Source organism: Mesitornis unicolor, unplaced genomic scaffold (genome assembly GCF_000695765.1).
Source record: "Mesitornis unicolor isolate BGI_N332 unplaced genomic scaffold, ASM69576v1 scaffold17245, whole genome shotgun sequence".
Taxonomy (NCBI): Eukaryota; Metazoa; Chordata; class Aves; order Mesitornithiformes; family Mesitornithidae; genus Mesitornis; species Mesitornis unicolor.
Window position 1 is genome coordinate 1 of NW_010187675.1, and position 57947 is coordinate 57947.

The following is a 57947-nucleotide window of genomic DNA, read 5'->3' on the forward strand; positions in this document are numbered from 1 at the left end:
CAACCGAGTGATTCTGTGATTCTGTGATCAGAGGTCATGGCCCACATATGACATTACAAATCACCTTCATCTCAGTGAAATTACTAACGTTACAGCAAAATTTATAGTAAGATTGCAAGGAAAACAGAAGACCTAATTTAGTCTAATATTTATCCTGGCATTAACATTTAAGCAGAGGTGAGGACAATGAGAAATTCTGCTTAGAAGTCAGTTCTACCATGTAGCTTACCTTATTTAACATGTTTACACCAATTCTGCTTGGAAAGTAAAACTTTAATTAGAAGCATTTACCTGTCAGCGATTAATTCTTGTCCTGTAAAATGGTTCATTGCAGATGGGCCATAATTCCAGATGATCTCTTCGGCAGCAATGAAGTACTCTCTTATCTTTGTACTCTCACTGTGATCTGGTGTGGATTTACTACAATCTTGCACTTTAAAAAGGGCTTGCATACCACCTGGAAAAAAATGAGGAGGTGGAGAAAACTAGGGGGAAGGCTCAAGTTGGGGCTTGCAGAAGTGCAGCTGTGACAACTACTAACAATTTCCATTACAGACAAGAATGTCCTTGATTTCTATGGCTACAAGCTCAAGGCCATCCAATACACACCTAGCCATTTCAGTTACTATCAAAGTTATGTTACCTAGAGGAGAATGTTGTCTGGCATACAAGCAGGCCAGGAGTACAGCCGAAGCCAGCTCAAGATAAAACAAATTCTGATGACTGGAACTTATTCTGTACCTTCGATATGGTCGTTCACTTGGCAGCTGAGCAGCCATTCCCCGGGACTCCTTGGGACCATGACAGCATCAATAAACGTTGCTGGGAAGAGGTTGATGGTGTCAACTCGATGATGCCTTTCTATTAAGGTCTGTCCATGGAAGTAGGCTGAATGGATATCAGCTTCATTACCCATGCCAAAAAGATGCCATTTCACCTTATCTTCCACACACATTGTGAGGTCTGGAAGGTATCCATACATGTACCCATTGATTGCTAAAAGAAAATTATTTATTACAGTTACCTGCACAGATCTTAGGATCTTTTCTTCAAAAGCAGGTATCATACAACCATTCATCTATTCTTCAAAACAGAAAAAGGCTCAAAACAAAACTGCACATTTGAAAGTGAGCCAATATCAGACACACACGTCATCTGCACAACCATCTCATGGCCAGCAGTTCCTGCCATGCTTCTGGGATCCATGTCTGAGCCAAAGGTGTCATCTTCGTTGACACTAACAGTAAAAACTGTTTTTCTAAACTATAAGTGCAGAGTTCAGGACAAAGAAACAGAACAAGGTATCACAGCTCTGTTTAGAGCACCTGGGAAGATATAGTGGTAAAGAGGTTCTTGGCCCCCAAGAATTTTATATCGCAACTTCAAACATTTGATTGTACAATACTTGCCATCACTTTTTAATTTTTTTTAAAAGGATCTTTCTTAATCCTCCAATAAAAAGCTCCGCTTAAAAAAAAATCTGCACTTCATCTTTAAAAGAGACAACACAAAAATACTACTTCACACATTGATGACAAACAATGTTAATATAGTGCTCTCTCACAGTGCATTTTATTGCTTTCCTGGAAGTCCTCATTGTCTTTGTCAACTTCGGAAGGCTCAGAACAGTATGTCCGGATATTATCGTCTAGATACCAACTGAGATTTTCATCCATCACAGAAAACATAAGGATAAATTCAGCATCAAAGTGTTTATCACTGCTCTTATTCATTGTACCTGAAAAAGAAAGCAGTATATTCAAAGTCTTTGGCAACTGGCATCATCTTTTCATCAGTTTTGAGTGTATCAGCAGGGCTGGTCACTGTTGAATTCAAATTTTGCCACTTTTCTTAAGTGTGAGTGTACACATAAACTTACAGATACGCTCAGAAAACAAAAATTGTTTTTAACAGATACTATAAAATAATTTAACTAAGAATAAATACTGCATGTGATAAGGTTACAGTAAACCTGTATCTCATATTAGTATATACACATCCTTCTGGATTACTAGCATGAACAGATCCCACTCATGGTGGACAAAGTATTCTGCAAATTATATTTGCTGTCACACACAAAATCAATCTACTTTCTACACTACTGAAAGGCAGGTGAGAAGGCAAAAAGCTGCTATTTCAAAATTAACTGTAATCTTCTCCTCTTCCAGGAAATTATTTCACTGAGATTTATCAATAGCGGTTATCAATCACCTTGCATATTCATTTATTTAGTTGTTTATCTACTGCTTACCTTTCCTGCAAATTATTAAAGGCCCAACGAGTCCTGAGGCAACATCTCTTGGAGCATCTACATGGGAGTGGTAGACCCTGGTTATGCAGTCAGCATCTCCTGCAGCGGGACCGTGGTCTTCTGTCACGTTCCATTTGTACGTGTACTGGGCTCCAGGCTCCACTGCATCGTCTTTCTTTTGCACATCTTTGGTGTTGTCGGGATAAAAAGCACCTGAAGAACAGCAGGTGGCCACCATTAACACAGCACAGCCACAGCGTGGGTCAGGACAGCACCTGCTGTGCTTTGAAGCTGGCTACATGCTGCAGCAACATGGACTGAACATCTGAGTACAGGCAAAATAACATCTTTAAAATTAGGTGAGTAGATATTTTCCTTCTCTTTAAGAGTCTCTTGATTAGTCTTGGAAGTCCATGGGAGTGCTTCAATTAATGACACATTAAATTTAGTCCTTAATTTATTAGGAGGACACTGTACTTCTGCTGAAAAGATAACAATTCAAATATTTGTAAAACATTTGTTAAATATTAATCTTGGAAACTGTTCTAACATGTTGCATATGTCCTCAAGGAATATAGGTGTTGCTGAGATGAGAGCAACAGGAAAAAAATTAAACACTGTTCCAAAAAGTGCGTGTACTGCTACATAACACACTGTTCTGTGCCACAGAATGTGTCTGAATCAAGCCACATGTTAGTTGTGATGAAAGACTTCAAAACTTCTAGAAGTTAAGCTGATGTTTCATAAATTCTTCTAATGAAATCATTTTCAAGGCTGCTTTTGAGACAACATCTTATTCTCAACAATTCACACGCTGTTTTTAAGGCCCACTAATAAAACTGTCAACAACTGCACTCTGGTGCCGTCTGGTGCAGAAAGTCCCTCATCGCCTGAGCAAGGGCAAATCATCAGTAATCCCAGTAGCACCGCTACAATACCCCTTAACGTGTCTCAGACTTTTATCTCATTAATTTGTTACTAAGCAGTAGCTGTTTCTCCATTTCAAGAAATTCTTGTGTATCTTGTATACAGTATATACAAATACAGCATTAAGAGTTTGGAACTGAAAGTTAGCGCTGTTAACAATATATGCTTCACAACAGCATCATTTTTTCCTTCACATATCCTCAATATCTGCATCTCTTATACACTTTTATACCCTCATTTCAGGTGAAATGTTAATCTAAAATCACCTTCTTTATGAATTCCACTTTTGGCTTTGTATTTCGCTCTTGAAAATTATCAAACTTCTTAGCTCCTATTTTAAACTGATTGTGTCCCATTTTAAATCGGTTGTGTCCTTTTCAAATCTTCATTTCTTTGACCAGTCTTCCCTTTGATGACAGAATACCACTTACATTCAGAGGAATGATGAGCTTTGGATAAATTCTGGTGCAGGACGGACTCAAGCTTACCTTCATTTTCTTTTGTGTATGTTACGCCATGCGGATGCAGCGTGTAGCTTCTGGAAGCAAAGTTTTTCAAGTGAATAATAATGGAATCTCCAACTTCTCCCTTAATGATAGGGCCTAAAAGGCCCAGCCAAGAAGGTTTGTCAACTCTCACATTGTATAAATGGTTGGTGTACTGGGTGTAGACAGCCTTCTTGTAAGTGCTTCCTATCCTCTGTGGTCCACTGTTGAGAAAGACTCCAGCCTGCCTGCAAAGAACATACACAAACACACCTGTAGCATCAGATACTCCTTCTATATTTGAATGGTGTTAATTAGCAGGGTCTCAAATGAAGATCAGGTCTCCACAGCACTGTGCACAACCGTATCTGTGTTTAGGAGCAAATATATCTCTCATTGTATAGAGTTAGGCACCCATACAAAGATTAAGTAGTATGCACCAACTTGAATTTTTAATACCTATTTTGTAGACAGAAGATAAGGGTATTTGATACAATTTCAGGTAAATTTGAGACTATATGGCCAAAGCAAATAATAATTTTTATTGCTTGAAACTTTTGTACTTTCATGCTTAAATTGCTGCATAATTTTCCATGGCCTGTTAAAAATAAGAATTTCCATTGTCACGCTATTATGTTGACTGCATAGTCCTTGCTCCATTACAATGAGAAGCAGACTTTCCAGCTGTAAAATACATGTAAGATGTCTGGACATCACAAAACTACAGGGTGCTGCTAACGCCCAGTGTGTGCATGGGGGACCGGTGCAGAGTGTGAGAGCCTGCTCACCAATCACAGATGAAGGAGCTTGATATGGATTGACCCTAATAAAGTCTCATTTTTACAGATTCAGCACAAGAATATACAAACAGGTTACATGAGAGCAAGGAATTAGCAGTGACCTCCTCAGTCACTAAGTTAAGAACTCCTGGACCATTGCTCCTCTCAGTTAATGAAACTCACATATATAAAATGAGAACTTGGTTAGTGAGGAAACAGCCTAACTCACAGCTAAACAGAGACAGATGGAGATGGCGTGTGCCACTGGTGATACCAACACCCTTGAACCGTGCAGCCACTGTGGATGTGCTGCCCAAGTACCGCCAGCTGCCGGCGAGGGGTCACCACGTGCCTCTGGCAGTTCCCGTGTCAGGAGCACTGGCTGTGGAGGCAAACCTCTACAGGAGGAGACAACCCCAGCAGACAGGGCAACACGGCCTCCTGGTTCCCCGTCATACACAGCGAGGAACCAAGCCAGGCTGGTTTCACAGGCCCAGCAGGCCATATTGTGACGCAAGTTAAAAACGGCCCAGAAATGCCAAGTACTTCCCACAAGGATGAGAATTGTTCAAGCATGGGGGGAAGGAATTGCTTGTACCTTGGCAGGCACAGATCTGAAATGTAATTAAAATGCCAGCACAGAGCTCCATGAAACTTGGAAAGCATAAACTTAGTTGCAAAGGTTCAGTTTTGGGAAGTCTGAGTGCATGAAGCTTTTTAGCCACAAATTAAATCAAACAAATATGTTATGGCTCTTCTTGGACTGTTTAAGCAGCTACCATTTAATGGTAGAGTATTCCTTCTAGCAGGCACACTGCACTCTTCCCTGCTTCTATGAATACAAATCTCTGTACAAGCACAGCCTCATCACTGAAGGGTTCAGGAGGAGAAGAATTGGAGAAGCTGAAAATGAAAACTATGATAAAAGAAACCAGCTCGACTGCAGGCATACAACCACTGAAAAACTGGAATTAATTCAGCATGCTGTGGGCTGTCACGCAGCAGAGAAAAGCAGTGAAAGTGCAGTGAGCAGTGGTGATTTGTTGTATTACAAGGCTCTGCAGTTTTCAGACAGATGTAACTTACATGTCCCAATGCTTTCAATTAGCAGAGCACTGGAATGCAATTCTCAAGCAAACTAGGAAAAGTCAAGATTCCCGTACAGGTCTGACAGAAAATCCACTGACACCAACACAATTCATTTCACTGTGTTCGTCAGGTTTCCAGCCTGGTCCCAGTGTCTAAAGCAAACAGTGCTGTAAAATCCAGTTCAACCAGTGTAAACTGTTCTACTTACTCTTCTTCTGCAAAGAGCTGTCCAGAGATGATGTCGGTGCTGCCCGGCGCGTAGTTCCACGCTGCCTCTGTAATGCCGATGTAGTACTCCCTGCTCACTGCCCCGACTCGGCTACAGCAACAAACCAGCGCACAGGTTAGGAAGATCAGCTTCATTCTGCACTCACAGACCTTGTGGAAAATGTGAAACAGAAACACAGGATGGGCACACGCGGTTCCCCTTTATCCCTTCTTGTGTCTCTCACCCCTCGGCCACCTCACCTCCCCCTCCCGCTCTTGTTTGCTTTGGTGAACACAAGAAATCGTTGCACAATGTCTCTGTGCCAAGAGTAAACAAAGGATTCTGGTAACCTCGTCAGTTCAGATAATCTTCAAAGAAATTCTTTCAGTTTCTGCCAACCAACCATGCAAATTACCATGTAGACTGTTATCGGATTGTAAATCTTGTAGCGGAATTGAAAGTAGGTAGATTTAAATGGATTTACGGGCTTAAGCTTAATTACATTCTTCACTGTCATTATCACTCTCTCTAGAGCTTATATACAACTGAGAAAATACAAGAATATAACTTCCCAAGTGCTCAGTAAAAGCTGGAAATAGCACCATTTTTCCCTGGTGTCTCTGCTCCTTCATGGACACAACCCAGTGCAAGGCAGCCCTGCGGTGCAGGTCTCTGTGGTGCAGGTCCCTGCCCTGTGGTGTGGGTCCCTGCAGTGCGGGTCCCTGTGGTGCAGGTCCCTGTGGAGTGGGCTTTCTGCTGCCCATGGACCCTGCCTGTTCCCAGTCAAGGGATTGTTGCTGCTTCCCCCCGCATGGCCATGGCCAGGCTGGTGCAAGGCGGTTAAGGGGGGCTGGGGTCGCTGATGTCGGAGCTCACACACTGATCACACCTGGGTCAGTGTCACTAACCCACCACAGCTCCCTGGGAAGTGTAATTTTAGCACAAAGTGTGCCATATACAGCTGGAGACAAAAAGGACCAGCTGTCCATGGGTGGAGGGGCAGATGTCCACATCTCATTGCCAGGCAGTTTCAATATTGCCCAAATGTAAATGAGGCCCAGAAATGCCCCCAAACGAACCCCTGTGTTCTTCTCCTACCACTAAACAGGATAGGCCACATTCCTCAATAGTTAAAAGCCCAGTAGATGCATGGAGCTCCAGGTAATCTTAACTGTCACCATTATCTAATCTACCCACTGCAGAAGGATGTATTTCTGCTTTGTGCAAGTTCTGTAAGCTTCTTGTGTCTGTTAGTCTCATTGGGAAATAAGAGCAAAAGTGGACCTTAAACATAGGCTGTTCAACAAACACCTCACTAAAGTCTGCAATTGCATTTTTTTTCAAGCAGAAGCCCATTACAACATGGTTGTGTCTGAAGCTTTAGACATACAAAGCCACCAGTAAACTTGCAAATTGTAAAGACTTCTATTGAAAAAATATGTATCTTCTGTTAACTAAAAAATCTCTTCTGCACTCTGAGAACTGACACTGTCATTCTAAATGACATTTTTCATTGTATGGCAACTTAAAAAACATCTGTAATAACCACAATCTTCTTTGAAGCTATTTTCTTCAGGGTCAGAAAAAATATTATTAATTTAGATAGAAGACTAAGATTCAGAACATAACTAAATTATGACAGGTTTCCTTTAACAACACACAGATCTAGACCTTATTTTTACCAGGATTGTGGTATACAGACAAATTACCAATTTTAATCACTAGTCATATGAAAAATTCCAGGCATTGTCAGGATATTAAAGTTCATAATCTCACCTTTTGGAACCTTCTACACATCTGCATCAAATGGAGGATCTTGCTTCTGTCTAAATGACTGTGACCAAAGCCAAGTTTTCGAAATCTGACAAAACCTATGATGAAATTCTGGACTTTCCCAGGTTGGCATCACATGCTCAAAATTATTTCTGCAGGGATTATTTTTGTTTCCTTTGCCATGGATGAAGGTCAGTGGTTCAGTGGAAAGATCAGCTTGTACAGGTTGCATATGCTCTACTCTGTAAATTAACCGAGACAAAAAATGAGAAAACTATTACCTCCTCTTATACTACTTAAATTCAAAGCTATTTCTTAATACTCAGCTAACAGAGTTGTTCATGTATGTATATGTTTATTTTTGTTCAAATTTTAATTGGACTGAGGAAGGGCAAAAAAACCAAGCAATATCCTTGAAATCCCTACATTTATCTGAGGGTAAAAACATGAGCATTTCTTTGCTTTGGTCCCTTGACTCCTCTAAATTATGCTTCCTTGATTTGCAGAAGAACTGCATGTTGTTTTTATTTAAAGATAAAAGAAAAACCCCTGACAGGCAAGATCTTTCCATTATTACTTTTAATTGCATCTCACCCAAACTTTGAGATATTCATGTGCCTGAGCACACTCCTGCTATCTCCCTTTTAACTCAAAAAACTGACAGGTGACTGAGCTTCTCAAGCCTGTGGTAGTGTTGGTGGTGATGTTAGTGGTGTTGGTGTTGTTATCTTCAGAGGGTGTCTGAAGAGCAGGAACCTCTCTCCTTTGTTAGACAGAGCCTAAAAAAGACTGAGCACCTAATTTCACTGGATAAAGTATGAGTCTGCAGTTTGGTGTCATGAATATCCGCTTACTGTTTTAAACCACAGTATCTCATTTCTCATACTGAGGATGCTGAAATGCTCTGACTGTTCCGAAAGCCTCAAAATTGAAAACATAAAGCTGATCTTCTACTTTAAAAAAAATCCTTGATGAGAAAAAAAAACAACACAAAACTTGAATATTTGACAAAAAAGTTTCAACAGAGGTTTTCAGGGAGTTTGAACCAAAACCCCACAATTTCACAATTCCCAAACCCGAATTACATGTTTACAGTCTGCTGCCCATGCTGCTACACCGACCTTCTGCAGACCTGTGCAGTAAATACCCTTTAAAGGGTCCTCTGCCACCTTATTCCTTTTCAACATGGAAAAACCCCCAAAACCATCCAACACGTGAAGAATTAGCAATCAGGAAATCATACTTCAGCGAGACTCACTTTTACATACACAAGCAATATAATGCGCCCCAAAATGCAAGCATGAATGGGGCTCCACAGTATTTTACTACAAATCTCTGCCCACAGTTATTTGTGCTCAAAACAGAGTCTCTACAGCTGTTTCCAGTTTAGTGTTTTAAAGGAAGGACATTCCTGTCCCAGACACAGCATCACAGCACCAGCAAAACGCACTGGCCATGAAGAACAGATACTGCAGGAACTTCTACTACCAGATTTCAGCATTAGCTCCTCTCTTACAGAAATTTATGAACTCAGACCTGCAGCTTTCCTCCAGGCGTACCCAGGGTATTTTACATGCGGGTTTCACAGCAGCACGCGGTTCAGGAGCACTCCTTCACGAAGGGCTCTGGTTCACCAGCACGGGGCGAGCTCTGTCCTGGCTCTGTGGCTCTCTCCTCTCTGCCGCTGTGGGGCAAGGCCTGCGCCCTGCACTGGTGGACAGCCAGGCCTCAGACACCCCCGCCAGCCACCGGCTGCGCCCACAGCACAAGTCAGTTCATGTTCCTGACAGGAGCCTTGGCTTTGCTGTCAGGCATCGGTCACGGCACCTCTTGTTAGAGACAACATATTTAGGATTGAACCAGGGCTTAAATTGATTAGATAAAGTTCAACTTTGCCTTACAGTCAAAAGCCCTGTGTGAAACAAGTTGTTAAATTTGTAAACAGAAATCACTGTTAGCCTTTGGTATTCTTACTACCAATTTCAAATTAATAAACTGCCAATTTAAAAGCTGAGCCATTAAGTCACAGTTGAGTCTGGCTATGGTAATGGAGATGCCAATATCTGGATTATGGATAAAGACAGCTGCAGAACCAATACATCCAACAAGAACTAAATTACACATCTCTCTCTTTGACTTAAACCACTAAAATAGGACACACCAGCCTGTGGTAGAGTGGAAATGTAAATTCACAAGACACAATCTCAAAAAAAAGGGATTAATTAAGGACAGCCAAGCCTTGCCAGTGGTTGGGTGCAGCCACTAATAAAATTGCTACAGAAAAAGCTGTCAGACTGGGTACTGCCCTTTGTGTCTCCTGTTTGCCAAGCGTGAGACTTTCCATGATCAGGGACAGACGTTATTGAAAAGTGGAAAGGACACACAGAGGAGCAAGTAAAGGGTTAAGAGTTCCCATGTGTAACTTTAAGGTATCCATTGCTCTTATCCAGCACAGCAAAACCCATCTCAGCAGACTCTGCTTGCCTAAAGAGTAGCCTGGATCTTCCCCATGGCTGAGCTGGAGCCTGACACAGTACCCTGCTGGTTTGCTTTCCTCAGTGAAACGGCTCCATTCACTTCAGGAATACGTCACTGTCCTGGTTTGAGCTAAATAGAACTAATTTTCTATGTAGTGATTTTACTTTTCAGCTCAGTCTCTTCTAAGTGGCTGAACTTGCTGAAACTAAAGGCATTGTTTTCCCAGACACGGTGTACTGCTAGAAGTGATAATGTTCAAGGCCACTGTCTCACCATGGGTGCCATATCTGAGCCTATGGGTGGGGAGCAGATCCAAAACTGACCAATGAGGTATTCCATCCCACATACGTCATACTCAGTGTAAAGCCGCGGGATCACAAGAGTCTCGACCCTTCCATCTTGGAGCCTTCCCTTCCTTCTTGATCCTGCCTTCTGCTCTGCTCCAGCAATGGCTTAAGTCCAAGCAGAACCCTGCTGGTTCTTCTGCCTCCAATCCTGATCCCCGTGTCCCTGCATCAGCTCTCACTGCTGCTGAGTTTGGTCTGGGACTTTTCCAGTGCCCGGCTCTGCAGAGCCCCTGGTGATGTATACATCATTGGGGGGGGGGGGGGGGGGGGGAGGGGAGCATTTTATATTGGTTTTGTATACATATTTGTACATATTTGTATATATTTCATTATTTTCCTATTTCCAATATTATCCTGTAGTATTAGTTTTATTTTCCAATCCATAAAGTCTCTCTCCCTTATTCTCTTTTCTCTTCCCTTCTGGGGAGGGGAGAGGGATTAATAGAGAGTGTCTGTCCAGGATTTAGTGGCCGGCCCAGCCCTAAACCACGACAGTGACACACACCACTTTTCATCCAAATAACCTAAACCTTTTTTCAAAAGTTTCTAACATTTTCTAACTGAACAGCTCCATGGTTTGCAGGCATGAAATCAGCAAGATTCTCCAAGAATTTTGGTAGAAGTATGGGCTGACTGTTAAGTTTTCTTTCTTTTTCTTCTGCCCATAAACAATATCCACAAATATGTAAGAATGTGGGATTATAATTTAAGAGATATGGTATGATGTATATTTAAGTGTAGGGTAAAACAAGCGTGCAGTTGCAAACAGTCCCCATTTGTAATCACGCCTTTTTTTCATGCATCTCTGAACATCCATGCCACCTTGAACCATCTCCCAAAAGACCAGCCCCATTCTTAAGCATCATTAACATCTTTATTAGTTCTTGCAACTCAGTAGAAACTAAACAATTAAAACTTAAGACACATTCTTCACATCCTACAGGAAGAAATCAGCTTTCCAAAACAGTCTGATAGGGGAGTATCAAGGGAAAATCTCAATATTGTCTTGAAACAGAATTAAATGACTGATGTACTCTAGCTTTTTTCTAAATATCTTACCCACAGCTGCCACTTACTGCATGGTTTGCAGTTCTAACAGTGTTCAATACGAGATGTTGATACAGCTGAATCCCACTAGTTCTGAGGTAACAGGAATACGTGCATTACTGCAGGTCTGACGAACGCATTTCACTTTCTTCTGGGTGTTCATCCTCTCAAAACCAGAGTGCTGAGTACAGCCAAGTGTTGCCTGTGCAGGTGACCGTGGCATTGTGAATCCCCAAGTTTCCACCGGGAATGAAGCAGTAATTATTTGAGAAATCAAAAAGACCTTTTGGCTACCAATTTAAAACAGACTTTTTTTTTTGTCTGATTACTACTGTCAAGAACATTGGCTTCCACTGCAGAAAGGCCAGGGACTTTAGAAAAGCATTAATAAACTAGCACTGGCTGCTCACAGGGTTCCCTCACAGACTCCCTCGAGTCACGTAATACTTGATCAAAAAAAAAAAAAAAGCTTGCCTCAGAGCATAAAATAAAAAGAAGCCCAGCGCAGCTATTAACACATACTAATTAGCATGGCTGACTTCAGAGCTGTGTATCTAACCTTTCAGTCAGGCCTGGATGCCTTTCCAAATGCCTTACCACAGGAAGACTTGCTTGCCTTTTTTCAGTAATTGCTTTGTGCAGTTAAGAACTTGCAAGACTGGATGAGCAGGATAAGCTGCTGCCTTTTGCGATCATCATGGTGCATCTGTAATTAAAACTAATTCACATAGAAACCACGGCTTCATCCAGTGCACTGATTCTCAAGGGAACCATCCCTCCTGGCATACTGGGCCTTGAATCGGAACAACAAATATTCCTACATCCTAAACAAAGAGAGGGGAGTATAAAAGCAGTTCTATAGCAGTTTTACAGCAGTTTATCAAAAAAAAGGTGATTTCAATACAAAAGCAGTTCCCTGGTATTCAAACCTCCCTATTGTCAGAACAAGCTGGAGGGTACAAAAATGAAGAGCCATTGCCAGGAACAACCGGACACGTCAGAAAACTAGAGAAATGTAAAAGTCAAACGGTTCAAATAACTTCATCCAAAATAGAGAGGCTTGAGAGACAAAGATTTAAGACAAGGGTTTCATTTGTCTTTGCAGAACCCAAATCTACCATCGTAAATGCTGAAGAAGTCATTTATCTTTTTTGAGTGGTGTGGGAGAAACAGTGAAGATTTCCTTGAGGTTTTCATAGAATCCCAGCCTGCAAATAAAAAAGGAAGGAAATAATTGCCCTCTTTTTTTTTCACCTCAAGTTAACATGGAAGTCGTTCAACATCCACATCCAGACTAAACCTGACCCATGCTCAGGGCTCCAGCGGTGACCCCACTCTGTGCCTGGGGATGAGCCGACAGTGTTGATTTGGCCTCCCTGAAAGCTGGGTGCCTCAAGAGATATCACAGAATATCACAGAATATTAGGAGTTGGAAGGGACCAAGAAGTCCAACCCCCCTGCCAGAGCAGGATCACCTAGACTAGGTTGCAGGGGAATGCGTCCAGGCGGGTTTTGAATGTCTCCAGAGAAGGAGACTCCACAACCTCTCTGGGCAGCCTGGGCCAGTGCTCCGTAACCCTTACAGTAAAAAAGCTTTTCCTCATGTTCAGATTGAGGCCCCAGGCCTTTACCTTGTATTGAGCTGCTGTTAGCATGAATTCTGACAAGAAGCTTCCTTGCCTGCTTGCCCAAGGCCTCCATGGTGCCTGCAGCCCCCCTGCCTGGGGATCTCCATGCTGGGCATGGCCATCCCACCTGCTCTGGCCTCCCAGCGCCCTCCATGTGACGGCAGAGCTCACCCCACTCGGTGTGCAGGTATCCATGTGTGGGGTGTGAATCCATGCTTTTGGGGGTTGCTGCCTTTCCTAAATAGAAATCCTTCTCGAACATGCTGTCACTACTGAGATTTTGGCTCCTTAATACCCCAAGGAGTCCTTGACCCCAGTGCAGATGGTCAGGGAGGGGTAATCATGTCTAATTTCACCAAACCTCCAAAGCAGGGGAAACCTAACACCACAATAAACTGCACCAGTTCATACCAGCCCGTGGGTTAGTGACGTTTGTGCTTGAGCTCTGGGGTGTCAACCAATTATTCTGCCCAAAGCAGAGCCCTCTCACTTATTGTTTCAATAACCTACAGAAAACAGAGTAAATACTGATGCCTACATCACACCTGCTATGTATTACCTCTTGCATCTTCTGTTTGCTGTGAAACACACACATTGGTAAGAATTACTTTAAATTGAACACTAGAAGAAAGTGCTTGAAAACCTCTGCTGACGTAGGAGTGATGGACTCAGCATCAGTGCTGAATTCCCAGCCACATTTTCTTCTTCTCAACCCTAGCCCTGAAGGTCAGAGTGAGCAGGCACCAATCCCTGTACATCACAAGGAATTAGTGGATTAATCAAACACGGTAGATTTATTATCAGGACATATCCTCTGGCAATAAAAATGCAGTAGCATAGAGAATGGATAAACCAAAAGGATAGGTCCTCAACTGAGAGAAGTTGCTGAAGCTGAACTGACTTGGAGATGCTGAATAAATTACCTCAGATATTTTGTTACCTGGACAAAAACAGAGTAGGTCCCACAGAGGGTCCGTTTCAACTCAGCAGCCACCTTGAGGGAACAGATGATCACCTGCAGCCCACTGAGCGCTATCAGAACTGACAGTAAAATGATGTGCCACTCCACTATGTTAGCAGGTTCGGTGCACTGAAACCACGCAGAGTAATCTGTGAGGTACCTGTTAGAGAAACAGTAATGTGAAGTAAATTAAATGTGGAGGGTCAACTCAATTTAAATAGAATTTGAGAATTCTGAGAGAATATTCTGAGAAAGCACCCATCTCCCCTCACTCTAATCGTATATTCTTTGACCACCACCAGATAAAGGACACCTAGCTAGATGGACCCCCAGGTCTGAGCAGTATGAAGATTCTTACATTTAATCTTTCCTTAAAAGGAGGCAAAAACCTTTCTTGGAGGATGCTGGTGCTCATTCAAGAAGTTGAAAAACCTCACTCGCCAATACAGAGGTCTTGCGTTCAAGAGACTGCCATTCTGTGCAAAACTCAGAGAATTTGTCTGACTGCTGTTTTCTTCCAGAAGAGCGACACTGAGGTTTCTTACCCTCCAGCGGTGTCTCTGAAGATGTAATCCCATCCACCTGCGGAATTGCAGAAGGGGCCTTGGATCAACCCCAAGGTAAAAACGATGCAGCTGTATCCAGAGAAAGCAACTCCAAGTAGGGCTAGCACAATTGAAATAAAACTCTGTAGTAAAAAGAGAAAATTATTACTGCATGGGGACAGCGTCCACAGCAAATGCAGCCATTCAGCCTGCCCTGGGGTTGAATTTCACATTTGATTGTCCCAGTCTTCAAAATTCAGAAAGAAAAATACCAGGTAAAGAATAGTAAGCATACATATAGAAAATACAAGATTAAGACAGAGTTTAATACAGTTTCACAACTCTCAGTTAAATATTCTCTGGAATTTTTTTCTTAAAACTAGAAGTTTTGCAAAACTGTTTCCCAAAATGCTAGAGGAACACAATCACACATTAAACATGTTTGCATCCCAGACAGTGCATACCGAGTCGCTACTGGAAAAAATAACTTCCAAATAATATGAGCAAAGGGGTGAAGCTATTTAGTTGGGGCACTTCACTGAAACGCCCAGGCCTTCTGCGTCCTTGCTTTATTCTACAAGGATTTTTTTTGGCAAGTTTCTTTATTTTTCCTTCATCCTGCTTACGTATCAGCCGGAAGGAGCTGCACCTCCCGTAACCCCGCAGCATCCTCCTCTGCAGAGGAAGTGGCAGCGGCGCAGCGGGAGGAGCAGGGGCAGGAGGCGCACAGGGAAGACCCCAGACTCACCCTGTAGGTTTTGTTGCAGCTCTCGCTCTGGCAGCACCGGTAGAACACGTTGCACTCCAGCGCGATGAGAACCGCGGCCAGCAGAAGAATCTGCAACAGACATCGTCAGGTCAGCGAAACGGCCGCAGGCGTTAAACCGAAGTCTTCGTCGCCTGTGGAAAGCGGGACCTGCATCTGTTTGCTCTGCTGAGGTTTTGGACAGGAAAAGGCAGCTACCGGAGTCGCACCCTGGAACGGGGCCGTTTCCATCGGGCTGACACTGCTCACATCAGTTTCGAAATCACAGCACTACCTCACATGCTGCTGCCCTGTTTGTAACAGCATCGTGTATATGTTTTCACTAGACCGGTAATGATCCTAAAGCTAAAAATGTTTCTAAATCTGAATGTCACTGCTGCAGTTAACATCTTCCCAAATTTCTCTTCAAATTCTCTGCCCAAGTTTTGTCCTCCACTAGAAAAGATTAGGTTTTTTGCTTCAGGAAGAATACACAATTTCAAAAGAATGTCTCATGTTTTAATAACTCTCACAGTTCAGCACCTTCCTAAAAACACCATACTCATGCAGATGAGACCTTTTTAAAACACTGATTGTGTGCATGCAATCTTGTCCCATAACTGCTTTCTGCCCCTAGGCTAGAGTTCTTTATGAACACAGTGAACAGCAGGGGTAGTGGGCAGCTCTGTTACTGCAGATGAACGCATGACATGTAACGGGGAAAATCCTGGTGTCAATCACTGAGACAAGCTTCTGCATTTATCCTAACAACAGTGGCACTTGACGCATTGTGAACTGCCCTGTAAATACTGCACTGCATACAGCTCTTAAACACAGCTACCAGAAGCTTTTTTAATTTTTGCTTCACTTTGTTTTGCTAAAAGAGCTGTAATTCAGCTTCCATAGAGGATTAAATCAACATAGTGCCTGCTTCCATAATACAAGTGTAAATTACACATAAACAAAAAGCCAGGAGAAAAAAATCAACCCTACAAAATCACTTAAATGAAATTAAATAGTATACACAGCATATCATTCAGTATAGTCACATTTTTTTCAGTTTGATCAAAGTTTTCTGCATGCAGCATTTTTGCCAAAGTAATCCATATTCTCTTTAAAAGCACAAGTAGCACAATCACGGTGCTGCACAGTAACCCAGTATGATTTGCAGAAGAATGTAATTCATTAAAAATCCACAGAATCAAGACTTACCATCACACCTGAGAAACAGATCCCTTCAAAATACCACACGTAGTTGGGGAGCTGGTAACTGTCAGCGTGTGCAGTTTTCCCGTTTGGGAAGTACAGCAGGATGTTAACAACGATGCTCCAGAGCGCAAGTGGCACCAGCAGACAACTCAAGCAGCTTCCACATGTTTCCAATGCCATCTCTCAAGAACGTCAGGAGTTTTCTTCTTCTAAGCTAATAGAAGATAACAAGGTTTAAGTATGAAGAGCGCTTTGACCTCCTCAGTTTGATTCAGTCATTTCACACTCGCAGGAAACGGTGACTGGGGTGGGATTGCAGGGACAGGGAAGTGCTCCCCACCAGCAGAACAAGAGATGAACACTGCTGTCTGGACGCGCTGTCCTCGCTAGCCGTCTGTCTTTAAGCAGCAGTTTCCTTTCTAAAAGATCCTCCTTTGTGATCTTCCAGATGAAATGTGTCCAGAAGTCAGACTGCGGAAGGAACTCCAGAAGTCTCATTTCCTGGTGACAGCTCAGAGACGCGCTCCTCCTGAGGACACGGTTATGGTGTGGGTATGGACACAAGGTGGGCTGCACAGACCGACTGCAGATCAGCACTGCTTCTGCCCCAGGTGGGAAGGGGCTGTCAAATGAGAAACGTGTCCTGTCTCTGTGCTGGAGTACACATCACCTCACACCACCGAGAATTAACACCAGGGCTGGGCAGACCGGGGTGGCCACATAAAAGCACCAGGCTGAGTGTCAGCCGCCTTGCAGAGAGTACAAATAACATTGGCTGGAAACTGGCACACTGACATTGCCATACTTTAATTAACTCCTCTTTTCTGCAGCATTATGCTGATCAACTGTTTTACATATTAAATTCTGCTGCTTCTCCAGATATTCTATGCTGCAGCTCCGACCTAAGCAGACATGGCCTCCACAGGACAAAAGGCCTGGCTGCTCTGTGAAATGCCGGCCCTTCGCACTGAGCAAAGCCAAGCCAGGCAGGTTCCCTGTGTCCATGTGTCATCGTTTCCCAAGCCACCGAGCATCCATCCCAGCCCCACAGAGCTGCCCCAGTGCTCACAGCAGACCCAAACCTTCTTTCCACGCCTCTGAGTCATCAGAAAAGCAACTCGAGGATGAGCTCAGGGTTTACTCAATAGGAAAGTCCCAGTCAGAGAACAAAAACATTAGGGCTCACCAACAGTCAGAAGGGTGATTTTAGAAGCAATGATGTCATGGCCTATTTTCCTTCTGTTTCCTCATGAGCTGCTTTAGGCTCTGCACACACAAGGTTTCTCTCCTGATCCCATAAAAGCTGTTTGGGTTGGATGCTGTAGCTGACTCCTTCCTGTCACTGCCAATGAGATCACCCAAGGAAAGGGCCATGGTGGTACTCCTGCAATTACACCATTTTTCCACCCATTCTCTGCTGTGACTCGCCCCTGTTTCCCTCTCCCCTCCTTCTTCTGGGAGGTTTCATTTTTAAACCCCCAGGATTTCATCTGAGTATCTTCCCTTACTTCCTGTTTTACTCCCTAATCTCTATGGACACTTTTCTCAGACCTCCCTCTAATAGGAATTAGTGGCAAACCTCCCTTTGGAGGCTCACGGGCATGGACAGAACTCATCAACACTGTGCCTCACAGATCAGAGAAAACAGCCACATTGTAATTGTGGGTTTTTCTGGGTAAATGGAAGGTGATTTTTTCATGGGAAACAAAAACTTTATTAACCAATATATTGTCCTTTTTGTTCAATTATCTTTCGCCATCTTTCAGGCAACTTCATGATTCTGCACTCCAAAAAGTTCTTGTCTTTTTTTGGTAAAAAAACAATTCGAAAACTATTTGATATCCTCATTGGCAGCAAAGGTTTAAGGCATTTTGTAAAGAACGAAACAAATGGCAGGCTGATGGTGCCAGGTCTGCCAAATATGATGGTAGTGGTAACGCATCCCATCCACGCTGTAACAATTTTTATGAGTGACCAAACTTGTGTGTGGTCTGGTGTTATCATGGAGAAACACAACACCTTTGTGATTCTCCAACTCTGGATGCTTCTGTTTGATGGCATCATTTAATTTATCCGGTTGATGACACTGCACATCCTAATTAATGGTTTGGTTCCTGGGAAGAAATGCAAAATACACAACGCCTTTGAAATCCCACTGGGCTGACAGCATGACCTTCCTTTAGCGAATCTCTGCTTCTGAAGTGCTTCAAGCCGATTCATCGCGCTTGCTCCACGATCGTATTTGTTCGTTGATGTTGTAGATGAGCCATTTGTCATCACTTGTTATCATACATTTTTAAAATGGGTCATTTTCTTCACAATTTGAGAGAATCCCAGATGTCAATGCACTCAGTGAGACAGATTTCTTTGAGCTCATGTGGTACCCAAATACTGAGCTTCCTAACATATCCAAGTTGTTTTAAATGGTTTTCAATGCTCGATTTCAGTATGTTAAGATTATCAGCAACCTGTTGTGTCATTTAACGCTGCTTTGGTTTGATCAATGCCTTTATTTTGTCATTATCAATCCCAACTGGCTTTCCTGAGCATGATGCATCTTTAGCATCAGAACCTCCAGACCAAAACTTAGCAAACCAACTCTGCCATAGTTTTAAGGCATCTTCACCATAGGCATCGCATAACTTTTTATGAGCTTGCACAGCATGTTTTCCTTTTCAGAAGTAATACAGCAAAATATGATGAAAATGTTCCTTTTGATTTTCCATTTTGAAATCGATGCCAAACAATTATTAATGAAATTGTGCACTTTCCTTTTCTAAAGTAAGCTTGGCCTGTCAGCTGTCAGGCTACATAATGAATTTGCAGTTCAAAATGAAGTTAGTCACATCTCAAGACTTGTTAAAAAAAATCCACAATTACTTTTCAGCCAACCCAATAAAAGCAGGCACATCACATCTCCAGGACTGATGTTTTTATTACAAGACTCAAAGAGCATGTAATAGGCTGAAATCTTTTTTTCTAAAAGCAAAGGCCAAAATTACTAACGAGGAGCTAGTATAATAAATAATAATAATAGCTAATATAATCAGATTTGCTGCTACTTCCCATAGCAATCTGTTCTGATTAGAAGAAACTTACTTGGAAAACAACACCTGAAACAGCATTTGTTCTGCACCATGACTTGTTTTGTGTTTAAACTCAGCTCTGCAAATGCCAAATCAAGGTGTGTTTTTGCTGGCACACCACACTGCTGGAACGGGAAGCAACCGTTTTATACCAAGTATTAAGCAAACCTGGCAAGCAGTTTCTCAAACATCTTCCCAAGTGTTGCAAGAACTGCATTCCTGTTGCTGTCAATGTCCATCAGCTGATGCCGAGACCATTACCGAAAAGCTGCGTTTGCTCTGGATGAGTCACTTCTCTGCTAACTGAAATGAATTTAAGCTAAAACAACCACTTCTCCATGATGTAACTGATAATGCTCCCAAAACACTGTCTTATGCATCAGGCAAAGGAATTCAACTTGCCTTTTTAAAAATGACAACATAAACAGTGAGTAGTAACGCTGTGCGTTACTGCTACATGGATCTGAGCTCAAGTTCTCATTCTAAACTTGAGCCTACCCATTCTGTCCACTGGAATTTCTAAAATCGTCTCAGTTCTTTACCTAGTTGTGCATACCAGGAAGACAAGTAACAATTACGTGAGCATAAAGGCAAAAATCTGTAAGTTGCATGGGAATTATACCCTATTCCATCAAGATCCTTTTTTCCCCCTCTTTCTCGCACATCACACTTAATTTAAACTTGCAAATTCTTTCCCAAAGAGTGCTCCTTCACATACAAACACACCCCACTGCACAGCAGCAATGAATTGTGTGTGTGTGTACACATGTGCACACACTTACTCTGCTCCCTCCCACAGCAGGGCAAGACAGGGATAAATGTAACAAGCAGAAACAGCATTGAAGACTGCCCTTACCTACTCCTATGTATTTAGGTATGAATAAACGGTATTGCAGGAAGCATATATCCTGAGACTCTAAACACAGAGTCTTCCCATCCGCAGGTTCTTTTGCTGCTGTGGATGCGTGTGTGCAATTTGGTTTTCACAGTTGTTTTTTTCTTCAGATGAGTATTTGCACCGGGCAGCTTTGGCCGTGAGGACAGCCCCAGATACACACTGACACCCACGGGAAATTCTTTCTCTTCCATAAACAGAAACGAACTGTCTGTTTTCAAAGACAACGTTAACTGCTAGATTTCAAAACTGAGCGATAATGAAAGTCAGCCTCATTTCTTTGAAATAAACAGCATGTCACATTTTGTTTTTCACTTTAAAAATGCCATTGCCAGTGGCACACTGACCTTGCCCGCAATGCTGTTGACAGCATACCATTCAGATTTATTTCACCTTGTGATACATTCACTGTAATATTCACAAAAAATGCTGCTTTAGAGGTCCTAGCAGAGGATCTTAGAGCACTGCCTCCAGGCTGCTTACTGGTGAAGTCAGATATTTCAGATTAATCCATCATTGCTGAGCCTGCACTGTATTTCCTGAACACTGCTGCGCCCGGGGGCCTGCTGCTGAGGTAGGAAACGGAACCCAGACCCACATTTTGTTCCCTCTCAGGACCCCAAGCAGCCAGGAGGTGACCGCTCTCCCGCAGAGCAGCGGAAGGGACGCAGAGCGGTGCCTCATCCGCACGGGAACCCCGCTCCGTCCTTGGGGCCGCCACCAGCAACAAGCGGCGAGCCCAGAGCCGGGGTTGAGGCAGCGGATCGCAGCTGCACCCGCGGCCGCTGAACCCTCGCACCTCGGCTGGGGCGCAGGGACCGACACCAAACCGCCCAGGGGCTCCGCTCCGCCAGGGTCTGCCCTGGCCGTTCCACGTCCGCCTTCTCACGCCACCGCTGCCCTTCACCCTGAGCAGGAGCGCGCTGCTCCGGCGCGGGCAGGGAAAGAACCACTGACACCTGCTGGGTATTTTTAATACAAATCTTTATTTGTGAAATACAGGAGAAGCTCACAAAAATCTTGAAGAGGTGAAGTGCATGGATCTGCCCTCAACCATCCATATTTTGCTGCTGCTTTGTTTTTGCTCCAGCTGAGTATTAATTTATATCCAGGCCAGAATACATTGGGTTTGTATTCAGTCCAACATCAGAATGAGAGTGCAACTTTACTGGGAAAGCAGCATAAAGTACAACAAAGTACAGAGCTGTTGTGTCAGTAGAAAGGTGGGAGGGGAAGGCATCTTTAATGACGTGTTCAGGCAGTTGCCTATAATCAGGTGAAATGAACCAAAGAAATTTGAGATTTTGCCTTTAGATACAGGCAGGATAGTGGAAAACTCGCGTATGGCTTCAACAGCAAAGGCTGGCCCCAAGTCAGTTGGCAACACCACAACAACAGTCTGACAACAAACTGTGCATTTTAGTAAGCGTGGAGTATAAAAAAACCACACAATACTCAACATCACACACATGCACCGACGTCAACACATTGCCAGGTTTCTAGCAAACGTATGTCTGTGGGGGAAACAAGAAGAAACAAACACATATTAAAGGGAAGAAGACTAATATTATATTGTATCCAGCTATAATACCTAAAATTAACCTGACCACATTTAGACAGCCATAGCATGGCTCTATCACACTGCAGTTACAGCACAGGAGTGAGAAGACAGTGACAGCTTTGGAAGAGCCCCAACATTCAACCCTGTCAATTAAAACATGAAACACGTTCTTAGCCATAATGTGCATGCGTGTGATATAAATCATATCTGGTCCATACCTTAAGCCACTGCAATTCCAACACTACCACTACGATACTGATTTTAACAACATGCTCAAACTGTTTAACAAGACTAAAGAAACGTGGAGGATATTTCACTTCCTCACTCAAAAAAACCCACCACCTTCAAAAAACCCTTCATACCTGTCTACAGGTTTTGTTTGCTATGTGCAATTTAATTTCTTCTCTTATCCTACTTTTACTAATCGAGGCCAGGATGCTGCAGGTCTCATTACATACAGCATTTTCTCAGTAGTCTATCAGCTGCTGTGAGCAAAATACGAGGCTAAAGCAATGCAGTTGGAACGAGCAGCCTACCAAAAGAGCACACCACGCTCTGCAACCACAGCATGGCTGTGGCAAAGACCACCGGCACCAGGAGAGTTGTATTTCAGGTGTATCGCCTATACAGTGCTGATCATCACATGTGCCATAGCAGGGAAGAAAGCCTCCCAGTTTCCACGCAGACTAACTTCACCGTGACAGCTGAAGAGTCAGCTGAAAGCATGTGGTCAATGCTACATGAAAAAGCTAAACACAACAGGGCTATATATAAGAAAAAAACAACTGTACACTGAATTGCTGCTGAAGAATACCTAAAAAATAGCTGCTGAGTAGGACTCCACAGTGCCATCAGAAACGACAGCGTTTCACGTTCCCCAAGGAGCGCGGGTGCCTTACCTCCTCGTGCCGGCAGCACAGCCCGCACAGCCCGCCCAGAAGGCCATTGACGACCTGCACAAAGCACAGGATGAACTCGATCGCTCCCAGGACAAGGAGGATGGAAAAGAGGGTGACGTTCCACTGCACGATGTTTTGGGGTTCCTGACATTCAGACCACTTGTTATACTCAAACAAGTACCTGTACATGCAATTAAAAACATATTAACGTTGTGACAGAGCAGGATGCTTACCATACACTAGAACCAAATTACACCCAGCCCGTAACTGCATCCAGGACAATCACTCTAAGTGATTAGGGATAATTAAGAGCTTCTGGCTCTCCTCACCTTGCAGTGTATAAAGATTCTTCTAAACCTTTTCTAGTTTCATTTACAAAGGTTCTGTGGCGTTGTCACAAATGAACGGATTACACCAGTTTGCACTGATGCAAAGCAACTTCAGAAGCAAGCCTCACAGAACAGATTCTTACACAAATCAAAAGACAAAATTTTGTAACAACTGCTATTCATAGTTTGTAAATCTCTCATGTCCTAAAACTTTATGCTTTGTTAGAAATGTTCAAAGATATGAACAGTTTGTGGCATATAGATATTATTATATTATATATGTATGTTCAGATCCCTTTCTGTAGGACAGCGGTTTTACATTGCTGTGGTTTTAAACTATAACAGGATGGGTAACTGATGCCATCTCTTTAGTTCTTAGAGAGTGAGAGGCATAAACTTATGAATGGATCTTGGTATGCGGTTACTGGATATTGCTGAAAGGGACTGGAATAAAGCCTATATGTACATGGGGGAAGATACAGCATCCTCACGGACAGACAACTTACCCTCCAGAGGAGTCAGTGAAAGGATAGGCCCAGTTTCTCTCTAGGTGAGTAAAGCAATACGGTCCATGAGACAAGCCCAGTGCCGAAATGATGACACAGTACCCAGAACCAAGGATCCCAATGAAGGCCGCCAGAACAGAGGACAGCATCTGTACAGCAAACACAGACATGAACGTTCAAGACAGCCACCATGGTCTCAGGGGTCTCTGGGGCTGAGCACAAAGGCTCCTTACCGCACAGCTCTTCCCGCAGTGCTCGTGGCCAAAGCACCCGCAGCAGTTGTCATCGTGGAGCCCAATGAATACCACAGCCGGGACGAGGACCTGGGGACAGAGCAAACAGACCACACATCACACTGCCCCTGCTGCTGCACAGACAGAACACAGCCCTTCACATTCATTCACTGCTTCTAGATTATCCAGTTTTGCTCTTATAGATTATCCAGTTTTGGTCCTATGTAACACTCTGGGCATCTCACTACTGATACCAGAAGTGCCAGCACAGGTATATTTCTATTTCTGTTTTATGTATACACAGCACTGAAGTGCATGAAGAGCCCATCGATAAAGAGTCTGTTGTGGTATTGCTGCAATTTGAAGTACTCCAACTTCACAAGTTTTTGTTCACTTTAAAGGCTGTATCCTGCAAATAAAATGCTTTGCAAAAAAAAAAAAAAAAAAAGAAAAAAAGCATTCACTTTCTGCTCTGTGAAAACTACAAGGTAAGTATCTCATAACTATTTTGCTAAAGAAAAAACTACTACCAGGAGATTAGTTACTGAAGAGTAGTCACCACTGCTGGTGTGGCAAACCAGTCTGACCACAGTAGAAAGTCTAGGAATATGTTGCCCAATTCAGGCAAACAGCTCATTACAGACATCCAGCCTTTTCTAGTGACAGACACGTGAAGTAACAAAGCAGCGGCTGTCTGTAAGAAACAGAAATCATCCATATGGCAGAGCTTTTAACAGAAAATCAATAAGAGGCAGAGTTGATTAAACAGAGTATCCTCCCCACCAGCACTAACTGGACTTAATAATAGTTTGCACTTAGACATTCTACACCTAGGAGTACTTTGGAAAACCATAAAGAGCAAGCAGAGTGTTATCTGCAAACTGCACAGATTTACTTAACAAGGCACTACAATAAGAACTGCCCATCTGAGCAGTCACGCACTCCTCAGCCCTGCTCACACCCACGGCTGAGCCCCAGCGCTGCGGTTTCTGAGTGCGTTCCAGGAGCATTCACACCAATTGCACCCACGTTATTCCACGAGTGAACCCCAGCCGGGCTTCCAGCGGGGCTGTGCCACAGCTGTGCCATGGCTGTAACATGGCTGTGTGTGCCCCTCCAGATCGAGGGCCCCAGCATGCAATCCCTTTCAACCTGTGATGAGCAGACACCTTGAGATCTGTAGCCTATTTCTAAGAGGACTTTTAAAAGCAAATGAGAAAGGAATTCTGAGCTCAAGGAACTTAAATATGCTACAGTGTGGTCCACAAAATTGAGAAGGTAGAAAATAGCTTCACATTAACAATGTCTTATTGTGAACGTCCTCAGTTCTTCATCCTTTGCTGCTACTCAGATGCAAAGCTTTGATAGCTGCCACTCGAGTCCTCCAAATAAAGAGCTAAGGCACAGAAATAACTGTCAACATCTCAGATAACAGAAATGATGGAATTGTAACTAAATGCTAGCTATCTAAGTGAATAGTTCAATGATATAACAAACATGTAAGATTTAACCGTTTATGCAAACTGTGACCTACAGAGAGGTTTGCTGCCAGTTTTGCATCTGGATCCTGTGACCTAGACCCAATGATTTTTTCAGCTCTTCAGTGACAAAATGCTGCAAATAAGATAACCAATAGCAACTAATAATACCTGTGGGTAATGTAGCTAATTTCTTTTGAAACAACTGCAGAGATTCCTGCTGACAAGATATTTGATCAGAAAGTTAGTGGTAGGAGAGGTAAAGAAACAGCTGTACCAAGTAGCTCCAAAATGACCTTGACAGAAGCCACGAGCTCATTACTTACCAGAAAGCCTCCGCCTAGAATGCCATGAAGGCACTCCACGTATTTGCCGAGATGATGCTCTGAAGCAAATCTTGTTTCGCCGTTGGGAAAATAAAGTAAAATGTTGGCCACGATGCAAAGCGAAGCAAGAATGAGCAACTTGTAGCCTATACATCTAGCACGCCCTCCAAAACACATGTCTTCGGCTTTCCAAACCCTTCTCTCACCTGTCCAATCCAACCTATCTCATACCTGTGCACACCTAAAAGGAGATCAGTCTTTACTGTCACCTCCTTAAATACTGAGGGTTACCCACGCACCTGATGACATGCACACCCCTTCGTCACCCCAACAGGGATGGCACAACACCACCACCCTTTTTAAATGCATTAATTGTGACAGACCAAACGCAATCAAGGAAACACTGAACGTGAGGTGATTTCACTCCAACGTATGATGCTTGGAATGGTCACTAGCAGACACGATCAGACACGAACAACAGGCTCCAACCACAACACAGGAACTGCCAGGGACTGAAGGAAAAAGGGGTTGCTTCCTTTGTCAGAAGCAGCTTGGACTTTGAGGTTTACAGGCTGATTCAGAGCAACCTGAAGCTGATTTCAGCTGTATTGAGTCAGAGTTTTGAGCATAAATAGAACAAGGTCTGCAGCAATGAGGAGTATGTAGAGCAGCCTCTGGCTTTGCCACCCTGTTGATGGAATAAGAGCAAACCTCATCAGGAGGTTGGGAAACAAATAAAATGAACACATAGGCTTCTAAGGAGTGTCCTCGTTCTTGCCATTACAAGAAAAGCTGAATTTAGATTAACAGCCATTTGTTAAAGCTAAACCAAGCAAACACTGGTGAAAAATACTGCTTCAAAAAGAGGATTATAAAGTACAGTCCCTGTAGTGAATTGTCATTTATAGAAACAAAACCGAAAACCCACAAACAAAGAGAAATGTATTCTGTCAGGGGTTTCCAAACTGTGACATGTACCAGCAACATTAATTTGCATAGTACATGGAGATACAAAGGGATCTGGAAAACTTAAGATCTACCTTCTCTCTCTGCCCTCCTGCAGCTTTTGCTGAAATGGCCACAAGCTTTCTTCTTCCCATGCACCCGGCTCAACACAGAGGCACGAGCTGGGAGCCCACTGCCACCACGCGATAGAAGGTAACCAAGAAATGCCCAAGCTAGATTTGGGAGCTGCTGCTGCCATCATCATCACATGGTGCAATTCTCATTGCAAAAACAGTAGCTAAACAAACCAAGTTTGGTAATGTACAGGATATTAGAAGACTATAGTGGGACTTTTTCAGTTATTCAGGGTGAAAAATACTCATTCAGTGCTTTTTTTGGTTGGTTGGGGCGGATCAGTTGTTTTGGGTTTTTTTTAACAGCTAGATAACACTGTAAAGAGAAGTGCAATTCAAACCCATGGTGTTTGATTTGCGATGTGAGCAACACTTCAGCTGAGAGCGCACAGAAAGCGCGGGGTGAGAGTGGCCTTTGCAGGTGTGGTTGTGCCAAGTCTCCTCCGGGTATTGTAGCTGCTGACCTTGGAGACTTCCTTCGGTGTGAGAAATATCCTCCAATTGTAGCAGCGTGGGCTGACCATCATTGTGCCTCCACCTTTGGTGACTCAAACAAGCACAAACACCATCCTGCAAGCTTCCTCTGCTGAAGCAGATGGTGCACAACCGAAAACTCCCTTTATTGTGTTATCCTAAAAAACCAAACCACTCCCCCCAAGAAACACCACTCAACACCTCCCCCTTAACTCCTGCACCACACACATGGCCGCTGGGAAGCGGATGTAAAATCCCTTCTATTTATAACCTGTATAATTGCTTTTTAAACACTTGATCCGAAATGAAATGTCACATAATGAGGAACATGCTATATTGAAAGCAAATTCTGTACGTTATCAAGCATGCAGGGCACCGCGTAGGCACTGCAGTCCACAGTCACTACCAAACCCTGCCCCAAACAGTACAGTCGTAGTTCAGATCACACTCCTATAGAATCATATAGGTTACAAAAATCTTGCACTTGTTTACTTCTCATGCCTGTTTGCTTCATAAATCTGAATTTTTCCTGCTCAGCAAAGTGAGCAGCGGTGGATTTGTGGAACACATCATGGGCACGTTGAGTTTTAAACAATGAAACTGGCCCACACGGGAGGAGCTCAACAGCAGGGCCCAACCTGCAGCTTGGATACGCTCCAGCACCACGGGATAGCAGGGCTTCCACCAGCGTGGAACCAGAACTGGGTGTCAAGGCTTTCAGACAAGAATCACAGTGTTTGCAGTTAAAGAGGTTCAGAAATTGCTTACTCACTCACAGGTGCTTCCCCACGGCCCATATTCTCTCTCAGAGGACTATTCCTGTGGCTCTGATGCCTGTCCTGGACCAAGAACCCATATTAAAAGGCAATCGACCACCCAGTGTTGCTAGAGACAATAAAAGCCTGATCCTAGGCCGCAGATCTGGTCCTGAGCTCTGGCCGAGGAGCACCGACCGCAGCATGGTACGGGATGGATGAGACCCTCACAAGGATGGCAGAGCCCTCGTGACAGCACGCCCAGAGGCCCATCGGGCAGGGCCACTGCAAAAGGCTCCCACGTTCCCTGTGGCAGAAAGGGTGGTTGTAACCAACTGCAGCTGCTGGCTTCATCCCCAAAACATCAGCTCTGCAGGATGATGGTTGTCAGCAGAACAGTGCTACACAGGGCAGGACGCTGACCCTCCGTGCCACCAAAGTGGCTAAAAGTAGGTGCCTTGTCCAATTACTGAGGTGTCCAATACCAACTCTAATTTCACGTGGGGTCTGAGGATCCAGCAGCCCCCCTATGAAAAAAAACCAACCACCTCAGTTGTCATCATTGCTCTGGCTCTTCTGTTGCAGCAGGACAGAGGCCTGCTTTTTTTTTTTTCTTCACAAAATAAAGATGTTAGAGAGAAACTAATGTTTCCTGATGAAAAAAGTGGGAGACCTCATAAACTGCAGTAGAGTTCTCTACGTTCAAGCTCTGAAAAGCTGAGCATTCTCCATCTTTCTGTACCTGCTCCCCAGGCAGCACGACAGCAGTCACAAAAATTACTTTCCCCAGCTCAGTGGTGTATTGGTAATGCTGTATTTTTGGACAAGTCCTAACTTTACCTATTACAGAGGGAAGCAGTTTATCAAAGACTGTCAAAGTTACCACAACTTGCAAAGTTACCAAATAATTGCATAGAGGGGAAAAAACCCCAAAACCCACAAAACCACAGAATTTTATTGAGAGAAAGAAAACTGTGAAGTATCGCATTTCTCCTACAAAAGCAAATTACTTCAACTACAACCAGCACCTCCGCCCTAAACCAGATTCCCAAGTGATTCATCACAATCAACAGGAGGAACTGAGTTGCACCAGCACAGAGAAGTGCCACACAAAAAAGGTGATCTCTGGGCTCCAGCAACCCATTCCCATACCCACGGGATCCTGGGAACACCCACACCCTCCAGAGAGGAAGTCAAGGGGGGTATCTGCAACGCAGACAGGGGCAGTCAGGGCCAGGCCTCCCTGTCGCAGTCGGTGCTGGCAGGGTCACACGGACGAGGCTCGGGTCCCCTGACTGCACCCAGGGCACTGGTGGCACCGCAGCCGCCAGGACCCCCACCCTGAGGACACCCCAGACCCGACCAGCTGCATTCGCCCATGGAAATGAGATCTTTACAGCTCAGCCATCCCAAATCCCCAGCGTTAATCTTGCTAATCCTCCCTGAACTGAATGTTGCCTTTTTTTTTATTTTACTGTTTTAGCACCCAAAGAGTTTCTCATTCCTTATAGCCAGACAGAGGATGAAACATTTGCAACAAATATTTCTGTCATCAATGTTTTCTGAGCAATCTCCTGATTTCAATTAAAGGTGCCAGGAAGATGGAAAGAAAGATGCCACTCTGCTGAAAAACATCATGTGTTTCTTCCTAATAGTTTCTCCTAATGCTCCAAATGGTCAGTCTCACTGCTCTACACTGCCTTACAGCCAGCCCTAGACATGTTTGCTCAAAGACACAATAGCGAGAATTGACAGACAAATGTCTTCCAGTTGTCTTGAAAACAAGATAAAGAAAAAAACCAAAAAGCTTTGAGGCAAATAATTTTGTTTTACATTACAAAAACTGGTCAGATGTGAATGAAGGGGGCTTTACTACTATCACTGCCATTTGGACACCCTACACCACAACTTCTACCAGAGTGTTTCTCATTATAACCATTTTTTGCAAAACCTCTGGTCACACCCAGCACTGGCAGAAGGTCCCTGGGAGGGCAGCACCGTGCCTGGGGACCAGCAGGGCCTGGTGACAGCACAGCGTCTGCAGATGGGACATGGCTGGGAAAGAACAGCATGGGCTGCACAGATGGGTCTGACACACCGGGCAGCAATGCACAGCATCGACACAGGTCACAGATCACACACGCACCCCGTACCAGCGGTTCTCATCTGCTCCCCCGCTGCTCAGCAGGTAGCAGGAGGCAAACACACAGTGTGAACACGCAGTCATCTCTGAGCTGAGTCCAGGGCAGCCTCATGGCCTCCAGAGCTCCCAGTGACATGAGGAGCACCCATGGCTTCCCTTTGATCCCAAGGAGAAACACCCATCCATGCCACCACCCACTGCTCAGCGGCAGTGGTGCATTGCTCATGCTTTCCACAAAAACTCTGTGCTGCAGCTGTAATTCCTCAGGAGGCCACCTCACCAGGCCATGCCAGGACACAGACCCCACCACGGCAGAGGAACCCGCTCTCCTCAAGTCCCTGGTGTCTACGGTCTCCTGGACACAGCCAGAGTGGAGTTTCCTTTGTTAATTACATGGCAGCTCCTCGGATGAACTAATGAGCTGGGATGAACTAATGAGCTACCTCTGAGGAGGAGCAACGTGCCGCTGCCATCAGCCGTATCTCTGAAGACAAAAGCAGTCACTCACACAGCTGTAAGAGGCACATGGGCTCGCTGGCTCTGCCACTGCCGAGACACAAAACCCATCTGAGCCACAGAAGAAGTCAGCTTGGAGCGAGCGCTCGTACCTTTATGTAACAACACACATTGACACACATAGAGAAGATCTAATTTATTAGTAATAATGCTGACCTAAGAAGGAGTCAGCACTGAAAACAACTAAAGTAGTTTTGACACTTACTCAATCACCACCTTGGAGATTCAAAAGCCTACAGCCAGGGCAGAGCTGCCACGAAATGAGTGGAAATTCCTCTCTTTAAACAAGAGCTCATAAACCTTATTAAAGAACAACTATTACTGACCCTGCACTCGCAGTGCTCCTGTAATGTCATTCCACAAGCAAATAAACCACTTCAAAAACCTGTTTTCTGGTGGCATATAAAAAACTATGATGTTGCCTGCATTGCAACTTCTTGCAACTATGTCATTATGATAAAAGTAGGACATAAGACAAATTCTATTTCTATTGCTGCCGCAGCCCGTGGGTGAAGCCTCGGCCATGCCAAATGGCCAACCAAAGTTTCCCTTGGACTGTAAGTACTTACACACAGATTTGCATTCTATATTTCTAGTCTATTTCTAAAACTGTGACATTCTTTCAAAAGCCAAACAAGCACAAAGCATTATCACCGCTGTACTATAAGCACATTCTGTTCTACACAGTGGCTGTGTGAATTGGGGTTAGTTTAGCATACACCCCTGTGCCTCACACAGCTGCTTTTGTGACTGCCCTCCCCGTAGGGATCTGCAGAGAACAGACCCTCAGTGCAAGACACCCAATTCCAACGCTTCAGAGACCATGGGACAGAAAATATCAGATTATGAGAGTATGTGATTTGGCTCTGGTGGTGCGACAGTGCAGCACCGCCACTGCTGCGTACAAACACCAGGAACCGCTGCTTATGTGGTCCTCGGTCACTGCTGCTGCGCCTGTGCTACACCAAGGGACTCCTGCCCTAACCATTTACTTTTCAAGCATTAAATTAGGATTATACCTCTCTTGGAGGAGTTCAAGCAAAGCCAGGCTGCAGCTAAGGCTTGTAGAGGGTTCATCCCAAACTCCAACGTGTTTAGCAGCACCTTTAAAAAGAATAAGTGAAATTCTACAATGAAGTAGAGCATACGTAACACAACAAATGTCACAGAACGTTTTCTGACACTTCATAGGAAAACTGCTGTTCTGCACATAAACTTTGTGGCAATTATTTTAAATTCAACTCCAGATGGTTTTTTTATTATTATTAATCTTCCTTGTAGAAGCTGAAAGCAGACACTTTGATGCTAGCAAAGCCAAGGGCTTGTCAAAAACTAGAAGCAGGCTGAAGAAGCGGAAATTTGCTGTGTCCCCCATATCGTCCTATCCTTGAGCCTCTTGGTTCCAATGAAACTGCACCCCTAGACTACAGGAGAGGCACGGGCTCGCATACGACACAGCAAGAGCTGCAATGGAAAAAGGGAAAAGGGTGTTCCTGTGGCCCTGGAGAGCATCCCAAAGGGAAGGAACAGGAAGAGGATTATCGCGGTGAGTAAAACAGATGTACAGAAAGCAGATGAAGCTTAATCCAACTCTTTGCCGTATCTGCTTGTAGCAACTTATTTTTTTATACTGTTAAGTATAAAGTAAGCCTGTGTTAGCTCTCGTTTTTCCATCAGCAGGGATGTCCATTATGCACACTAAACTGAAAAAAAAAATAAAATGTGCGACACCTAAGGAAAGCCTGAAACCAGCGGTAGAAGTGTTGGTTACCACCAAACCGGGGAAGGGATACAGCTCTCCAGAGAGCTTGGCCTCATCAATCCCTCCCACTCACACCGTATCACATTCCCCAGCAGCAACCAAACAGAGTAAAGACACGCACAGAACACCAGAAAGGACTTTTCTCCTCAAATTTCCCTTTGGGAAAGCACAGCTTTTCAAGCTCTGGATGTGATTCCAGATGAAATTTGCTTTTACAAGCAGTTTGCAACTTTTTTCTAGTATTTGCCGTTGGCAAAATTAGAGGCTAAAATAGATTTAGAGGCTCTTTTCTAACACCAGAAAGTACGTAAATACACCCGCAAACATGGTTCAATGGGTTAAGTGATAATACACAGAGATCAAGGCAGGAGGGCTTGGTGCAACGCTGGGTTTCTACATCCTGCCCACAGAAACACCGAATTTCAGGTGCACACTTAAAAGTGACAGATGTGGTCATATGAAAGAAAAAGTACTGGATGGAGCCAAAGTCCTCTTATAGCCATGTAACGCCTGTATCAATGAGGCATTTCAACTTTATAACTAGTATTTGGTTAAGTTCAAACACAATCCTGCCAATAAATGAAAGTAAACACAGCTATCTAAAGTACACAAAGGCAGACTAACACAGCCTGGTACTTAAACTCATGGGAATTTCTCCCTGTGCATGAATAATCACTGTGCCCATAGGACTACCCCCATTTTCCTCCAGAAGGCTGGCACTGTATGAAACATTCAGACGACTTTTAGCTACAGGACCCTGCTAAGGTTCCTCCTCCCCTCTCCTGCCCAGGGAAGGACGCTGCCAACGCTGCACCACGGCCTCTGCACATGGGGATCAGCGGCCAGAGGCACAGATGCCTACAGACAGACAGAGACTCTGAAATTTGGGTGTGCTACAGCGGCCAGCGTCTCTGATCGCGCTACCGAGATCCACAGTCTGAGCCAAGATTTCCCTCCTTTTTTTCTGTTCCCTGGCTGTCCAAGCAATTGGACAAGCAATTTTAGTGTTATTCTTAGGCACGAGGAAAATATCATGTAGTCATTATGGAGTAGTTTTTGAAACTGAACACTTTAAAGTATTTTGTTTAAAATCAGGTTAAGATAACAGTGTCCCTCTTCCATTTCTATACTTTCTAGTTAATCTAAAATCTGCAAACCAATTGTTTCTAACAAGTCTTTACTGCAATTTAACAATTGTTATTTGCCCTCTTTCTACCGCCTTTCATTTTTTAAGTAGCACAATGGTATACATGGACTAATGTTATAAAAATGAGTGATTTCTTGAGCCAAGTTACTTATCAGAGACAGACATACTTTAAATAATTCCAAGAGAAGTCTTATGACCATCATGTGTACAGAAGCAGATTAAAGTCTCCGGTGGCAGAGCTCCTCCGCACATACAGAGCACACTTGCACGCCTGATCCATAAATGCAAGGGAAGAGGAAGTACTTTTTGTAGTTAAGGAGCTAAGCACACTCCTTCCTGTCGGATCTGGACAGGTTTTTTGTCTCGGCACCAGAACTTGGTCAAAGTCAGCACAGACCGAGGACACATTTCACGTCCCAGCACACAGCAGCGCGGCCATACCATCACCCACCTCTGACAGCACCAACAAGAGCACAGCTGCACCAGATTTACCACTCATTTTAAAGAGGCCAGTGTTACTGCATAAAGAGCACAGTGTATCCAGTATTCACATAACTTATTTTAGGTATTCATTTAATCATGTTGCTCACAGCATTGCGCAGTAGTTAGCTATAAGGAATTCTGAAATGGTGTAAAGTTTTTTATAAAAATCAGTTAAATCACACTAGAGATTTTCTTTGAAGTTCACATTGTAGCTTGCAGAACATAATATTTTCCACAAAAAAACGGTTTCATAACAAGAACCTCTCTCCAATAAACCACATTTTATTTAGTAGTACAAAGTTATTCTTTGTACAATTTACTTGAACTGAAGTTATGCCGTCTGACCAGGCTTGAACAAAGACTTTCCTTGAACTGAAAATGGCTGAAAACATTTACAGATTCGTTCCTCTGTGTCTGAATTGTACTGCCAGAGCTGGCCAGACTCCTCCAACTCAGTCTCCCGGAATTAAATACAAGCATTCCAAATGAGCAGAGTGATCCACAGCAGCGACCCAATCCACTGCCCAACCAGCATCAGAAAGTGCTAATGCTGTCATTGCTGCTGCATGGGAGAACGCTGACCCCCACACGCCACGGTTTGCAGCTGCAGATTAGTTACTGATACGCATTTTTCATCATGCACTCAATGTTACTTAATGCTTGGTGCATTCAGGGTCAGACTGTGGCCTCTGCTTTTGCCGAGTATTCCCAAGAGCCAAAAATGCTCAGAACCCATCTGTAGCAGAATCGTGTCAGTCAAAATGGTTGGTAAGAAACACATAAAATTATGAAGGGCCCTCTTTTGCCTTCAGTACAGGGTCTGTAAACCACCTGCCAAAGGATAAAGGCCTGGACCTCAAGTCTGCCCGCTCATTCGAGGACAGCAGTGGAAGGAGGGCCCTGTAAATCCTGGCAAAGGCACACGGACCAAAAATTCTGCTTTGTCAGACAATGGACACCATGGCCCCGATCACAGAGCACAGCTCTGCCGTGGTCTCTTGTCCCTCAAACCCTGCTGTAACTCAAGGCTGTGGCCCAGCAAGGCCGGCCTGCTGACGGGGTACACGTGGAGGAGGAAATAGGGTTCAAAGTCTCCTCGGGCTGAGGGCAGCCTTAGCCTCTCCTTGTGTTGGAGGGGCATTTCCATGGCCTGATGTTTAGAACTGGGCACCACAACTTCTTCCACAGCTGTGCTGCCCAAGCAGCAACATTTGCTCCTTTTATAAAACGTGCCTCTTGCACACAACGTGTCACTACCTCCAAGCCCCCTCGACGGTATCAAGGCACAACGCCCTCCTTCTCCAACACATCCTAGCAGCCAACTTTGCATCTGTCTGCTACTGCGAAACCTGTCCCCATGGAAGGAATCCCCTCTGTCCCTGCATGGGGCCATGGCTCCAGGCACACGTCCCCACACCACGGGAAGCCCATGCAGGTCCAGCCACAGATGGTGTCGATGGGTCCCTGTGCACCTCCAGCTACAGATCGTGCCCAGACAGATGCAGCACCTCCCATTTCCCTCAGCACACACCACCCTGGCAAGCCCTGCTCCAGCTCCACAGAGCACACATATGGAGGTGCCCAATGTTTCAGATGCCACGCACACGCCTGCTGAGCATCAAAGCAAACACCTCCTTTAGCACTGAGCTAACCCGAATTATCTTTCCAAGTCTACAAAAATCTTGTAAAGCTTTACATCTGCTTCCAAAGCTGCTATGCATCGGGATGTTTTGGTTTCAGTATTACTCAGCACATGCTTTTTTTCTCCTTTGAAAATAGGAAATTTGCTAGCCCAACAGGTAGCCCATTAGGGCTAAGAGTCTGTGCTTTGTTGCTCAACGTGGACACAACTCCCATTGATGTAATTAAAAAGTTTCTTTGAGTAAAGGCTACCGGCACGGGTGTGCCCAGAGCCAGGTATTTCAAAACAGTCTGTGAGCCACGCTGTGGACTTCTGCTTCTTTCTAAAAATATTTCTCAATAGGCAGTGGGTGTGCCCCTGAATGAATGACTAATAACTTTTTCCTGTAAACCCTGGATTAGAAGGGATGCTTAGGTGGTATAACCATACACAGGATCATTTCTATACCTTTCGAGTAGAAGCACTCCAACGAAAAAATATCTTAGGAACAAACCCTTTGTAGCATATGTCCTAGAACATTATGCAGTACTAAACATACTATTGTCTTATTTTGGGGTTGGGTTTTTTGGTTTCTTTTTTTCCCCCTTTTATTGTTCCCACATTGTAACAATGGCTGCAGATGTGCCAGAAATGCATGTTGTCAGGAAGAGTGGGACAGTCAAGAAAACAGAAATCACTTTTAAAAAGTCTTTGTCTTAAATCTTCCGTATTTGTTACTTTTTAAAGACTAACAACAGTTCTGAAAACACCTGTCTCCACATCATTGCAGATACCAGCACAACGTACCACCATTGAGGAAGTATTGTTTCTAGTGTCTATCAGCAGTATTAAAACGATCTCGTTTTCAAGCAGAATGGGGGAAAAATAACCACTGGGTCCAGATCACCAAGACTGGCAGCAGATTTCTCGCCACTCGAGGCTACAAACCAAACCCCACGCATTCCTGGTGACTGCTGCTGGCACAACACGGCTGAACGCTCATGGGAACCCCTCGGTGGATGCCGTGGCCTCCACAGCGCAGAAGCTGGAGCAGGCAGGCAATGTCACCGCACGCCAAACTTGGGGACAGACATCCCCGGAGCCCGTCCTGAGGAGCAGTCTCTGTCCTCAGGCCGGAGTGAGCTGCAGGTCTCCGTTCCCTGGCTCTGCCCCACCAGGTGAACATGGCCGGGTTTCCAGCAGGAACGGGAACACTCCTGTGCTAACAGCGACGGTGAAGCGACACGGAGCCAGACCAAGGACCAAGACGTTACTGACAACTGATACAGAGGCAGTGCAGACAAGAGAGATTTCTGCTCGAGGGCTACACGTGTTCCTGGAAAAACACGTAACTACTGCAATTGCTGCTCATACTGAATGCTGGTTGCAGTTCCCATACCAAACCCCAAAGATTTCAATTAGTGTATTGGGATATTCAGCACTTTGAAATTCAGGTCACTTATTCTGCTGCCTAAATAGAAATTATAGGTGTCTAGTTTTAGAAATCCAAGTTTGTCAGTGTTGTCCTTAAATTGTACCGGATTATAAAGAAGGAGCATGCAGCCTATACCAGAGAAAGGTGGGGAGATTTAGCGTTCACACTGGCTTGTGATGCTTTGACAAATGGCATTCTATCAAGTCAAATGGTTTATTAAAACACTAAGGAAAAAAATCATGCACATCAGTGACTTCCATTTAAAGACAGACAAAAGCCTAGGAAAATCATACCGTTAAAAGACAGGAGTTTTGACAAAGTCAAAGTGCAGATCTGATCCCTGCAAGCACAAGTGTGGTCCTGAGTGCGTGAGTAAAAGCTGAAACAGCCACACCCCCAGAGCTCCTTCTGCTTCCAAATTCTGGCGAAAGTACCATTTCATCCCGCGTACATATAAAATGGCCTAGCACATTTCAGTGCTGTTGTCAAATTTACAGGATGAGCTATCCACCCAAATTAAAGATACTGGTAAGTCAGTAAAAACAACAGAATACAAAGATGAAGCTGTTCATAAATACCTCATCGTGTTGAGCTGACAAGTCATGCAGCAGGGCAGGTAGCTCTGAGTTACTACAGATAATTATATTGCAGGAGTATACAATACTTCTACTCAAAAAGGCAAGGGTGTGACAGCAGCAGAGGCCCTTGCACGAGGTCACACAGCAACGACAGGCAGAGCTGAGGTGAACCCAGTCAGGTCAGTTAAACGCAACCTGGCACAGTTTTATGGCACAGGCTGGTGATGAACTAAAAGAACCAACATTGCTACAACCAAGCTATAAGGTTTACTGAGGTTTTGAAATATATTCACCATTTAAAAATATTTGAATCCTCCTCAATGAAAAGAAGAGCAAAATACCTGGTTAAATTTGAAAACAGCTACTCCCAGCTGCTCTAAGTCATGTAAGGGTTTGCTGCCAGCAAGTTAACAAACACACACCAATAAAATCCAACTCATACACATTGAACTTGAAATGATGAAAAGAAACCCTTAGTACCATACACTTAAGTCCATTCTTGGTTCCAAAAGCCACCCCAGAGTGCTAGTAGTCCGAAAGGAAAAACAGAAATGGAGAGATATCTCAAAAAGGATGAAAACAAAAAGACACCTCTATTTCAGGCAAACCAAGGCAGCAGACCCTGCCACAGGGAGTTTTCCTGGCTTCCAGAGCAGTACCCAGCTGCTAACCCACCCCTCACACCGGTTTTGTTAAACCCAGTGCTGATACACACTCTAACCATGAGCAAAGCCCACCAGGGAACCCACACGAGACCTGAGTTGAGGCTGTCCCTTCCCAGGGCAGGGAAGAGGCTGCTTGTGGGTGTTCACCCCGGGTACAGCAGCAGAACAAGCATCCTGAGAACGCACAACTTAGGTGTTTCTACCACCAGCCAGTGCTGGGTTTCACTCCCACCACCCAGAGCAGCCACAGGAACAACTTGCACTGAACACCTCCAGGGCTTTCTCTTGCAAGCAGAGCTGGGAGCACCTCAGCATACCCCTGCAACACCCGGCAGCGAACCTCTGCATCCACCCAGCCCTCATTCACACTCATGTGAACCACCCGTGGTTCACCAAGGTCAGCAATGCCCTCCTGACAAGCATCTTGTTAATTAGGCCAGGTTCAGACCTCCTAGTGCAGAACGAGCTGCATTGCCTTGGTTTATCTTAAACTCACAGAAACAGAGTACGATCAGAAAAAGTGATTACAATGAAAGCAGCCATCCCTAAGCTGTAAGGTTACTGCCCGCAGACTGGCGTTACTGCTTGGAGAGGCCCAGCACCACAGTGCTGGCTCTGCAGCCTCTAGAGGTAATTAAACAGTCGACTTAAACTGATCCAACTGCAAATTGCTGCTGGAGACCCAGGCCCGTTCTCGAGGAGCAGCTGTAAATTTCTGCTTCGTCACTGATTTCTAATTTATTTCTATTTTTCTTCTGATCTAGTTTATTTCTAACTATTGTCTAATCCCTGTGAGCAGGACCAGAATTGGGCTCTGGTTATCGCAGCGTTTGCCATGTTGGGATCCACCGCAGCCTCTACCCAAAGGCGATGCCACAGAGGCACTGCACCCCCCCAGGGCACGCAGGCCGCTCTGTTATCTCTGAAAATAATATGGGAGTGTTCTGAAGTAACAGGGCACAGCCTGGTACCACGCCATTAAATATTAACACAGGCGATAACTAATCTACTCAAAGTGAGTCAACTCTGACCACAGCTTTAACAAGGAAAGAATTTTAGCTAATCAAGTCTAAGCACATAAATTATTGTCAGACAAGTCTAAGCACATAAATTATTGTCAGACATGCCACATTATAGCTTTGAGAGGAATGGCATATGTGAAAAAGATCAGAATTGTATTTTGCTATTTGAAAAAAGAAAAAGAAAAGTTCTGTAACCAACCCAGAGCTTGCAGCCCTCACAGTGTTATGGAACAACCCAGTCTTTTGCATTCAAATGGGATTACTTCCATGCCTTCATAAAAACAAAACCAAACCCTAAATCCATACATGATACATCTGAAATAAATGGTGTCCTGGTGAACTCTGTGGTCCTAATTTCATGGGAGCCAACTTTGAATTTGAAGCAGAAACAGGAACAAGAGTGGTTTTTATAGATCACCAGTTACTTAGCTCTAGTCATGCTGCTAAACAGAATAAAATTTCACAGCAGAAAGAAAGAAAAGAAAAAAGCAATGCATTATGCTTCCTGCAGCTGAGATCCTGTGTGTGCTTTCAGCATGGATGATCTGGCACCATCAGTAGGCTCCCACTCCCAATTACCTATTTATTTTTGCTGACATTTGGTTCTCAGCAACCTGTAACATTACTACACAACAAGGTTAAGTGCCTATATTTATCTGCTCATGGCACGGATATGTATTGTAGTTGCCCACTTATTGCTACACAGAAAGGCCTATCTTCCACTCACTTCAGTCTTACATTTACTGAAACAAAGTTATCCGGGAAGCAGAAAGAGTTGCCATGGAAATAAAACCAATTTAACAGAGGCTGCTGCAAAACCTCCATTAATTAACCTATTTACGGTAAGGCCATTTCTCCTCTCATTAAATATGGTGGGTATCATTTCAATGACACGACAAGAAAAATACGGCTGCTCCTCACTTCTTGTATATTCCGTGCTCCAGCGAGGGATCAGCACAGTCTGGTACCGCTTTTTACACTTTCTGATAGAGTTTAAACTGAGGTGGTAAAAAGGAATTCATGATTTTTATCATCTTTGAGCACACAAGTGAAGGCCCATCTATAAAACTGAATATACTGTCTTCCTGAAAAAAATTAAAGATTTGTCTTGCTTATTTTGAGACAAAAAGATCTGATTTAGAAGACAAATTTAAAATTTGTTTTCACTTTTGAAATCGAGACCATCAAATCCTTTCAGAAAAACGTATCATACATGTTTTCAGTAACTATGTTGACAAAATGAAATGGCCCATATCAAATCTCAGGGAATAAAGTAAACTCTAATGGCACAGAGTATAACAACAGTTACCGTAGTCCTGCTCTGCTCTTGGCAGAATGCTCACATTCTGTACCTGAAAACCACATGGGCTGTCAGTGAGGGAGTAACAGAGCTGGGACAAACTTTGGCTGTAAAACAAGGAAGGTGTAACAGCCAGAATATCTGTTTGTGTAGCAGAAGGAACAGCCACAATATCCGTTTGTGCAGTAACAACTCATCGGCACAGCCCTGGCTACACAGATGCTGCATAGCGACAGGGACAGAGCAGCCCCGAGGCAGGCCTGGCCCGGCCGAGATGTCTGCAGTTAACCAGCAGTAAAGCGCAACTCCTGGCCTGGCAGATTTGATAACAACAGATCAATCATTAGCAGCCACAAACAGTATGTAATACAAAACAGTTCATACTTCTTAGACCATCTGGATGTCTATTTACACAGCAACCAATTTGTTGCTGTACCTAATGCAAATTACTTGATTGCAAGGTGATTTGGTGGAGGGAGAGAAAAGAAGATGAAAAATGCACTACCCCTCACGTGAATGCTCCGAAAACAGGAACGGGGCAAGCTGCGACTGCAAAGGATGAACTGGAGGTGGGGAGAGGGTGCAGGGTGTCCTGTCCTCCCTCCAGAACTCTGGCCAAGAAATCCAAGCTGAAGAAACTAGTCTGATAACAGCCCTTGACTCCAGGGGCTTTTCTTTGGGTAGCATGGGGCTGTCAACAAACAGCATACAATTCACAGAACACCCAAATTTTTATACATTTTCAACTGGTTCATAAAAAGAAGAATACAAACTGTCGCAGAATTGGTGAGAAATTAGAGTTACCATTGCATGATCTGTCTCATTTTTAAATGTATTTGTTAACTGAGAACAACTGATGAACAACTAACTATAACAGTGCTCTCTGGAATAAAACCACTGCAGGTCAGGCCACACACATGCACTCAGACGCTGTCCGTAAGGATGAGCGCTCCAAGGGTCAATGAAGCTGAATGCTGACACCGGGATGTTCAGCGATGCACGGCCAAGCTGCCAGCAATTCGAGATACGCTGGGCAAAATAACATGCCATCTTAATTGTGGATGAAGATTTTGGTAAGATAACTATTCTGTATTCCTTCTCCAACAAGGATTCCCACAGAAGTCAGTGGGAACCATGGATACATACAGGGTACATAACTAGATCCTTAATGCATAACTAAAAATTAAACACTTATTTGTGGGGGGGGAACCAAAAAAATGAAAAAAAACCAACCAAAACCCGCCAAAACCAAAAACACCAAACAAAACCCCAAACAAACAAACAAACAAAAACCAAAGAAAAAAGTAACAATTCTGTTCTAGGCATCCCAAAGTTAAAATCCCAGCTGGCCGCTTCCTTGAGAACTTCTTGATTCTTGCTACAAGAAGCTCAGTGTGGAAGAAAATACTATTTGGTCATGAAAATCTCTCTTTGACCAGAACTAAAGCAGAGGATAGTTAAACAAGCAACCGAAGAGGAAATGAAGGGTAAACATGGACTCTGACCCCATTCTTAGCAAACATCCCCAGTGAAATCAGCACAGGAGATGGACCAGCCAGCTGGAAGCATGTTTGTAGTTATGAGTAAGAGAAATACGAGGCATTACACATCCTGGTCTCACACCAAATGGATGAAAATGAATGCAGTACGTGATAGCATTCTTACTGTCCATCAACAGCTGTACAGAAGTGCATCCAGATACATGAGATGTGCAGCTTGGAAGATACAATCCACAGCAATTCCTAAATTTGAACAAATTTAAACCTGTAACAGTCTTTCAAACCTGATTCAAAATGGAAAGAGGAATGGCCCTGTTCCACTGCCAGCGAACAGACGGCCTTCCTGTCCTTCAGTCACAGTCCCTACACAGCAGCAACTGACGATCTGTAGTGAGAAGGGCCCTCATTTCAGACAGGTGATCTGGAAGTAAAACTGATCCCACCTAGACTATCCAGATATTCCAAGTATCAATAGCATAACGTAAGGTTAGCACGTTTTACATCACAGGAATTCTTTCCTGCACAACAGGGTCCATTACTTTCCTTTGTGGCACGTGAACCATTTCCACATAAGGGATTTTATGGCAAAGATGTCTTCAGAGCAGACACATCCCTTCCAGAAAGATTGGTGGGAGAAGCAAAAGAGCCAGCAGGCCGCAATCCTGTCATTTCCGTGGAGCACTGAGCAATTCACCTGGACAACAGAGATGGGGATGTGGAGCCAAGCAGCAGGGATGCAGCTGGAGACAGCTGCTGGGTTCGACTGATGTGCAGCCACAGCCCCTCAGCACCGCAGGAGCCCACGTGGGGCTGAGGAGCGAGTGCATGGGGAATGCATTATCAGCAACGCGAACGAGCAGCAGAAATGAAGAGCTAGCTCCCCTCTGCTCCCATCTCCTCCAAGTCTGGAAAGAAAGAGGAGAGACCAGTATCCTCTTCCAGGGTAAAAGCAAAGTAACTCCATACAAATTTGCAGCTTTATTCCTGCTTTACATCTGGGGCCGCTTAGGCCACAATTTATTCCTAGGTAAGGTGAGTTAATGAAGTCATCGGAGGATTTTCCTCCCAGTTGCACTGGTACCTAGCAAGGGATAGGAAGGCCCAGGCTTCACCTCTGGAACCCACCTGCCTTTAAGGCCATGCATGCACTTGGCGTTCACATCTCAGTAAAGGCAGCAGCAATCTCGTCCCACACCAGGGCTGATGGGTTCAGTGACACTGAGGGCAGTGGCCACAGCAGCACTGACAGTGACCTTTCAGGTGTCTGCACCAGAGAGGACGACCAAAATCTGGGCAATCTGAAAGTCCCCCTGAAACAAGAGTGGGGAAGAAAAAACAACAAAACTGTCCAGCATGATCAGATAACGAGGATCTGCGTGCTTACAGGTGCAAAGAAGGGAATTCCAGGTTCAGAGGCATAAGACACGAAAGCATTATAGTTTAAAGATGTTTGTTGTTGCAGAAGACACAGAAGTATGATAATTTAAAAAGGCAGACATAAAAAACCCATCTGAAACAACAATACAAGGATTAAATTTACTTGCAGGAGCAGTGGCTTGATCTGAGCTGGTTCCAGCTATGCTACTGTAAATCCAGTCCTACACATGAATTTGTAGCAAAATCCTCCCTGGCTGCTGGCGGCAGGATCAGATCTTCTCACAAAAGCTTATGAAGCTCCAGGTATCCAAACTGCATTTACAACATGGAAGCAGCTACTCAAATCACCAGAGCAAGAACTCATGACCTTGGGTCATAACTGTATAATGAGCTCAGTCACTGACAGGAGAACTGATCAAGACACACCAATCTATGATTAAAAATGAGAAGATACATCAAAATACATATTAAACCATGTTTATCTATCTGAACAAAATCAAAATGTGGTTAGCAAGAAATCTGTGGCAACAGAAAAATGGAACTTCTTGTGATACTGGTGGTACCTCGTGGGTAGCCCAGGTGCTGAGGAAAGGGTGTGAACCACTGCATGTTGCACCCAGGACAAGACACTCTGCTTTTTAGGTTACCACCTCTGCTACATCTGGTTGTGTTTCAGGATCACTGCTTCCGATTATCAGACTTCTCCATGTGCAGCTACCATGCACTCTGCAGGTTTGTATATGGCCACAGGGCATGCAGCTGTATTTATATTTATCCTTTACATCTACCAAATTTTCTGTTCCTGTAATTTCTCAGTCTCCATATGGTTTGCAGATCATTGCCTGTCTGTGCTTTTAAGAAATCAAGCAAAGAATTGACCAGGTGTCATCACTGCTTACGCCCTCCCAACACCACCAAAACTGTTTGGCCTAATGCGAAGAAGCATCAACAGGCTGCAAACCAAGGCGCTGCAGAAGCTAGGATTCCCATGAGAACATTATTAAGAGAACACAAACAGCAGCTGGGATTTATACATAGGCAATCTTTGGACGATTGAACTGTGTTGTTGTTGAGTGTAACAGGACCTTGGGCCAGCCTAAAAGTAGGAGTTCAAAACTACACAAGTCACTGTGCACCTGGGTTATTTTGACCAGAATACTGGTTGAATGGTATGCATGGTGTGTGACAGGATATCTCGCTCCTGGAACACCTGGCCATAAAGTATGGGAATGATGGATGGGAAAGTGCTGTTGTATGTAAACATCCTGATTGGCTGCATAGTCAGGCCCTTCTCTGCAGCTAGAAAAGCTGAGGTAGAAGATAAAAACTTCACTTGGCATTCATCTGCTGAGTTGGTTTCTTGTTTTCAGCTCACCGCAGCCTTCCATTGCTATTATTTTCCATAGGAAAATACGTGATTTCACCTTTCTCAGTGCAGCATGGTCTCTGTGGCACTGGAGGTGAGGAGAGGAGGGAACACACCAGAAAGGAGCGCCTTCACCGTGCCTCCACAGTTGTGAGGAAAGTGCTGCTGGGCAGGGCAGGATAAGCGGCTCCACCTCGGTGACCAGCCCTCTCCACCACCCAGTGCTTACCCCAGGACGAGCAGCTGTGGCTAACGCTTGACAACGGGCTCACTGGTCCTCCCAGACAGCCAAGGCTGGAAAACATGGGCCAGACCGGAGGGGAAGAACGCCTTTGAGAGGAACCGAGCATGCAAATCACTCCACTTTTCCCTGGAAAAAGGTCTGAGTCAATCCGAGCATTGTTTTCCAGCACAGGCTGATGCCACTTCCCTACCAACAAGTGAGTGTAACTATTGCATCCAGAGTGCCCGATACAACGCAGCTTAAACCATCTCCCCTTACTGCAAGCCAGGATTCACAACTGCAGAAAAGCCACATTCTATAGTCTGATTGGGAAGGGGGGAAATAGAAGCAAGATTTATGTTCCAGCTACGGCAAATATTTTCCCTATGCCTGTTACTGAGCCGCTATGCTTAACTGGGAGCCAAATTACAGATGTTCTCTAATGCATCTGGGAATATCATGAAAGTATATTTCATATATATGCTGAAGTATGGAGAGTTTCCAAGTTCTGAACCTTTGCCACAGAAGCAATAGCAGGCTGTGGAAATCCATGAAAACTGCTTATACTGCATGAACTCTGCCATCCCCCTCACCACCACACGTAGACCGTGCTGTTGGCCAGGACATCCCTGTTTTGCTTCCCTGCCTGCTTTTCTGTTGCGCAATAGGTGTCCTTGGGAGGAAATGCTAAATTTATGATCACGAGCCCTTTGAAACGCTCTCCTCAGCAGCCACGCGCACGCTGCTTTTACACACGCAGGACCAATCTCCTCCCTCCTTTAGGGCCCAAGTCACAGTCGCAATGGCTCCAACAGCATCTGCCCACAAGCAGGACAGGTACACCCAGCTCCAGTGTGGACACGAGGCAGCCAAACAGCATTAAAAACCTTTGCCATTTGTCGTGTGGACATAAGTCGTATCAGTGTGGTCTTGTCTGGCTGTACCTGTACCATGCAGGACTCAGTTCCCTGTGCTCTGCTGCACAGAGCTCCCAAAATCGTGCTGAAGAGGTGAATTAATTCCAGCTTTGCTCCAACCAGCCTAGCGTCAACAGACTGCTGCGTCTCATTCTGCTGCAATCCACAAACCTTCTCAGGTCTGTGGATGCATATCTTTGTGAGTCTATAATGTCTCATCTCTGTATCAGCTGGTTTACCTACTATGGCAATTACAGAGCCATCTCATGACGTATAAGAAGAATTTGGACTATGAATATATAATGGTAACAGAAGAGGACATGCTGCCTACAAGAGTAAATGAATTCCTAGCTGTATGGAAGAAAAGCTTCCTAACAGCAGTTTGGGAGCGTTTGGTTTGTTTGGGATTTTGCTTTGTGCTTTATAAACAGGCCATCTTCGCTGTGTGTAATAAGCTGAATGGGACTGAAACAAGGAGGATCTGATGTATTCCCATGTGAAATGCATCCCTGTGTGAACCTGATCTATTTTTCCTGAAATCTGTGCTGTGCTTCTAGATAAGTTTGTGTGGAAAAGAGATGGATTTGACTCCATTACTGGTTCCCCCCCATCCCCTGTTTTAAACGGACAAAGAGCTGATTTCAGCATCCTGCAATTCTAGTGATTCTAGGACTTACTGTAGCCTCCACCTGGTACTTCACTTGTTTTTACAAATATTGTCCCACTTCCCAGGCTTTCCAATGTCTTGGGTTTTTGCTGGTGTTCTGTAATTTAAGAATTAAAAGTCCCAAACCAGGGAGAAGGGAGATAACCTCTATGTGCTCATGCCTAGTTTAAATATACCTTTTATTCCTATCCTTCCCCTCCAGTTTCTGCATCTTCTGAGCACCACTGATACTTTGACCCCACCATCATGGTGTTCACAGTTACTGAACAGATAACAGAATTGCTGATAGTGACCCTGAGGGATGTCACTGCGGTATTGCTAACCTTGAGAAGAGGCTCACAAGCCATGCAGTGCACACACGCTCTAACAGCTTACCAGCTTCGCTATGGTTTTCGTGGATACTGAGGACAAAGAAGACTAGCAGTGTATTTACTGACTACCCCACCAGTAATGTTCAGCTACTTTTCCAGAATATGAAAGCAGGGTCTTCTCCAGAGCGTGAAACAGGAAGATAAGCCAAATACAGCTGTGGCAGTGTTGTAAAGCACGGCTTCCTGGCGATAGGAGCCAAAAATCCCAGAACCATTACCCATATTTTCACTCAGGCTTGAAACTTCAGACCAAGCGTGCCTACTTCCATCCATCTCAAATCATTCACAAAGTACATCAAAATACTGTTCCTCAAGTATTTATACCCAGACAAGGTTCAGTAAAGGTAAATGGTGAGGCAGATATATTTATTTGGCTCTATTTACCATTTTGGTCTCATCTACCCAACATCTCCAGCCAGAGATGTGGGGAAATCAGCAACACTGCTGGGCAGCCCCACTGTCTTTTCATCCCTTACCTTTTCTCTGAGGTAGAAGAAGCCTTTCACGTGCAGCTCATTTGAAAAACTCAGTATCATCACACAAAACCAAGTTGGCTCCTTTGCTTTTACACAATTTGTCCTCAGACCAGATATATGTTTTGGTTTTTTTCTCAAAACATAATCTTTTCCCACAGCCTTGTTCTGAGACACACACTCCAGAGAGACCCATTACCCCCTGAGCAAAGTGGAAACTGTTGTTCATCTCAAAATACATGGAATTCATACATCCACACACGGATGGCAATGAACCTGCATCTATACTTTTTGCTAGAAGTGAAGATTGGTGCGAAAATCATCTCAAAACAAGTTCCACAGGGAACCAAGTATAATAGGAAAGAGAAGGTACCCAGTGTCTGTGAAAGAGCTGCAGAGCCTGCTGTCAGGAGGAGCTCGACTGAAGGTGTTGCATGCTCAGGCAGTGGGGCTCTGCTCGCTCTCAGTGCTGTCTGCCACCTGCACCAACATTTTAACCGGACGTTTTGTCTGAGGACCAATGAAGTGCTGGGCTTGGAGGGAGCATGTTATCCCTAGAGAACATAAAATGACACAACATAAGCAGCAAGACCACCAAACCTTTTTTTTAATCACTGATTCAGAGATACCAGCTGCAAAGCACTGCCTGCATTACAGTTCACTCCCTATTGCAAACCTACAAATTGTCTGGGTGCTTCAAAATAACAAATGACCAGCTTGACTTTCCCAGAGAAAAGAAAATTGCCAGAACTTTTCCATTGCATGCAGCTGTTATTAACAGAATCACAGAATGGTTTGGGTTGGAAGGGACCTTAAAGATCATCGACAACAGCATCAGCTGATTTGTTACATGTTTTCACGTCAGTCCTCACAGAGGAGTATTTTGTAGTGTGAATAAGGGCCAGACGTTGTAAAAACGATGATCCAGAACTAAGAAGGATATCTACCCATGGCCTGAGCCCAGATAACGAAGTGCCTCATCCACATTAGTAAAACATTAACAGAGGTTATGGGTTGTCATAGTAAAATGAGCGGCTGCACTGAATGTAATTTCATTTAGGGTTGTTCAGAAAATTGACATCATGGTGGCGAGAACGTATAAATAACCAGCTCGCCGCATCTCCGATCGACCGCAGCAACATCTCCGAGGGTGGCGTTCTGCAGGCTCGGCTCCGCTAGCGGCAGGAACGGGATTTCGTGAAGCACACCAATCCTCTTTATAAAACAGCTCTGAGAACATCCGAGAGATTTTTTCCTCTGCCCGTGATTGTGTTTGCCGCTTCCGTAAGCAAGGATGTGCACGGGAGGCTGTGCCAAGTGCCTGGGAGCCACACTCATCCCCCTGGCCGTGCTCTGCACCCTCGCTAACATCTTGTTGTTTTTCCCTGGAGGAAAAGTGGTTGAAAACAATCAGCACATTACAGACGAGGTCTGGTACTTCGGAGGGATCCTGGGATCTGGTGTGTTGGTGAGTACATGAAATCAGACGTTCCCACCCTGCCTTGGCTTTGCATTGCTGAACTTCCTCAGTACCTCAGATGCAGGTTCCAACACTGCCAATTCTTGATAAACAAGTAAGTTACAAATCATGCAACAGTTTTGCAATAAGTAACTTAGTGTAGTGATAAGGAAAAAAAAAGGACATAGAACTGTTACATTTAAAAGCAAATGTAACTTGAATTCATCCCAACTAAAACTGTATTTCTGTTATTGGTAGATGATCTTTCCTGCCTTGGTATTTTTGGGCCTTAAGAATAATGATTGCTGTGGATGCTGTGGTAATGAGAGCTGCGGAAAGAGGTTTGCGGTAAGTGAAACGCGGCAAAAAAGTAAAAGCTAAATTGTCGCTGATACGACATATGCGTCTGCTGCTCACAGCCACTGAGGCTATGGGCAGGTGCTGTCCAGAGCGCAGGACACAGAGCTCTGCCCTTTGTCTGAGTGCTGGGAAGTAGAAGCAGCACAAAAATTGCGTGATGCCTTTGATGTTGTGCCACAGGCACGGCAACCATACCACCGTGTCGTATTCTGCTGCCACAAGATGCAATTAAAACTGATTTCTGGAAGGCCTGCCCTTTGTGTTGCAGCACATAACAGTTCCCTCTTGACCCATGTTTTGCTGGCAGTTTTTAACACCGTTCTGGCAGTGGGCACTGCATTCCCAGCTCGCTGCAGACCCACGCAATGTGCTGCGTCTCACTGCGCTCACAGGAAATTTCAGGTTGGAAGAGACCTTGGGAGGTCTCCATATCCAACCTCCTGCTTAAAGTCGGGTAGACTTGGAATTTAGAGTTACCTTTCACACTAGAAGTGAAAAGGTTCAAATGGATACCTGCAGACACCAGTAAACATTTCAAGCATTTTAGCTTAAAAATGAGATTAGAAAGAAGATAAATATAGTTCTACTAGGAAAGTCTGTCCTTTTGGAATAGACTGTTTGGCTCAAGTAGGTCATTACACTTTTTTAATAAAGGAGCAGGTTTTCAACTGAAAAAAAAAGAAAAAAACAAATAGGAAAATAATCGTGACTGTGAGGTTAACAAGGAGCCTTCCCTAAATCCCGTTTGATGCTTCCTCCATGTAATCGAGGGGGGACATGGAGCCACACATTGCTCTCTGCACACTGCGTTACTGATTTTCTGTCAGCAGCGAGCACACCTTAGTTGAGCTCTGCAGACCACGGATAACGCAGGGGTTGCTGCTGTGCACACCTCCACAAGGCAGCCACAGGGCGTGGGGGCGCCCCGGGAGCCCCCCGTCACGGTGAGCACCACTGGCTGGGACAGGGAGCGTTGGTACAGCCACACATACCAAGTGCACCGTGTAAAGAGCCCCGGTGGCCTCACCACCGCATGACTGAGAACCGAATTTGTTCCTGTACGTTAGCAGAAACACCGGTACGAGGATGCCCACTGCAAAAACCACGCATGAGTTAGCCCCATCAGGTGTATCAACGTAAAAACACATGTAACAACAATGAAAGACACTACCTCTGCCTACAAACTACTATCACTACAAGTGCGTCTGAATTCAAGTAGGGCAGTAGTTTTTGCATGATTTACTTGCGTATTAGTGTAAATGAAAATGCTGTGATAGAAAGCCAGAAAAACACAGGCATCCTTTGCAATCCATTCCTATCCGCTATTAGAGCTATTGACAAGGAGTACCTGCCAGGAGATGAAGTATACCAATGTGAAACCTGAAGGGGAGACTCAGGAAGGAAAAATAGAATTATTTGGTCCAAATATGACCAAGATACCAAAGCTAACTTGTAAGCGGTACTGTAGATTTTTTTTAATGCCTTGAGTGGTCCCAGACTTCAGTCCTGCTTGTAATCTCCTGCGAAAGACGCACAATCCAGCGGGACACAGGGCCTGCACCCAGGTCTGCGGGACTGTCAGAGGGGAGCAGGGACCCCTCTCGCGTCAGCATCGACCCTCTCGTCTTCAGGACAATGCTCTTAAGGCTTACGAACACCAGTGAGGGTGTTGCATTGCACACTTATTATGTAATTGCAAACTAATGTATTCTAGCTGTTCAGGAGTTGACTATTTTGACCGTTAAGAGCTGAATTAGGCAATGTGCATTCACATTAATAGGGAACATTTCATCCTTTGAATGAGAACAAAAATAACGTTCTTTTTCTCTTCATCAGATGTTTTCGTCTATAATATTCGCTGCAGTTGGACTCGTGGGAGCTGGATACTGCTTTGTTTTGTCAGCAGTGGCCCTAAACAAAGGCCCTAAATGTAACACTGGAACAGAGTGGACCTACCCCTTCCAGGACGGGTAAGACAAGACAATCAGAAAAAAAGTTACACATCTTTTACGTTCGTGATATGATTTACCTTCCAAATGCGTTGTATGAAAATGGGAATTACGCTGTTTGCCCAAAGCACAGAAGCTATTAGAAAAGCCAGTGTCGCACTGCCACGTTAAAGAATGTTCAGGAGCACAGATGTAAAGCCTAGCAAGTGCAATCAAAACTGAGCTTCAAAGAAGCCAATAAAGAGAAATGTGCAAGCTTCCAGGTTATTCTCGGGATGATAAGCAGCACACAGGGATAAATTACACCTAGATGAACAGCAGTGACACCTTATATTGAAATTTGATGGTATGTGAACAATTAGTATCTCTGTGTCATTTTATCCTGGTTATGGAATTTGGGCATCGTCTGCTCTTCACACTGCAACTCCAACATGTCTGTGGTTGTGTATTCACCACTTCCAGAGGTGGTGTGAACCACACGAAACGCTCGCAATCCAAGGTCAGCAAAGGTGCAGCTGGGAGGGGGTGTGACGCCTTACCAGGGAGAGCAGGATGCATCAACAAGGGGTGCAGTGAGCCCCCCCACCAGAGAACCTCCAATGCAGTCTTCCCCGGTCAAGAGCGACCCAGCAGCACTTCTTGAATAATGCACCACAGAATTATAGTTCAGGTTAGGAAGAAAAAAGGAGGTATAAAGTTGTATGTTACACATTATTTGTTAATGGGCCAGTGAGGGCTGGAAACCAACTGCTCTGGTCTCATTCTGGGAGTACTTGGAAAAATATGCTCTGTTTCAAACACAATTTTGGTTGCAGTCATAAAATCAATTGACAAGAATGCAAGAAACAAAACAGCATTAAGAATATGCAAAGTATATAATTTATAGTTAAAATTACAAAATACAGTAAGTAAAGCAGCTCATAATTCAATCAAAATGTGAAGGTAAAAACTATGGAAAACACTTCACCTGGTACTGCTGTTCTCTACACAAGACATCTAGAACAGCAAAGGTTGTTCTTTTCTGCTCAGTGAGCAAGAGATGATTGGCCTTATAAAGTTTGATATTTTGTTAGGAAAACTGAGTTCATTAATTTATCATATCATTTTGATAAGGCTGAACATGTTTGACACACGCTTGGCTAAGACCTCTTCCTCCCAAAATACCAGGAACAGCTCAGCTGTGTCTAACACACACTCGTCCGGGATTGCTCCCTTCCGACGCCTTGTCTTGTCAAACCAACTGCTTCCATTGCTCACGGTGTGGTCCATAACCGTTTTGTTCCCCCCAGGAACTACCTCTCTAACCACACGCTGTGGGATATGTGTCAGTCGCCCGAAAACATCGTCCCGTGGAACCTGACCCTCTTCTCCTTGCTGCTGGTGATGAGCGGGATCCAGGCAGTGCTCTGCAGTATCCAGGTGGTGAACGGCCTCTTGGGAACGATCTGCGGGGACTGCAAATGTTGCGGATGCTGCGGGGTGAGCAACTGATGGTTTTCTTTCATTAATCTGGGTAGTGATGATAGCTGGCAGTCCAAAAAACCAAAACTAGCCTTCACACAGTGCTGTGATCATGTTTTCTGAAGTACAGGTGAAGCCCTACAGTGTTGCCAGGTGCTGAAAATACGAACTTCATACATATTTATGGTGTTTATCTGACAGCTTCCCACACCACTGCGAAATAATAAAAACCTTTGAACATCACATGAATAGCAGCCAATAAATTACCTTCATGTTCTTCCTCTTCCAGGGAGATGGGCCTGTCTAAAGAACATGGACACTGCAGACAACCCTCCTGGTCTCGGGACCTCCCCGCTCCACACAGCGGCCCTCGGACACATCGTCTCTGGCTAAGATGAGAATGAAGGGCACTTCCCTCACTAACGTTATGAAGCCCAGACTCCCTTTCTAGCCTTCCTGAAACCCCTCACCATGGAATAAAATAAGTGAAATTCAACGCTCACATTCATATTTATTTTTGCAAAACAGCTCCCATTTATAAAGAAGGTGTTCTCAGGCAAAATATTTTCTCTCCCGAGTGAGCTTTCCAACTGAGGATCACCAAATGCTGCTGGTACGAGCTCAGTTGTAATGCAGTTGTGTCTATTTTCTTTTGAGGTTCACCAGATGGAAATATCACAAGTCTAACATTTTGAGCACATGCTTACTTTACGTGGAAAAGTGAGGAGTTTGAGGACTTCTCTCTTCCAAACCTGCTATGGTTAAAATGCTCTCTACAAAGAGTCTCTGTTCCAAAAGAGATTTGCAAATGAGAGATGGTGAGGTCTCTTTTCCTGGCCGTGTCTGACGATGGCTGCATTCAGCAGCACTGCTGTGCAGGTAAGCGCAGGGTCAAAGTAAGAGGCAAAAGGACAGAGTGTTGTGGGCCCCAGGTCTGAGGCGCTGGGAGTCATCGTGGACACCACCACACCCTGGTCCGCACCAGAACTCAGTCAGAAAGGCCAATTCAGAGACATTTCTCAGCAGGATGGAGATCTCCAATCACTGTCACCAGAGGGGACGTATCAACACAGCACGGCTGCAGGAGGTGAAACTGAAAACAGAAAGCGTGAGGATGCGGCAGCTCACAGAGACCTTCCCAGCTACAATTCCTGGTGCTCCAGGACCTCCTGAGACAAAGGCTCCACCTCTGCCCTTAGCTCTTACCGAGGGATTCCTCCCCCACGAAGCCGTCCAGTTGTTTCTGGATCACAACGCCCCTGCCACAGTGCTGTGGGAAGCGCCTCCCTTGTCCTGACCCTGTCGCCTGCTCCTTTCAGTTCTCCTTCAGGAGAACTGAAAGGTTCTAGTCTCCTAGTTCTTGCCTGTGAGAAAGGGTGCACAGCCAGCCCCAGCCCCTCTTCCCCATGATACCCGATTTCATAGGTTCTCTCATCTCCTCTCACTTCTCTCTTTTTAGCCTGAAGAGCATTAGCATATTTAGCCACTCCTCATACAGAAGTTGTTTCAGCTTCGTTTGAAGTTCTTTTGACTTTCTCCACCGTTCTCTGAGATGGGAGGGGCAGAGCAGGGGCTCCAGGCACAGGCCACTGCCCTGGCCATTACCAGCAGAGTTCATTAGCTACAAAGACAAGGATGAGCCACAGCCTGATTGGTCACTGCTGCAGGTCCCACAGGTCTTGTCTTGGCAGAGAGCAAGCCTCTTCTCATACAGAACAGCATCTTCAAGCACCGGCTCCAAACTAATGGCAAATGAAGCCTCATTTCTAAAGCATCAAATAAATTTCCACATCTCTGATATAATATAAAATTGGTACCCATGGGAAGGTGAGGGATGCACCCTATTTAAATCCAGCTACATTGTAAGAAAATGCAAAACCTCAACATATGTGATCTAGCTACATGCTGAAATAAGTCATATGTCTGTAACCTTGTCTTGAATCTCTCTTGTACAGAAACTGCACAGACTGTATAATTTTATGATGCAGAAATATTCGCAGTGAGTAACAAACTCCGTTTTTACATGTGAAGTAAAAGGGCTTTTAACCCTCTGCGCATGGCACTCACCAGCTGTGGTCTCCTGTCCAACAAAGGCGATGTGGTGATGCAGAGTCAAACAAGTCTGGGAGGCGTCTCTGGAGCTGACCTTGGTGTGCAAAGGCAGCGCAAACAACACGTAAATAACTTGTAAGGCATCTGCGTAACCTGCTCTTAAAAGTCTCTAACTTCAGAGACCCAACTTCTTCAGCGTTTTATAACACTGCTAACTGCTCTGAAAGCTGGAAAGACTTTCCTAATATGTAACCATGCCCACCCTGGGACAAGGCTGTTCTCTTCCCTTACAGGCTTACAGAAAAGACTTCCTCTTCACAGCAAATGTGTGCATATCTGGAGCCTCCTGTCATGTTTCAGTCTCACCTCTGACAGAACTTTCGCTCTTCCTCATAACTGATGCTTTCACAGCCCAGGGCTCATCTTGTCCCGCGAGCTTCTGCCACAGCTTTCCAGAGGCTGAGCACTGGACTGGAGACTTCAGCACAGGTCACAATCCCTGTTCTCAAAGCTGCTTTTCTTAAAGCTCCCAATCTATGCACGAGTGCAAATGCTATTTATTCATCTGTTTGCAGTTCAATGTAGCACAGTGCCATGAAAGGTAAAAGGGGGTTGAAAAGCAAAAATACTTTTTAGAAATAATTAGTCTTCCAAAACTTAAAAAAACCCCAAAACTAGTTCCCAAAGAAATCAAGGAAGAAATAAGAGGAATGGGAGAAGTTTGAGGGATTCAGATCAACTGATATGCTTCTTCGGAAATACCTAGAACAAATTTTCACAAACCAGCTTGCCAGAATGGATGTCTCAAGGGTTCATGTTCATCAGTGTATTTGCCACAACTTTTCCCTAAGATTTTCCTCCTGAAATAATGACTCTGTGGCCTACGCTTTCAGAAAATGTATTTCACGTACTCTGTATCTACACTAGAGACATCTGAAGATTTAGAGTATTCAGAAGCACTAAAAAGCCGGTGAACAATATGGAAAATTGTTAAAATAGCTGGATTTAGCTACTAAGAGTTACACTAATAAAAGCAAAGTGGCCTCAGTGATGCATTGTGCAAGATGATAAAAGAAATTATTAAAAAACCTCTTAAGAAACAGCTGTCTCTCCCACCTGTTGTAGCACATTCCTAGGGAATTTGAGAGGACCCCTTATATCCCCACCCCCTGATACAACCATCTTACTTCTTCCCTTTCATCTGTGGTTTGCAGCTGTCCTGCACCTCGTCTCACATTTGTCTTGTTTTATTTATATGGAGCCTTTGGGAACACGGAATGTTTCCCATCAGCATGCAACAAAGGGGCGGGAAGCTGCATAGCGTACAATTTTGATATATTAATAAACAGAATACACAGATCTTTGTGAGAGACTTGGGATAGAAAAATAACAGACAGGAAGCTATGATGCCTAAAAGCAAAGCTTCTAGGATGCCCAGTGACACAGCAGTTTGCTAACACGAGCTAATGAACAGCAAACACCGAGACAAGGCGCACAGCTTTCACCTCCTGACCTCGGCTGCATTTGCACCTTGGCTTTGGGGTGCATTGAACAAGCACAGATAAACTGGAGCCAGCAGCTGGGTTGATCCAGCACTTTAAAGTGCCAACAACAGCGTTCCTACATCTGATCAGGTATGGTTAACATCTGAGGCTTACCCCTAGCGTTTAATTTCAAGGGAATCACACTTCTCTCCGGTGTCAGTTCTGCAGTAACTGGAGATCGCTCTCTGTGCTTTTACTGAGCAGCCACAGGTTGTTGTAACAGAAGATACAATGGGCCAGCAATGCTCCTGGGAAAGGTGTCACAGGTAACGAGAGGACAGTGCGACAGGGACAGAGAGATGACGGCAAGAGGAACCATGAACAGGGAGAACTGACAGTGTTAAAACAGACCTTGGTCACCCTGACCAAGGTGACCACCACACTCAGCTTTAGTGTCTACAGACATCAACTGTTAGACAGATGCAGAAATCCCAGCAGTCTAAAGCAAAACCATTTATAAAATCTCAGAGATGCCCGTGTTATCTGAAGCTTCGTTATTCACCCACAGAAACTGGCTGCTCAGCAACTGTGCCGAGAGCACAGCACTTGTGACATGGTTTCAGCTGAGAGTTTACATAAAAAGAAACACGCTGGTTATTCAACAACTCGGGTTGCAACACGTGGAGCAGGCGCACGTGGTTTTCAGCCCACGCGTTTCAACTTCAGCCTGACAAAACTGGTGCCCCTGCACGGCTAAACTATTGATTGTCTCTGATAAATAGACTGCAACACGATGATACATTAACCACAGCACAGCATCACCTGTCAGGGAACGATGCATTATTTCACTGGCAACTCTTTGCAAAAGGCTTGTTTCTAAAATTAGGAAGTAACGTACACAAAGTTAAAAGGTTTTGCTCAGCCAAGAGCAAAGGGTGTTTTCCAACATCGCTCTAGTCTTGAATGTTGGCAGTTCAATTTTAACTTTCAACTTTCCCACTTCACAGCATCTGTGTTACTCGTGGTGTAACCATCAGCAAGGCAAACTGAAGGAACCCCTCCTGCCCCAGGACGGAGAGGCTGACTCACTCTGGGGCACTGGTACAAGGGGGTCTTCAGAGGACAGACACTGGTATCACAGTGATGGACAGGAATAAAAGCCCAGATTAAAAAAACTCTCAAGTTTTTCTTCTTGCTAAATTACTTTTTCACTGGGAGACGACACGCAGTTTAACTGAAACTACAAAAAGCTCTGCCAATGCATTTGGATTGTCTTACAGAAACCTTCATTATCCCCTGCCTGTCACTGCTCACTTGCGACAGGATCCCTTCCCAAAATACAAATCGCTCCCGCCTGTGGATCCAAACAGTCCAAACCGAAAAGAATCATTGGTAGGCACTGAAAAATACGCAACTGATTTACTAATTAATTGTGATAGTTAGTTTATGGCATTATTCGGAGATCTCTATGTGCAGAAAACACGCGCCAGTGAGCGTCTCCCAGCTCTGCCCGCTGCCTGCTCC

General features: G+C 44.5%; 3 protein-coding genes across 3 annotated transcripts; 1 reads left to right on the plus strand and 2 right to left on the minus strand.

Annotated features, from left to right (window-relative positions):
* Nucleotides 1-291: 291 nt before the first annotated feature.
* On the minus strand, nt 292-16652 carry LOC104535600 (ceruloplasmin-like; the record flags this gene model as incomplete). The annotated part of the gene is made up of 10 exons (XM_010185538.1): nt 16476-16652; nt 15267-15356; nt 14519-14661; nt 13936-14133; nt 5740-5850; nt 3667-3911; nt 2252-2464; nt 1565-1738; nt 742-996; nt 292-457 (listed from the first exon to the last, which is right to left on the minus strand). Coding segments are annotated over exons 1-10 (1772 nt in total), but the record flags the coding sequence as incomplete, so codon positions are not given.
* A 4481-nt stretch (nt 16653-21133) lies between these two features.
* On the minus strand, nt 21134-25962 carry TM4SF1 (transmembrane 4 L six family member 1). Its single transcript, XM_010185539.1, has 5 exons — nt 25786-25962; nt 23982-24071; nt 23749-23897; nt 22914-23094; nt 21134-21436 (listed from the first exon to the last, which is right to left on the minus strand). Exons 1-5 carry the CDS (start codon nt 25960-25962, stop codon nt 21134-21136), a joined length of 900 nt encoding a protein of 299 aa, XP_010183841.1.
* Nucleotides 25963-48952: 22990 nt separating this feature from the next.
* Nucleotides 48953-53194, plus strand: TM4SF4 (transmembrane 4 L six family member 4). The gene is made up of 5 exons (XM_010185537.1): nt 48953-49126; nt 49376-49465; nt 51314-51447; nt 52716-52905; nt 53177-53194. Exons 1-5 carry the CDS (start codon nt 48953-48955, stop codon nt 53192-53194), a joined length of 606 nt encoding a protein of 201 aa, XP_010183839.1.
* The last annotated feature ends 4753 nt before the right edge of the window (nt 53195-57947 follow it).

What these genes read in the sequence shown, in the direction of transcription:
- TM4SF1 (XM_010185539.1), bottom strand. Translation starts at nt 25,962, where the DNA reads ATGTGTTTTGGAGGGCGTGCTAGATGTATAGGCTACAAGTTGCTCATT. An exon ending in ACTGCGGGAAGAGCTGTGCG is followed by an intron (nt 23,898 to 23,981) that starts GTAAGGAGCCTT and finishes TTTGCTGTACAG; the next exon opens with ATGCTGTCCTCTGTTCTGGC. An exon ending in TTCACTGACTCCTCTGGAGG is followed by an intron (nt 23,095 to 23,748) that starts GTAAGTTGTCTG and finishes TTGCATGTACAG; the next exon opens with GTACTTGTTTGAGTATAACA.
- TM4SF4 (XM_010185537.1), top strand. Translation starts at nt 48,953, where the DNA reads ATGTGCACGGGAGGCTGTGCCAAGTGCCTGGGAGCCACACTCATCCCC. An exon ending in GCTGCGGAAAGAGGTTTGCG is followed by an intron (nt 49,466 to 51,313) that starts GTAAGTGAAACG and finishes TCTCTTCATCAG; the next exon opens with ATGTTTTCGTCTATAATATT. An exon ending in ACCTACCCCTTCCAGGACGG is followed by an intron (nt 51,448 to 52,715) that starts GTAAGACAAGAC and finishes TGTTCCCCCCAG; the next exon opens with GAACTACCTCTCTAACCACA.